The sequence below is a fragment of the Salmo salar genome, chromosome 10 (assembly GCF_965601325.2).
Source record: "Salmo salar chromosome 10, fSalSal1, whole genome shotgun sequence".
Taxonomy (NCBI): domain Eukaryota; kingdom Metazoa; phylum Chordata; class Actinopteri; order Salmoniformes; family Salmonidae; genus Salmo; species Salmo salar.
In genome coordinates, this window is record NC_138300.1 from 3,093,250 (window position 1) to 3,165,338 (window position 72,089).

The 72,089-nt window shown below is 43.0% G+C and overlaps 2 protein-coding genes across 4 annotated transcripts; one reads left to right on the top strand and one right to left on the bottom strand.

Annotated features, from left to right (window-relative positions):
* Window positions 1–917: 917 nt before the first annotated feature.
* On the top strand, window positions 918–28,057 carry plcxd1.2 (phospholipase C, X domain containing 1, tandem duplicate 2). Of its 2 annotated transcripts, none has more exons than XM_045687229.2 (6): window positions 918–1,343; window positions 3,176–3,312; window positions 12,740–12,868; window positions 13,095–13,250; window positions 15,876–16,059; window positions 17,636–18,176. In XM_045687229.2, the coding sequence occupies exons 1-6, from the start codon at window positions 1,214–1,216 to the stop codon at window positions 17,755–17,757; spliced, it is 858 nt and encodes a 285-aa protein (XP_045543185.1). In that variant the 5' UTR covers window positions 918–1,213; the 3' UTR covers window positions 17,758–18,176. The 2 variants fall into 2 exon arrangements, with proteins under 2 accessions (XP_045543185.1, XP_014071091.2); XM_014215616.3 differs by lacking the exon at window positions 17,636–18,176 and adding an exon at window positions 27,511–28,057 and having other exon boundaries at window positions 923–1,343.
* A 2,093-nt stretch (window positions 28,058–30,150) lies between these two features.
* Window positions 30,151–57,080, bottom strand: gtpbp6 (GTP binding protein 6). Of its 2 annotated transcripts, none has more exon segments than NM_001140083.1 (10): window positions 30,151–30,488; window positions 34,716–34,868; window positions 37,183–37,331; window positions 38,177–38,385; window positions 49,445–49,603; window positions 51,561–51,631; window positions 54,784–54,914; window positions 55,034–55,104; window positions 55,448–55,585; window positions 56,130–56,861. In NM_001140083.1, coding segments are annotated over 10 exon segments (1,698 nt in total). In that variant the 5' UTR covers window positions 56,611–56,861; the 3' UTR covers window positions 30,151–30,352.
* Window positions 57,081–72,089: the final 15,009 nt, after the last annotated feature.

Here is a 72,089-nt window from a genome sequence, read left to right on the forward strand (position 1 = left end):
CCTCCTCTGAACAGTTCAGGACACCTCCGTTTCCTCCTCTGAACAGGCTAAACAAGTTCAGGACACCTCAGGTTCAAAGCAAATAATGCATAATCTAACTGCAACTTAAGTTTATACTTGATGTGAGCCTTAATGAAAATGTTCTAACATTATGAATGGAGCGGATGAGAACCTGGGTCGTTGGCGTGAAAGGCAAACATCCTACGCATTGCGCCAATAAGGCTAACCCACTTGGTGGAAATTGTAACGTGACTCATTGTGTAACAGTGTATGTTCCGTCCCTCTCTTCGCCCCAACCCGGGCTCGAACCAGGGACACTTGCACACATCAACAACTGACACCCACGAAGCATCGTTACCCATCGCGCCACAAAAGCCACAGCCCTTGCAACGCAAGGGGAAACCCTCCTTCAGGTCTCAGAGCGAGTGACGTCACTGATTGAAACGCTATTAGCGCGCACCACCGCTAACTAACTAGCCATTTCACATCGGTTACAATAGCAAGGATTGCTACAGTATTCTAATTCTTAAGGTCGTTCTGCTCTCTTGGGATAGTATTACTGTCTATAAATAACAGATATGACTGATGACATTAACTGACCTTGAGTGTGATTGTATCAGACCAATTTATGGATCCCACATTTTATAGACCTAAATGTATTATTCATGATAAAAAAGGAGGCTACTACAGGAATATTTGTACCCACAATACTGTAGAATGAAAAGTTGAAATGGCAAATTAGAAATACTCGGCATAAATCAATTCCTATGTGTGTTGATGATTTGAAATGAATATTTTTTTTCGCCATTTTGTGGGAAATAACTCTTTCGACACTCTCTGGGGTGACAGAGGCGGAGCGACATGAGTACTGGCGACCTCTTAGTAACTGATCTGGAGACAGTTTTGTTGTTTGGATCAACGCTCAGTTTTAAAGCGATGCTGGCGACAGTCGATTCAGAGTCAGTCAGAACAAGTAAAGGTATTTTTTTTAAACGGACTAGCGCAAACACAATAGGGAAACCAGGAAATGCAACCCTGGGTGATATTCCTACATTGTTGTTCGCTTTGAAAGTGGTGTCACTATTTCGGTTTGAGAGTTTCCGTCTGGAACTGATAGAGAAACCAATGGGAGTTATTTACATGAGTAGAAACCACTGGGTTTCGACCTGTGCATGTCAGTGTGGGAACTTCGGGAGACAGAGCACTGACACGAATGAAGAATTCAGCGCTGTCCACTGAAGTTACAATGTATTCTGACGAGGATCAGCAGAATTATGAGGACTGGATGGCAAGTTTGCCCGAGGAGCTGTGGGATGTGCCTCTTTCAAGTCTCGCCATACCAGGTAACTTTATTCAACTGCATGCCAACGGTACATGTTTAAATGAATTCATTAAACGTCCACAGTCCTCTCTCTCTCTTTCACGTTGACAGGTGGCCAATTGCGATAAGCTTTCTAATCTTCAGTAGCCAAACTAATTTGCCTAAAGAGCCATTATTTTCATTCTGTAGCCTAATCATGATTATATAACCATCCCTACAATTTACAATTATATAACCATTCTTACAAGTGTATATAACCATCCTTACAATTACAATTTCATTACAAAACAAATTACCGAGGTAAAGACAGATTCAGGTTGGATATTCGCCTGTAGTTTTCCTTATGTCCTCCAACAGCAGTTAGGGACCGTCAACATAGTGACAAATATAATTTTTCTAATTTCAATAGCTCTTTAACTATTACTCCTAAACCTTTCTAAACTGGTTCTAGCTAACCCGATGGCATAGACACACATTGCACACACTTTTTTTCCCCTTCGATTTACATATCACACTATTTTAAATTATTTATTTACATTTTTGAATTTCAATAGCACCTTGGTCATGTGACCTACTGACTTCAAACAAGGTTCAGAATGTCCACTGTGGCCCTACACATTGCACACCCTTTAGTTTGTCCATTTTCATCTCACACAATTTTACATTCATTTTCTGTTTTTCAATGTTTCTAATTTCAACAGCTCCTTGGTCATGTGACCTAAAGACCTCAAACAAGGTTCAGAATGTCCACTGACTACCCTTCTATATTGCACACCCTTAAGTTTGGCCATTTTCATCTCACACGATTTTACATACATTTTGTAAACATTCTAATTTCAATAGCTATTTGGTCATGTGACCTACTGGACTCAAACAAGGTTCATAATGAGGCTCCGCTTTTACGGTCTGTATTCATACTGAAAATCAAGATCAAGCGAGCTTTTACCCTTCTGCTCCACGAGAAGTTTCTGTCCTCCCTGAGCTCGCCTTAGGAGACCTGCGTTACCGTTTGACAGGTGTACCACCCCAGTCAAACTCCCCACCTGCCAGAGGCTGTTCACCTTGGAGACCTGCTGCGGATATAGTTATGGCCCGGCGTGAGATTTACACCTTCTCCGCCGGATTTTCAAGGACCAGGGAGAGCTCACCAGACGCCGCCGAAACCGCAACACTTTCCAGGGCTTGGGCCCCTCTCTCGGGGCGAACACATTCCAAGGCACCTTGCCCTTCACAAAGAAAAGAGAACTCTCCCCGGGGCTCCTGCCAGCTTCTCCGAGATCGGTCACGTTACCACACTAGAAGCCTTCGCGGCGCCCGTCTCCGCCAGTCCGTGGACATTCTGAAAGTAGTTTGAGGTCAGTAGGTCACATGACCAAGGAGCTAATGAAATTTGAAAGTTTGAAAAAGTAATGTAAAACTTGTGAGATGAAAATGGACTAACTAAAGGGTGTGCAATGTGTCGGCCCAGTGATTGGACATTCTGAACCTTGTTTGAGGTCAGTAGGTCACATGACCAAGGAGCTAAATGAAATTCAAATGTAAAAAAAAAAGAAAAGTTTGTTCTTTGTTTACACTCCCTAACTAATTCAACTAGGAATACAAAATGCTGCTCACATTTCCACATGTTTATTAGCTTTGGAAAGCGAATTAATGTCCAAATCGTGAAAATAAGACCTGTGCATTCATTGTTGTGCGCAATTTTTACCAACATCATGACACTTATTTGGAGTCTACGGCTCAAGTGTTTTGAAAAGCTATTGAGGTTTGACAGCGCGAATATTGGTTGAATATCCAACCTTAAAACTATCTTTACCTCGGTAAACAAATTACAATCTTTCATTCATCCCTATTTAGGAAGTCATGATGCTATGAGCTACTCCCTGGACATCAACTCTCCTCTGATCCGCTCTGAGTCTGACACCTTCAGACTCCTGGATGGTATCTTCTACTGCCTCACCAGACCTGCTATCTACAGGTGGTCTACCACGCAGGTACAGGGCCTGCTAATACTGGGACATCTGTTGTAAAAAAAAACTGGTTTGCCCGGGGTGCTTTGAATAGGAGTAAACTAGCGACTAATTGCTAGGTAGGGTGAGCATAGCATGAACGTTATAGCCATCTTCTTGTCTGAGACCCAAATGGACGGTTGTGTTGTGAATAACATTAGCTTCAGCAACAATAGTGGAATCGGCGGTTTGCCTTCAAAATAAAAGGCCTACATTAAAATCTGATGCGAACAGATAATAATTTTGGAATCATGCCACAACTGGACTCTGGCTCTAATAGAATTTAGGTGCAGATTAGAATAATGGGTTGAGTTGGAGTTACAAGAAGTTGAACCGTGTACCACAGGATAAACGGGTCAGGTCAAGTGTGAGATATGAGTGTTGGTTGAGACAGATAGGTAGTTATGCAGTAGGTTGCCCCAGAGTTGTGGTGGCAGCGTTCGCACGTCACTCACTTCCTCTCTCAGCCAAACTTCTCACGAGATGGTGGTTCATCACTTAAAGTATCTGTGACACAGCCTGCCTGTCTTCTCAAGCATAGGATTCCAGTAAACCATGTATACATCATTTATGAAGCATATGATTCCAGTAAACCATGCATACATCATTTATGAAGCCTAGGATTCCAGTAAACCATGCATACATAATTTATGAAGCCTAGGATTCCAGTAAACCATGTATACATCATTATGAAGCCTAGGATTCCAGTAAACCATGCATACATCATTTATGAAGCCTAGGATTCCAGTAAACCATGCATACATCATTTATGAAGCCTAGGATTCCAGTAAACCATGTATACATCATTTATGAAGCCTAGGATTCCAGTAAACCATGCATACATCATTTATGAAGCCTAGGATTCCAGTAAACCATGCATACATCATTATGAAGCCTAGGATTCCAGTAAACCATGTATACATCATTATGAAGCCTAGGATTCCAGTAAACCATGTATACATCATTATAAAGCATAGGATTCCAGTAAACCATGTATACATCATTTATGAAGCATATGATTCCAGTAAACCATGCATACATCATTTATGAAGCCTAGGATTCCAGTAAACCATGCATACATCATTTATGAAGCCTAGGATTCCAGTAAACCATGCATACATCATTATGAAGCCTAGGATTCCAGTAAACCATGTATACATCATTATGAAGCCTAGGATTCCAGTAAACCATGCATACATCATTATGAAGCCTAGGATTCCAGTAAACCATGTATACATCATTATGAAGCATAGGATTCCAGTAAACCATGTATACATCATTATGAAGCATAGGATTCCAGTAAACCATGTATACATCATTTATGAAGCATAGGATTCCAGTAAACCATGTATACATCATTTATGAAGCCTAGGATTCCAGTAAACCATGCATACATCATTTATGAAGCCTAGGATTCCAGTAAACCATGCATACATCATTATGAAGCCTAGGATTCCAGTAAACCATGTATACATCATTATGAAGCATAGGATTCCAGTAAACCATGTATACATCATTATGAAGCATAGGATTCCAGTAAACCATGCATACATCATTTATGAAGCATAGGATTCCAGTAAACCATGTATACATCATTTATGAAGCCTAGGATTCCAGTAAACCATGCATACATCATTTATGAAGCCTAGGATTCCAGTAAACCATGCATACATCATTTATGAAGCCTAGGATTCCAGTAAACCATGCATACATCATTTATGAAGCCTAGGATTCCAGTAAACCATGCATACATCATTTATGAAGCCTAGGATTCCAGTAAACCATGCATACATCATTATGAAGCCTAGGATTCCAGTAAACCATGCATACATCATTATGAAGCCTAGGATTCCAGTAAACCATGTATACATCATTTATGAAGCATAGGATTCCAGTAAACCATGTATACATCATTTATGAAGCATATGATTCCAGTAAACCATGCATACATCATTTATGAAGCCTAGGATTCCAGTAAACCATGCATACATCATTTATGAAGCCTAGGATTCCAGTAAACCATGCATACATCATTTATGAAGCCTAGGATTCCAGTAAACCATGTATACATCATTATGAAGCATAGGATTCCAGTAAACCATGTATACATCATTTATGAAGCATAGGATTCCAGTAAACCATGTATACATCATTTATGAAGCCTAGGATTCCAGTAAACCATGCATACATCATTTATGAAGCCTAGGATTCCAGTAAACCATGCATACATCATTATGAAGCCTAGGATTCCAGTAAACCATGTATACATCATTATGAAGCATAGGATTCCAGTAAACCATGTATACATCATTATGAAGCATAGGATTCCAGTAAACCATGCATACATCATTTATGAAGCATAGGATTCCAGTAAACCATGTATACATCATTTATGAAGCCTAGGATTCCAGTAAACCATGCATACATCATTTATGAAGCCTAGGATTCCAGTAAACCATGCATACATCATTTATGAAGCCTAGGATTCCAGTAAACCATGCATACATCATTTATGAAGCCTAGGATTCCAGTAAACCATGCATACATCATTTATGAAGCCTAGGATTCCAGTAAACCATGCATACATCATTATGAAGCCTAGGATTCCAGTAAACCATGCATACATCATTATGAAGCCTAGGATTCCAGTAAACCATGTATACATCATTTATGAAGCATAGGATTCCAGTAAACCATGTATACATCATTTATGAAGCATATGATTCCAGTAAACCATGCATACATCATTTATGAAGCCTAGGATTCCAGTAAACCATGCATACATCATTTATGAAGCCTAGGATTCCAGTAAACCATGCATACATCATTTATGAAGCCTAGGATTCCAGTAAACCATGTATACATCATTTATGAAGCCAAGGATTCCAGTAAACCATGCATACATCATTTATGAAGCCTAGGATTCCAGTAAACCATGTATACATCATTTATGAAGCCTAGGATTCCAGTAAACCATGCATACATCATTTATGAAGCCTAGGATTCCAGTAAACCATGCATACATCATTTATGAAGCCTAGGATTCCAGTAAACCATGCATACATCATTTATAAAGCCTAGGATTCCAGTAAACCATGCATACATCATTATGAAGCCTAGGATTCCAGTAAACCATGCATACATCATTATGAAGCCTAGGATTCCAGTAAACCATGTATACATCATTTATGAAGCATAGGATTCCAGTAAACCATGTATACATCATTTATGAAGCATATGATTCCAGTAAACCATGCATACATCATTTATGAAGCCTAGGATTCCAGTAAACCATGCATACATCATTTATGAAGCCTAGGATTCCAGTAAACCATGCATACATCATTTATGAAGCCTAGGATTCCAGTAAACCATGCATACATCATTATGAAGCCTAGGATTCCAGTAAACCATGTATACATCATTTATGAAGCCTAGAATTCCAGTAAACCATGCATACATCATTTATGAAGCCTAGGATTTCAGTAAACCATGCATACATCATTTATGAAGCCTAGGATTCCAGTAAACCATGTATACATCATTTATGAAGCCTAGGATTCCAGTAAACCATGCATACATCATTTATGAAGCCTAGGATTCCAGTAAACCATGTATACATAATTTATGAAGCCTAGAATTCCAGTAAACCATGCATACATCATTTATGAAGCCTAGGATTCCAGTAAACCATGCATACATCATTTATGAAGCCTAGGATTCCAGTAAACCATGTATACATCATTTATGAAGCCTAGGATTCCAGTAAACCATGCATACATCATTTATGAAGCCTAGGATTCCAGTAAACCATGTATACATCATTTATGAAGCCTAGGATTCCAGTAAACCATGCATACATCATTTATGAAGCCTAGGATTCCAGTAAACCATGCATACATCATTTATAAAGCCTAGGATTCCAGTAAACCATGCATACATCATTATGAAGCCTAGGATTCCAGTAAACCATGCATACATCATTATGAAGCCTAGGATTCCAGTAAACCATGTATACATCATTATGAAGCATAGGATTCCAGTAAACCATGTATACATCATTTATGAAGCATAGGATTCCAGTAAACCATGCATACATCATTTATGAAGCCTAGGATTCCAGTAAACCATGCATACATCATTATGAAGCCTGGGATTCCAGTAAACCATGCATACATCATTATGAAGCCTAGGATTCCAGTAAACCATGCATACATCATTATGAAGCCTAGGATTCCAGTAAACCATGCATACATCATTATATCCATACTTTTTTGGAGAATATACCTTTATTATTCCCCCCAAACCCTACCACCCTTTCCCCCAATTGGAGTAAACTGATAAACAATAACATTTAGGCTTCTACCTTCAGTTTATACATCTTATACACATTTTACAGACACAATCTATTTTACAATAGTTATATTTTGTTTGTTTTTAGTCCTGGCCTTCCTCTATTTCTGATGTCCCTCCAGTTTGATTTCTATTTGTAACTGTGCTATTTAACAAAAGTTCTGAACCTATATACATTTTACAGACTCCTGTATGTTTTACATTTGTTATCTTGTTTTTATTAGTCCCACCCTTCAGCTCCATTCAACCCCTCCCATCTATCTCTTAACATCATCCATTTTGGATTTCTATTTGCCATATATTTTTCAACTGTGCTGTGATGCTTGACAAATGTACTGAACCTTTCTATTCTCATACAGATTGTAAATTAAAAATATATATTTTTTGCTCAAATAATTATTATATTATTGATTGATTTGACTATGGCTTTTCAAATCACCCAGTATTGCTATCTGCAGCGTTTAGTTTTAGGTAAATGTTGCAGTTCTTCAACAATTCCTGGACCTGTGACCAGAAACGAGCTCCATATGGACAATACCAAAACAAATGACCTAATGACTCTGCCTCCTCACAGCAACATCTGCAGAGCTGGGAAGATTGTTATATATATATGGGGGATACAATCTATTGGTTGCAAGAATTTTGTAAAGTAATTTAAATTGAAAAATTTGAATTTTGATTCAGGTGTTGTTTTGCGTATCAGTTCATAAACCATGTGCCATGGAATCGGTACATCGAAAATCTCTTCCCAACTATTTTGCAATTTATATGACATAGCTGTCTGTTTTTTTTTTTTTTTTGGTCCTTAAATGAAATTGGTATATGGTTTTATTTATCAGCCTTTTCTTTAACCATTTATGTTCTTTAATACAGGGCCGACATACAAGTTCCTTACTTTTTTCCACTTCTACTTTCCTCTTCCTTTTTTGTGGTAATGCTGCAATTAATTGGTTGTAATTTTGGGTAGAGCAGACATTTCCACATGTCTGTGTTAGCTGTATGTGTGGCATAACTCCACCAGTCCTATTTATGATATCATTCACAAAAATTATACCTTTTTTTAAACATTTCTTCGAAAAATATATATATATTTTTTTATCAATTAGTATATTTGCGTTTAACCACAATATTTGTTGTATTATTTGTTTTGTCTTTTCAGGTGGATTAAACTGAAATTGCAACCAACTTTCTAAGGCTTGTTTAAAAAATAACGATATTTTGGAGATTATTTCCTTTTCAAACAACCGAAAGTGAGCAGTTGTAATCTGAATAAAGGGAAAAAGGCCATTCTTGAACATAGGATGGGACATTCTTACCAATTTACTAGAGAACCAGTTTGGATTTAAGTATAACTTTTGTATGTCTGAAGCCTTTTGTGAGAGGTCTAATGCTTTAATATTTAAACATTTCTGCCCTCTGAATTCATATTCATTATATAAGTAGGCCCTTTTAATTTTGTCTGGCTTGCCATTCCAAATAAACTTGGATCTTTTTTGGTCATATAATTTAAAAAGCAGGTCACTAGGTGTAGGCAAAACCATAAGCAAATAGGTCAACTCTGATATGACTAAAGAGTTAATCAGGGAGATTTTTCCACAAATAGACAGGTATTTTCCTTTCCATGGTAGAAAGATCTTATCTATTTTTGCTAACTTTCTATAAAAATGTATTGGAGTGAGATCATTTCTTTCTTTTGGGATTTGTACACCCGAGTATGTCCACATCTCCGTGAGACCATTTAATTGGTCAACTTCACGGTAATGTAAAATTAGCATTTTTTTTTTTGTGATCCAATACGTAATCTTATCATAATTTGGTTTTAATCAACAAGGGCTTTCTACAAAATAAAAACATTAGCGCAGATAGCTGGGAATCTAGACCATAAGTAATAGGCACAAGTATGCATTGCCAAACAACGTTACTGCCACCTTCTGGTTTGGAGTATTTTAACAAGGCTGTGTGGCTGACGAGGTCTTTGCTGTATGAACACAAAAGAGATTGACTGCCCACAGGTGCTAAATACTGTCGTCAGGCGAACGTTTGACAGTCTTACCGGTGTCAGAGCTTTAACAGCAGAAACATTAATAGACCGACATGCTCTCCTCTCTTGCTAAATGCACAATTAAAGGGGAATTACACAAAAAAAATTGTTCGAAATTGTTTTTTTCCCCCCAGACCTAAATAATTATCTTTCTGGTGTGATTTACAGTGCATTTGGGAAGATTTTCAGACACCTTGACTTCTTCCACATTTTGTTAGGTTAAAGCCTTATTCTAAAAATTGATTAAATAGTTTTTTTTCCCCTCATCAATCTTCACACAGTACTTCATAATGACAAAGCAAAAACTGTTTTTAGAAATTGTAGCAAATGTATAAAAAATGTACTGAAATATCACATTTACATAAGTATATGTCCGTAAACACGGAATATTGAATATGTCCGTAAACACTGCCGCCAGCTCTGCGGCTAGGGATGCTGGGATGGCAGCCTTGCGAGGGCTAAGACATCTCCCAGTCCCTGCCACTGAAAAACATCCCCACAGAATGATGCTGACATCACTATGCTTCACCGTAGGGATGGTGCCAGGTTTCCTACATACGTGACACTTGGCATTCAGGCCAAAGAGTTCAATCTTGGTTTCATCAGACCAGAGAATCTTGTTTCTCATGGTCTGAGAGTCTAGGTGCCTTTTGGCAAACTCCAAGGGGGCTGTCATGTGCCTTTTACTGAGTGGTGGCTTCCGTCTGGCCACTCTACCTTAAAACCTCTCTGGGAAATGCCAACAGCCAGTGAAATAGCAGAGCGCCAAATTCAAAACAACAAAAATCTCATAATTCAAATTTCTCACACATACAAGTATTATACACCATTTTAAAGATAATCTTCTCGTTAATCCAACCACAGTGTCCGATTTCAAAAAGGCTTTACAGCGAAAGCATACCATTAGATTATGTTAGGACAGCACCTAGACAAGAAAAACCACACAGCCATTTTCCAAGCAAGGAGAGGCGTCACAAAAACCAGAAATCCAGCTAAAATGAATCACTAACCTTTGATGATCTTCATCAGATGGCACTCATAGGACTTCATGTTACACAATACATGTATGTTTTGCTCGAGAAAGCTCATATTTATATCCATAAACCCCATTTTACATTGGCGTGTAATGTTCAGAAATGCTTTGCCTCCCAAAACTTCCGGTGAATGAGCATATCAATTTACAGAAATACTCATCATAAACTTTGATAAAAGATACAAGTGTTATGCACAGAATTATAGATAAACTTCTCCTTAATGCAACCGCTATGTCAGATTTCAAAAAAGCTTTACGGCAAAAGCAAACTTTGTAATAATCTGAGTACAGCGCTCAGACATCAAAACAAGCCATACAGATACCCGCCATTTTGGAGTCAACAGAAGTCAGAAATAGCATTAGAAATATTCACATACCTTTGATCTTCATCGGAATGCACTCCCAGGAATCCCAGTTCCACAATAAATGTTAGTTTTGTTTGACAAAGTTCATCTTTATGTCCAAATACCTCCATTTTGTTCGCGTGTTTAGTCCAGCACTCCAAATTCACTAAGCGCGCGAGTTTAGTCCAGAAACATGTCAAATGATGTATAGAATCAATCTTTAGAATGTTTTTATCATTAATATTCCAACCGGACAATTCCTTTGTCTTTAGAATTGAAAGGAAAGGCAGCTCGCTCTCACGGCCGCACGCATGACTGAGCTTATGCCAATTTTCCAGACACCTGATACAATCAGCTCTTATTCTCTCCCCATTCACAGTAGAAGCCTGAAACAATGTTCTAAAGACTGTTGACATCTAGTGGAAGCCTTAGGAAGTGCAATATGACCCTACAGACACTGTATATTGGAGAGGCAATGACTTGAAAAGACTACAAGAACCAGATTTCCCACTTCCTGGTTGGATTCTTTCTCAGGTTTTTGCCTTCCATATGAGTTCTGTTATACTCACAGACATCATTCAAACAGTTTTAGAAACTTCAGAGTGTTTTCTACTAATTATATGCATATTCTAGCTTTTGGGCCTGAGTAGCAGGCATTTTACTTTGGGCATGCTTTTCATCCTAGCTACTCAATACTGCCCCCCTTTCCTAGAGAAGATAAAGGCCTGATCGGTGGAGTGCTGCAGAGATGGTTGTTCTTCTAGACGGTTCTCCCATCTCCAAAGAGTAACTCTAGAGTTCTGTCAGAGTGACCATCGGGTTCTTGGTCACTTCACTTCCCTGACCAAGGCCATTCTTCCCCGATTGCTCAGTTTGGCCGGGCGGCCAGCTCTAGTAAGAGTCTTGGTGGTTCCAAACTTCTTCCATTTAAGAATGATGGAGGCCACTGTGATCTTGGAAACCTTCAATGCTGCAGAAATGTTTTGGTACCCTTCCCCAGATCTGTGCCTCGACACAATCCTGTCTCCGAGCTCTAAGGACAATTCCTTCGACCTCATGGCTTTGTTTTTGCTCTGACATGTACTGTCAATTGTGGAACCTTATATAGACAGGTGTGTGCCTTTCCAAATCATGTCCAATCAATTGAATTTACCACAGGTGGACTCCAATCAAGTTGTAGAAACATCTCAAGGATGATCAATGGAAACAGGATGCACCTGAGCTCAATTTTGAGTCTCATAGCAAAGGGTCTGAATACTTATGTAAATAAGGTATTTCTGTTTATTTTTTGATTTTTAATACATTTACTTCAATTTCTTAACCTCTTTTCGCTTTGTCATTATGGGGTATTGTGTGTAGATTGCTGAAGAAAAAAAAAAGTAATCTATTTTAGAAAAAGGCTGTAATGTAACAAAATGTGGAAAAAGTCAAGGAGTTTGAAGACTTTCCCGAAGGCACTGTAAGCATTGACAAGGACTCTGAAAACCAATTTTCATTGTTTCTATATGAATAATTGTAACATTGAGAGTAAAAAAACAGAAACAAATCCTATACAAAGAAAAATAAAACAGAGAACTGAATTCAAGAAAGTTATTTATTTAAATAATGTTTATTTTTTTTATTTTTTTCCCCTTCAAACAGGAAAAAGGTATTGTGGAGCAGCTTTCAGAGGGGATTCGATACTTCGACCTCAGAATCGCCCACAAACCGTACGACCCGTCCAACGAACTGTATTTTACACACGTCATTTACACTCATCTGACAGTGGTGGTGAGTAGAAGGAATACTATCCCTAACTCTTTATTACAAACATTTGTTACTACATCGTCAAAACGCTTTATAGTTACCCAGCCTAAACCCCAAAGACCAAGTAGAAACAGGAGAGAGACAGAGAACAATGGCCAAGAAGATCTCTCTCTAAAAAAAAAAGAATACGCTTTTTATTGGGAGGATCATTTCTCATATATTTAATATTTCCTGACTGGTGGCTGTACAGGAAACTCTGTGGGCCATAGCCTCGTGGTTGGAGTCTCACTCCAAGGAGGTTGTTATCCTGGCATGCAGTCACTTTGAAGGACTCACCGAAAAACTACATGAACATTTAATTTTCTCACTGAAGAAAATCTTTGGATCTAAACTCTGTCCTCGCAAGGTAAGCTTTGTTATTTCTATAACTGTAGTCAATGTCAATAGCTGAAAAGACTGATACGTTACCAGTAGGATGATATCGAATTGCATTGCTTTACTGAAAATACTGTATATCTTCAGTAAATGTAATGAGATGTTTAGTTAATGTTCAGCATGAGAGAAGGCTTCACTAGCTGCCCAATGCTACTGACACAAATCACTGGCTGGCCAATGCTACCGGACGCAAATCACTGGCTGCCCAATGCTACCTACACAAATCGCTGGCTGCCCAATGCTACCTACACAAATCGCTGGCTGCCCAATGCTACCTACACAAATCGCTGGCTGCCCAATGCTACCTACACAAATCACTGGCTGCCCAATGCTACCTACACAAATCACTGGCTGCCCCAATGCTACCGACACAAATCACTGGCTGCCCAATGCTACCTACACAAATCACTGGCTGCCCAATGCTACCTACACAAATCACTGGCTGCCCAATGCTACCTACACAAATCACTGGCTGGCCAATGCTACCGACACAAATCACTGGCTGGCCAATGCTACCGACACAAATCACTGGCTGCCCAATGCTACCGACACAAATCACTGGCTGCCCAATGCTACCTACACAAATCACTGGCTGCCCCAATGCTACCTACACAAATCACTGGCTGCCCAATGCTACCTACACAAATCACTGGCTGCCCAATGCTACCTACACAAATCACTGGCTGCCCCAATGCTACCTACACAAATAACTGCCTGGCCAATGCTACCGACACAAATCACTGGCTGCCCAATGCTACCTACACAAATCACTGGCTGCCCCAATGCTACCTACACAAATCACTGGCTGGCCAATGCTACCGACACAAATCACTGGCTGCCCAATGCTACCGACACAAATCACTGGCTGCCCAATGCTACCGACACAAATCATTGGCTGCCCAATGCTACCTACACAAATCACTGGCTGCCCCAATGCTACCTACACAAATCACTGGCTGCCCCAATGCTACCTACACAAATCACTGGCTGCCCCAATGCTACCTACACAAATCACTGGCTGCCCCAATGCTACCTACACAAATCACTGGCTGCCCCAATGCTACCTACACAAATCACTGGCTGCCCCAATGCTACCTACACAAATCACTGGCTGCCCCAATGCTACCTACACAAATCACTGGCTGGCCAATGCTACCGACACAAATCACTGGCTGCCCAATGCTACCTACACAAATCACTGGCTGCCCCAATGCTACCTACACAAATCACTGGCTGCCCCAATGCTACCTACACAAATCACTGGCTGCCCCAATGCTACCGACACAAATCACTGGCTGCCCAATGCTACCTACACAAATCACTGGCTGCCCCATGCTACCGACACAAATCACTGGCTGCCCAATGCTACCGACACAAATCACTGGCTGCCCAATGCTACCGACACAAATCACTGGCTGCCCCAATGCTACCTACACAAATCACTGGCTGCCCCAATGCTACCTACACAAATCACTGGCTGCCCAATGCTACCGACACAAATCACTGGCTGCCCAATGCTACCTACACAAATCACTGGCTGCCCCAATGCTACCTACACAAATCACTGGCTGCCCCAATGCTACCTACACAAATCACTGGCTGGCCAATGCTACCGACACAAATCACTGGCTGCCCAATGCTACCTACACAAATCACTGGCTGCCCCAATGCTACCTACACAAATCACTGGCTGCCCCAATGCTACCTACACAAATCACTGGCTGCCCCAATGCTACCGACACAAATCACTGGCTGCCCAATGCTACCGACACAAATCACTGGCTGCCCCATGCTACCGACACAAATCACTGGCTGGCCAATGCTACCGACACAAATCACTGGCTGCCCCAATGCTACCTACACAAATCACTGGCTGCCCCAATGCTACCTACACAAATCACTGGCTGCCCCAATGCTACCTACACAAATCACTGGCTGCCCCAATGCTACCTACACAAATCACTGGCTGCCCCAATGCTACCTACACAAATCACTGGCTGCCCCAATGCTACCTACACAAATCACTGGCTGCCCAATGCTACCTACACAAATCACTGGCTGCCCCAATGCTACCTACACAAATCACTGGCTGCCCAATGCTACCTACACAAATCACTGGCTGCCCCAATGCTACCTACACAAATCACTGGCTGCCCCAATGCTACCGACACAAATCACTGGCTGCCCCATGCTACCGACACAAATCACTGGCTGCCCCAATGCTACCTACACAAATCACTGGCTGCCCAATGCTACCTACACAAATCACTGGCTGCCCCAATGCTACCTACACAAATCACTGGCTGCCCCAATGCTACCTACACAAATCACTGGCTGCCCAATGCTACCTACACAAATCACTGGCTGCCCAATGCTACCTACACAAATCACTGGCTGCCCAATGCTACCTACACAAATAACTGGCTGCCCAATGCTACCGACACAAATCACTGGCTGCCCAATGCTACTGACACAAATCACTAGGATGCTTACCTTTCTCTGCCCAGGGCTGAAGTAGTGCACTATACAGGGAATTGGGTGCCATATGGACACAGCCTATAACAGAGGCTACTTGTTCTTCCGTCTTTTCCTCCAGGAGACAGTGGTGACCCTGCGTGGTCTGTGGGCATTGGGTTACCAGGTACTGCTGTCGTATGATGACCAGTCAGCAGCACGACACCAGGTTCTGTGGCCTGGTATACCGTACTGGTGGGCCAACCAAAACACGGCCAGCGGGGTGGTCAGCTATCTGGACTGGCAGAAAGACATGGGACGCCCAGGTATGTGAAAAGCCTTTGACTAAAATTAATACATTTCTTTGAGGTTCAGGCATATTACAGTGCCTAGTCTACACACCACTTGCACAGTCTTCACATTTTGCCATCTTAGAATTCAATCCCAAAAAATTATTAAATTCATTTTTCCCCCCTACAGATCTACACAACCTACACCACATTTCCGATTTGAACATTTTCCAAATTAATTAAAAATGAAGATGTCTTAATTGCGTATGTCTTCACAGCCCAAGAGATAATACTTGGTGAAAGCACCTTTAGCAGCCATTACAGCTGTGAACCTGTTTTGAATAAGATACTACCAACTTTGTTTTGTGGTTTCAGCATCATGTTATGGGTATGCTTTTCACTGGCGGGGACTGGGGAGTTTGTCAGGATCAAAATAAATATGGAAGGAGCAAAGCCCAGGTAAAAACTTAAATGAAAACCCGCCGTAATCTTCTGTAAACCTAACCCTGGAATAGTGTTGTATTTTTCAGTAGGACAATTACAAAAAAATGTATGACAAAAGACACCAGAATGGATTTTCAAGAGGTGGTAAGTGTTTCTGAATAGTTTGAATATTGCTGTACATCAACTCCTGACCAGATTTACTGAGAAAAACCAATGGATATACAGTATGTTGCCCTAAGAGGTGTTGGTATAATCTTATTTAAAATGATTCACATCTGGTTGACAAAGACGCTTCCATCAAAATCTTAGTTCTGGGGTGTGAAGACATACGCAACAACATTTCTTCATTTTTTTTTTTAGGTTGTGTAGATCAGTATGGTTTTATTTTACATTTACGGCTCTATTCAATATGATCCACTTTAGCTGACATTTGCACAGCAAATACAGTATGGGCACTTCCATGGAGCACAAACCCATATGTGTTAAAATAATTGTATATCTTGATGATAATAATCAATAATCAATTCGCCTTGCCTAATCCCCAAGGTTTGTAAGACACTGGGTTAATAATTAGGCAAGGACTCAGCTTTCTGCAAAAGGTTCATACGGCTTTATTCAGAGAACGTTCTGAGGTCAAGATAACAAAACAGTCATTATATAGTTTCTCTCTTTACTTACGCACATGCATTTACACACAAACTGTTGGTGACCTGCATCCCTCTTTGACTTCCCACACTGTTTATCACTATTCAGCTCAGCCTGTTCCTTTCCCTCAAGGTTAGGAAGCCCTTGATCTTGTTACTCTCTTTAACACTAAATACACACACACACACACACATTTCTCTCCCTCTCCAGCCTCGACTAGACTTTCTGGGACTAATTGATCATTACCTTGATTATTCATTAAGCATGCTACATGACTTATATTTCATAATGGTTTATTGATTCATTTACATTTTTTAGATAATTCTCTTATCAATATGTTAGAATTGGTTGGCACACTTTGAGGTTAGAAAAACACCTACCATGTGTCATGACTGTCCACGAGAATCCAAATAGGTCAGATCAGGTTTGCAATGAATAACTTCAATCAGACCCCCTCTCAACCGTAGAGGGGGAAGGAAAGAACTAGTGGGGATTAACAACTCACATCCTGTTGTAAATCAAGGGAGAAGATCCAGGCCTGCGCTCTCCAAATTCACCAAAGGAATGTGCTTTGTCTCAACAGACCTTTTTCCCGCTGAAACTCTTAACACGCTCAAAAGCGAAATACTGGAACAACATTTGTAATGTAGAACGTGGGGAATGGTCAGAGGCGATCAATAGAACACAGTCATTTTGTTTGTTATTTTGTGATGTCATTAAAAAAATGTTATAAAGGAAATACTGTAACTTGGAAAGTATACCCACTACATAGAATAACTTTCCATACTATGGGTTGTGCATGTAATATGAAACAATGATGAAAGTGTTTTTGTTAACCTGTTGGGGCTACAGGTTAGCAATGAACCCCGAGACGGGATTGCTAACAAGGCTGGAAATTCAAAACATCAAAAATCTAATAATTTCAATTTCTCTAACAATCAACTATTTTACACAATTTAAAAGATAAACATCTCCTTAATCTAACCACATTGTTCGATTTTCAAAGAGGCTTTACGGCAAAAGCATAAAGTTAGATTATGTTAGGACAGTACATAGCCACAAAAGTACAAACATCCATTTTCAATTCAAGGTCAGGCGTCACCAAAAGCAGAAACCAGCTAAAATTATGCACTAACTTTTGTCAATCTCCATCAGATGACACTCCTAGGACATTATGTTATACAATACATGCATTTTTTGTTCCATCAAGTTCATATTTATATCCAAAAACAGCATTTTACAGTAGCGGTGAAATTCAGATTTTTTTCTTCTCTGAAATGCTTCCGGTGAACAACGTTACAATTTACAAAATTACTATTCGAAAACATTGGTAAATTATAATATTGTCATTCAAATAATTATATTTTAACATTTCGTAAATGCTACTGTATTGCCAGATTTCAAAATAACTTTACTGGGAAATCACAAGTTGCAATAAACCGGGTGCTGTGCTAAGAACAATAGGCTAGGCTATATAGGTTAGCATCATCTTGTAACCATCTAATTTCAATAATACTATCGTCAATAATCCCTTACCTTTGATTATCTTCATCCATTGGCACTTCCAGGAATCCCAGGTCCACTACAAATGTGGTTTCTTTTGACAAAGTTCATAATTGATGTCCAAATAACTCCAAGTTGTTCCATGTTGTTAGCGCTTTCGGTGGCTACTCAAAAGTAGCGCGGGCGGGGGGGTGGGAAGTCACGGCGAAAAGTTTAAAAAGTTTAAAAAATAATCTATTTACGTTCGTTCAAACATGTCAAACGTTGTTTAGCATCAATCTTTAGAGCCATTTTTAACGTGAAACATCAGCAATGTTTCAACCCGACCTCTCCTGTGTCTTGAAAAACGTATTTGAAAATTGTCTTGCGTCACATGATTGAGCAGGTGCAGGGAATAATGGAAGTGACGACATCCCAGGGAGGTCAACTTCCCTTCCTTGTCATCCGGTCTCTGTTGATCATAGACGCTTCAAACAACTTTATAAAGATCGCTGACATCTAGTGGAAGCCGTAGGAGTTGCGAAATGAATCCTTTCTCACTGTGGTATCTATTAAACAATGATTAAAAAAAATAGTACAGCCAGAAAATTCTTTTTTTCTCTCAGGTTTTCTCAGGTTTTTGCCTGCCATATGAGTTTTGTTATACTTACAGACACCATTCAAACAGTTTTAGAAAATTCAGAGTGTTTTCTATCCAAATCTGGTAATAATATGCATATCCTAGCTTCTGAGTTGGTGTAGGTGGCAGTTAAAAATGGGCACATATTTTTTTCAAAATTCTCAATACTGCCCCCTAGCCCCAACAGAGGGATGTGATTTGAGAAGTTATAAGATAATTGTTTTCCAGAACTTTGCACAGTGACTAATCACCGCCCTGAGTGAGGTCAGGGAGCGTGTCAGCCTGCCGGAACCACCCCTTTCGGGCAAAAGGTATAAATTATGGGTTTAGAAAAACCCCCACATTGGACCAGAAAATGGAAGGAAAATCGACTCTGTAGTTCTGTTCAGGAATACACGACAAGTCACCAGATACTGGACAACTATGAAGGACAACAGTTGTTGGACCCATTTCGGATAATCAGAACCTTACAAGCGTGCCGCGAAAAGGCCCAAATCCCTTTCCAAGGCTGCCCCGTTCACCGAGAGATCTCCGGCGAAACCAGGCATTTCACGTAAATACATACATGATTTCTTGCTCAAAGCGGGCGGCGGTTCATGTGCAAAGTATATGGTTACTGTAGGTGAGAGTAGTTTCTGAATGTGGCAATGTTAACCTGTTGGGGATAGGGGGCAGTATTTGCATGGCCGGATAAAAAACGTACCCGATTTAATCTGGTTACTACTCCTGCCCAGTAACTAGAATATGCATATAATTATTGGCTTTGGATAGAAAACACCCTAAAGTTTCTAAAACTGTTTGAATGGTGTCTGTGAGTATAACAGAACTCATATGGCAGGCAAAAACCTGAGAAGATTCCTTACAGGAAGTGGCCTGTCTGACCATTTCTTGCCCTCCTTGATCATCTCTAACAAAAACGGGGGATCTCTGGCATAACGTGACACTTCCTACGGCTCCCATGGGCTCTCAGAAGGCGGGAAAAAGCTGAACGATGTAATTCCATCCCCAGGCTGAAACACATTAGCGCGTTTGGCAAGTGCTCTATCAGAGGGCCATCAGACTGAGGCTCGTGCATGAGGGGATAGCATGCTTTTACTTTCACTCTCTTTGTATTAAAAAACGATTTCCCGGTCGGAATATTATCGCTTTTTTACGAGAAAAATGGCATAAAAATTGATTTTAAACAGCGGTTGACATGCTTCGAAGTACGGTAATGGAATATTTCGAATTTTTTTGTCACGAAATGCATCGTGCTCGTCACCCTTATTTACCCTTTCGGATAGTGTCTTGAACGCACGAACAAAACGCCGCTATTTGGATATAACAATGGATTATTTGGGACCAAACCATCATTTGTTATTGAAGTAGAAGTCCTGGGAGTGCATTCTGACGAAGAACAGCAAAGGTAATAACATTTTTCTTATAGTAAATCTGACTTTGGTGAGTGCTAAACTTGCTGGGTGTCTAAATAGCTAGCCCTGTGATGCCGGGCTATCTACTTAGAATATTGCAAAATGTTCTTTCACCGAAAAGCTATTTTAAAATCGGACATATCGAGTGCATAGAGGAGTTCTGTATCTATAATTCTTTAAATAATTGTTATGTTTTTTGTGAACGTTTATCGTGAGTAATTTAGTAAATTCACCGGAAGTGTTCGGTGGGAATGCTAGTCACATGCTAGTCACCTGCTAATGTAAAAAGCTGGTTTTTGATATAAATATGAACTTGATTGAACAGACATGCATGTATTGTATAACATAATGTCCTAGGATTGTCATCTGATGAAGATCATCAAAGGTTAGTGCTGCATTTAGCTGTAGTTTGGGTTTATGTGACATTATATGCTAGCTTGAAAAATGGGTGTCTGATTATTTCTGGCTGGGTACTCTGCTGACATAATCTAATGTTTTGCTTTCGTTGTAAAGCCTTTTTGAAATCGGACAGTGTGGTTAGATTAACGAGAGTCTTGTCTTTTAAAATGCTGTAAAATAGTCATATGTTTGAGAAATTGAAGTAATAGCATTTCTAAGGTATTTGAATAACGCGCCACGGGATTCAACTGGCTGTTGAGTAGGTGGGACGCAAGCTTCCCACCTAGCCTAGAGAGGTTAAGTGTCTCTGTCCTCCATCTCTAACCAGCATCCATGTTGTCATTCCACTAGGGACCCTTTTTCAGCGTATTATGTCTCCAGTCAATATCGGTGTAGTATGTGTGTTTTATCCTGTGTTCCCATTTTAATTAGCTAGTAAATAAATAATTCAACCAATTTGTCTAGTACTGAATCAAGTAAGGCTCGGGTTTTTGCAGATGCAAGGTTACAACTGTTCAGAATGATGATATGATACGAGGTTATGATTAATAAGTTGACTGTTTATTGATGTGATAAGTAAAGACCTTTTAGGGTTTAATTCGGGAGATGGCAACTCTTTAAAGAACCGCTCTCGTGGTGCCCCACATCCTAATGTTACATGATGAATTTAATCGGGTAACAATTAAACATTAGTTAGTTAATTAGATAAATATCAGTCCTCAGATTAATGTTAAAGTCAAGTCACAACACATGTTTTTCCATTAGATATCCCTTATCGGTGGTTAAAATGTTTCTCTTTCTCTAGTTATAACACCAACTGAAGAACATGGCTGGGCCCTGGTAAAAAGTAGTGCACTATAAAGGTATTAGGGCCCTGGTAAAAAGTAGTGCACCACTAGCACAGAGAGGCGGCTGCCAAACTACAAACTTGAAATCATTGGCCACTTTAATAAATGGAACACTAGTCACTTGAATAATGCCACTTTAAGAATGTTTACATATCTCGCATTACTCATCTCACATGTATATACTGTATCCTTCACTATCTATTGCATCTTAGCCACTCTGTCACTGCTCATTCATATATTTTATACTTATATATTCCTATCCCATTCCTTTACTAGATTATATGTATTCGATTTTATTGTGGAATTGTTAGATACTGCTGCACTATCGGATCTAGAAGCATTTCACTACACTCACAATAACATCTGCTAACCATGTGTATGTGACCAATAACATTTGATTTCACCTCTGACTGTTCTGCAGCTGAGGTATAACCAGTGATGTAATGGTAAAAACAGTTGAGGTATAACCAGTGATGTAGTGGTAAAAACAGTTGAGGTATAACCAGTGATGTAGTGGTAAAAACAGTTGAGGTGTAACCAGTGATGTAGTGGTAAAAACAGTTGAGGTGTAACCAGTGATGTAGTGGTAAAAACAGTTGAGGTGTAACCAGTGATGTAATGGTAAAATCAGTTGAGGTATGACCAGTGATGTAGTGGTAAAAACAGTTGAGGTATAACCAGTTTAAAAAAAAAATTATTTAACCTTTATTTAACCAAGAAAAGCCCATGGAAACCCAGAGTCTCTTTTTCAAGGGAGACCTGCCAAGAAGGCAGCAACAATCAATACATTACATAATTAAAACATAATACAATACAACAACATGATCCAGCCTTAAAAGCATTTACACTCCTCTGTAACAGTCTTCAGTCAAAATGTTAAATTAATTCAGTGGCACTAACATATCTAGATGAAGCATGGATTGTAGACTATTCCATGCCTCTGGTGCACAAGACAAGAAGGCAGTCTTGCCTAATACTGTAAATGTCCTGAGGACTTTAAGTAGCAACCGCCTAGCAGACCAGGTATGGTAACATAGCAACCGCCTAGCAGACCAGGTATGGTAACATAGCAACCGCCTAGCAGACCAGGTATGGTAACATAGCAACCGCCTAGCAGACCAGGTATGGTAACATAGCAACCACCTAGCAGACCAGGTATGGTAACTGCTGCTGGTGAAGGAGACCAGACTACAGAGATAAAGAGGGAGTTTACCCAAAAGGCCTTTGTAGATGAACACATACACATGTATCTTTCTGCACATATAAAGTGAGGTCCAATTCCAACCCACCATTTGGTACAAGGTGCAATGGTGGGTGAGTGACTTGGCATTTGTAATAAAGCGCAAGGATGCATGATGAACAGAGTCCAGTCTCTGTAAGACAGAGGAGGCTGCATGCATATACAACAACCATAATCAATTACAGAGAGAAAAGTGGCCTGAACAAGCTTCTTTCTAGCCATAAGCAGGAAGCAAGCCTTATTACGAAAATAAAAACCCAATTTCAATTCAAACTTCATCATAAGATTATCCATATGAACTTTTAAAGGACAACTTTGCATCCAACCATATACCTCGATATTTGTAGGATGACACGTTTTTAATGGATAAGCCACCAGATGTGACAATGCTAACCTTCTCTGGCAGAGTTCTAGCTCTAAAAAGTAAAGGTCATATTTATTTTTTTATACATTCAAGACCAATTTTAGACCATAAAGGGAGGCCTGCAGTGACTGAAAAGCATAGTCTCAGAGTTTAACCACGTGGTATGGTTAAGAATTCAGCAATCTACTCAAACCTTAGCCCTCTCGTGGTTATCGAGGTAAGCTGGTCTGAAACCGTAGCCCTCTCGTGGTTATCGAGGTAAGCCGGTCTGAAGGGAATTTCTTCAGGTGGGGGTTATATTCAAATCAGTAGAAAGGGGCTGTCCCATGACGCCAGATCAATGTCTGTGCTCATGGGGCGGGCCAATGATTTAGTTAAACTCTAAAGGGAATTGAAGTTTCCTTCATTAAACAGTTTTTAAAATCACATTACATAATTTCACAAATAGTTTCATCTTTACTTATTCATTTTATACAACAATTAGATGCAAGCCTCACAACTGAGACTCTTGTATAAACAGAGTTATGGTAATGTGGCTGTATTGTCTTTCCTGAGGTCACAAAATTGTACAAAACAGACCAGTTCGTAAAGCTGGCTACTTCACCGACCGTTTTATACATTCTCCAGAACATGAATCTTGTTCAGTTCTCAAGTTCTGTGAGGTGGAAGAAATTCCTTTGTTCTCTCTTATACTCTGGCCAGGAATTTACGACCTGAGATAACAGCAGCCTGGGTGTAGGAGAGAGAGAGAGAGAGGGGCACGCTATACCCAAAGAGGGCAACTTCATGACATTTATATAGATGGAACTTTGCTGGTTGCATCCCATTTCCCAAATCCTTAATACAAAGAGAGAACAACACAGGAGCTAAAATGGAACCCTGGGGCACACCTTTATTAATCTCTAGAAAGCTAGACTTATATATAGACTCCATTTTTCGTAGCCATCTATTTACCACCACAAACCGATGCTGGCGCTAAGACCGCACTCAATGAGCTGTATAAGGCCATAAACAAACAAGAAAATGCTCATCCAGAGGCGCCGCTCCTAGTGGCCGGCGACTGTAATGCAGGCAAACTTAAATCCGTTTTACCTAACATGTCACATGTGCAACCAGAGGGGGAAAAAAACTCTGGACCACCTTTACTCCACACACAGAGATGCGTACAAAGCTCTTCCTCGCCCTCCATTTGGCAAATCTGGCCATAATTCTATCCTCCTGATTACTGCTTACAAGCCAAAACTAAAGCAGGAAGCACCAGTGACTTCGTTAATAAAGAACTGGTCAGATGACGCAGACGCTAAGCTACAGGACTGTTTTGCTAGCACAGACTGGAATATGTTCCGGGATTCATCCAATGACATTGAGGAGTCGACCACCTCAGTACATACATATCCCAACCAAAAGCCAAGGATTACAGGCAACATCCACACCAAGCTAAAGGCTAGAGCTGCCGCTTTCAAGGAGCGGGACACTAATCCGGACACTATGCCCTCAGACGAACCATCAAACAGGCAAAGCGTCAATACAGGACTAAGATTGAATCCTACTACACCGGCTCTGATGCTCGTCGGATGTGGCAGGGCTTTGACGGACTACAAAGGGAAACCCAGCCACGAGCTTCCCAATGACACAAACCTGTTGTGCTCGCTTCAAGGCAAGCAACACTGAAGCATTCATGAGAGCACCAGCTGTTCCGGATGACTGTGCAATCACGGTCTCCGTAGCCGATGTGAGCAAGACCTTTAAACAGGTCAACGTTCACAAGGCCGCAGGGCCAGACGGATTATCAGGACGTGTACTCAAAGCACGCGCAGACCAACTGGCAAGTGTCTTCACTGACATTTTCAACCTCTCCCTGACCGAGTCTGTAATATCTACATGTTTTAAGCAGACCACCATAGTCCCTGTGCCCAAGAACACTAAGGTAACCTGCTTAAATGACTACCGACCTGTAGCACTCATGTCCGTAGCCATGAGGTGCTTTGAAAGGCTGGTCATGGCTCACATCAACACCATTATCCCGGATACCCTAGACCCACTCCAATTTGCATACTGCCCCAACAGATCCACAGATGACGCAATCTCTATTGCACTCCACACTGCCCTTTCCCACCTCGACAAAAGGAACACCTATGTGAGATTGCTATTCATTGACTACAGCTCAGCCTTCAACACCATAGTGCCCTCAAAGCTCATCACTGAGCTAAGGACCCTGCGACTAAACGCCTCCCTCTGCAACTGGATCCTGGACTTCCTGACGGGCTGCCCCCAGGTGGTGAGGGTAGGTAGCAACACATCCGCCACGCTGATCCTCAACACGGGGGGCCCCTCAGGGGGGTGTGCTCAGTCCCCTCCTGTACTCCCTGTTCACCCACGACTGCATGCCCAGGCACGACTCCAACACCATCGTTAAGTTTGCCAATGACACAACAGTGGTAGGCCTGATCACCAACAACGATTAGACAGCCTATAGGGAGGTCGTCAGAGTCCTGGCCGTGTGGTGGCAGGATAACAACCTCTCCCTCAACGTGATCAAGACAAAGGAGATGATTGTGGACTACAGGAAAAAGAGAACCGAGCACGCCCCCATTCTCATCGACGGGGCTGTAGTGGAGCAGGTTGAGAGCTTCAAGTTCCTTGGTGTCCACATCACCAACAAACTAACATGGTCCAAACACACCAAGAGAGTCGTGAAGACGGCACGACAAAACCTGTTCCCCCTCGACTGAGTCCTGGGTCCTCAGATCCTCAAAAAGTTCTACAGCTGCACCATCAAGAGAATCCTGACTGGTTGCATCGCTGCCTGGTACGGCAACTGCTCGGCCTCCGACGGCAAGGCACTACAGAGGGTAGTGCGTACGGCCCAGTACATCACTGGGGCCAAGATTACTGCCATCCAGGACCTCTATACCAGGCGGTGTCAGAGGAAGGCCCTAAAAATGGTCAAAGACTCCAGCCACCCTAGTCATAGACTGTTCTCTCTGCTACAGCATGGCAAGCGGTACCGGAGCGCCAAGTCTAGGTTCAAAAGGCTTCTTAACAGCTTCTACCCCCAAGCCATAAGACTCCTGAACAGCTAATCAAATGGCTACCCAGACTATTTGCATTGTCTCCCCCCTTCCCTCTCTTTTACGCTGCTGCTACTCTGTTGTTATCATCTATGCAGTCACTTTAACTCTACCTACATGTACATATTACCTCGACTAACCTGTGCCCCCGCACATTGACTCTGTATTGGTACCCCCCCCCCCCCCCCCCCCTGTATATAGTCTCGCTACTGTTATTTTACTGCTGCTCTTTAATTATTTGTTATTTTTTACTTAACATTTCTTTTTCTTAAAACTGCATTGTTGTAAGGTCTACACCTGTTGTATTCGGCGTGTGTCACAAATACAATTTGATTATACCTAAAGCGGACATTGCCATTGGCTGCACAGAGTTTCGCGGAGAGAAATTCCACATAGCCTTGTTTACAAGTTAGAACACTGGAATGTAAGATGTAATCTACACCTCGATTAGGATGCTAGAAATCCTTATTTATTTTAATAATTTTTTTACATTTGAGCCTAATTATTTCTATATAGCGGACACTTTCTCCTTTTCAACTTCTAACGAGAGTAGGACGGTGTGGCTTCGTGACAATGATCAAGAGCAGCTTTTCTTTTTTTTGTTGCTACCGCCGGTTAATGCTTGATCTGATTGAATCCAGGCCATACGACTGTGCAAAGGGTGTGTAGACTTTCACATGACACTATGTTATTACTCTTCAGATAGCAACATATCAAGAGGACCATGACAATGTCTAGTGATACTGTTGTGAACTGCTGATGTAAAAAAGGGCTTTATAAAATCCATTTGATGTGAAGTCAGTGTTCAGAGACGTACCGTAGGGCTCTATCTGTGTCGCTGGTGCGTCTCCACTAACACATTATCTTTACATTTCAATCACGCTGTAATGCTGAACTTCCGTGATACGGATTAAACTTTAATCCACGTTTTGTCTTATTCAGATGGTTTCTTTGTGTCTGGTCTGAACCTGACGGCTGACCGTTCCTACATCGCGCTGCACCCCCATCAGTCCCTGCAGACCTTAACCCTGGCTAACTGGAAGGAGCTGAGGCCGTGGCTGGAGGAACAGGTCCCTGGACCACACTCTAACAACCTCAACATCATAGCAGGAGACTTTATAGGACCTGTCCCCTTCTGTCCTCTGGTCATCAACCTCAATAGAAAACTGTTACGGCAGCAGAAGATGGATCAGAGGACTCTTAAAGCAGAGGAGGACTGACTAGCCTACAGATGAGAAATAAAATATCTGGTTTAGGGAGTCATTCAGTCAAAAATAAGTAATTCAAAGAGAACAGAAAACTGCTACATCAGACAGGTTTGACAAAGGACAACCAGTAATTATTTTGGTTTCACTGGGAATCATAGTGACCATAGAAAGTCATTCCAATAGAAGCCCTAGATACTTCAGAAATGATTCGCACCCTTTGACTTTTCACACATTTTGTTACAGCCTGAATTTAAAACGGATTAAATTGAGATTTTGTGTCACTGGTTTACACATAATTCCACTTTGACATTATGGGGTATTATTTTTTTTAGAAATGTTTACAAATGAATTAAAAATGAGTTAATACGTATTCAACCCTTTTATGTCAGGAGTAAAATGTGCTTAACGAGTCACATAAGTTGCATGGATTCACTCTGTGTACAGTAATAGTTTAACATTATTTTTTTTGAATGACGGCCTCATCTCTGTACCCCACACATACAATTATCTGTAAGGTCCCTCAGTCGAGCAGTGAATTACAGATTCAACCACAAAGACCAGGGAGGTTTTCCAATGCCTCGCAAAGAAGGGCACCTATTGGTAGATGGGTAAAAAATAAAAAAGCAGACATTGAATATCCCTTTGAGTATGGGGAAATGTTTAATTACACTTTGGATGGTGTATTAATAAGCCCAGTCACTTCAAAGACACAGGCGTCCTTCCTAACTCAGTTGCTGGAGAAGAAGGAAACTGCTCAGGGATTTCACCATGAGGCCAATGGTGACTTTAAAACAGTTACAGAGTTTAATAGCTGTGATAGGAGAAAACTGAGGATGGATCAACAACATTGTAGTTACTCCACAATACTAACCTAAATGACATAGAGAAAAGAAGGCACTAAAGTAAAACTGCAAAAAAAAATTGGCAAAGAAATGATCTTTATGTCCTGAATACAAAGCGTTATATTTTGGGCCAATCCAACACATCACTGAATACCACTCTTCATATTGTCAAGCATGGTGGTGGCTGCATCATGTTATCGGTGTGCTTACCATCGGCAAGGACTAGGGAGTTTTTTATGATGAAAAGAAACGGAATAGAGCTAAGCACAGGAAAAGTCCTAAAGGAAAACCTGGTTCAGTCTGCTTTCCACCAGACACTGGGAGATGAATTCACCTTTCAGCAGGACAATAACCTTAAACACAAGGCCATATCTATACTGGAGTCGCTTACCAAGACGACATTGAATGTTCCTGAGTGGCCTAGTTACAGTTTGGACTTAAATCGTCTTGAAAATCTACGGCAAGACTTAAATTGTTGTCGAGCCATGATCAACAACAAACTTGACAGAGCTTGAAGAATTAAAAAAAAATAATGTGCAAATATTGTACAATCCAGGTGTGCAAAACTCTTAGAGAAATACCCAGAAAGACTCACAGATGTAATCGCTGCCAAAAGGTGATTCTAACATGTATTGACTCAGAGGTGTGAATATGTAAATGAGATATTTCTGTATTTCATTTTCAATACATTTGTGAAAAATTCTAAAAACATGTTTTCAATTTGTCATTATGGGGTATTATGTGTAGATGGGTAAAAACCAATAACTGTTTTATTCCAGCTGTAACAACATGTGGAATAAGGCAAGGGGTATGAATTCCTCCTGAAGCCACTGTACCTCTTATTCCCCTTTCAATGCTACGGATTTCTCAACAGAATAACTGTTACTGTTACAGTACGGGTCAATATTTTGTTTTAGGGAGTCATTAAGCCCACAAAATGTTATTCCAAAATAACCACTAAATAGGCTACCTCTTATTCATACATCCCTTTTTCCTTTTTCTATGCAATGGATTTTAAAATATGTACAGGAATATTCTACTTTTTACAGTGTTGAAATATTCAATTTAAGAGATCAAATGTTACACATGCAGTGTTTCTCCACTGAAACAACAAGACCTCAGGTGAGCTCAGGTGAGATGTGAAACATGATAGACAGTTAATCAATATGATGTTATACTTTGTCACTTTCCTGTTTACATATTTGCATTTTATCATTCATAAAACGAGAGTTGTTTGGTTTTCTGATGAAACAGCTGACAGTATTTCTTGTGTGTTCCCTATAAAAGGATGTTATAACAGGAACTCTCGGTAACGGTGATTATGGGTAAAGGCTTCAGTTCGGCCGAACTCGCCTAGCTGAACCGAACGCTCCATACTCCCTTAAAAAGACCTTTGCTTGAAAAACAAGAAAAAAAAATTGGCTATACTGTAGTACTGTTTGTCCATTTTGAGACACCGTAGCCATTATACAAGGATTTCTGTTGTTGTAGTGGGGATAGTAACATTAGTACTCAAAAAAAATAATACTTTATTAAGGAAAATGTTTTTATTTGTACGTTAAGCTAACATAAAACATTGAAGTACGCATTAAGGTGTCTGTAATATAATAAATGTTGCAAACTAATGTAGACATTAATAAATGCATTTCTATGGCTGCGCGGTGGCTTCGATAAAGCCTCCTGTCAATCATCCAGGGTGTAGACATACGTCATTGGTGTAGACCTGTAGTGTTTCTAACTAACTACCCCAAGTTGGAACATCTTCCTGTAGCGTCCGTACGCAGCAGCACTGATGATCACCTTGACGACAGCGGAACCTTCATCAGGGTTAACGTCCACTTCCTGAACCGTTGCCTCCTTGTACAGCCAGCTGGAAACACACGAAGAAGTTCATCATACTAATATTAATAACTTTATATTTATATAGCGCTTTTCAATACAAAATAACAAAGTGATTCACATCATAAAATAAAAGTACTAACAAAGAAACAGACAGGAGGAAGGAGAATGAAACAGATAGTTAATTAAAATCTGACATTAAAATCTTCTTTATAAAAGTGTGTCTTCAGCAGGGATTTAAAAAGAGGCACTGAATCTGCAAACCTAATCTGCTCTGGCAGACTATTCCAAAGTCTAGGGGCCCTTATGGAAAATGCCTGGCCTTTAGTTTTCAACCTAGACTTTGGAATGGTCAACAGTGGCCTGCCAGAGCATCTCAGGCTGTGTCCTGGCTCGTTGGGAGATGAATGGTCAACAGTGGCCTGCCAGAGCATCTCAGGCTGTGTCCTGGCTCGTAGGGAGATGAATGGTCAACAGTGGCCTGCCAGAGCATCTCAGGCTGTGTCCTGGCTCGTTGGGAGATGAATGGTCAACAGTGGCCTGCCAGAGCATCTCAGGCTGTGTCCTGGCTCGTTGGGAGATGAATGGTCAACAGTGGCCTGCCAGAGCATCTCAGGCTGTGTCCTGGCTCGTTGGGAGATGAATGGTCAACAGTGGCCTGCAAGAGCATCTCAGGCTGTGTCCTGGCTCGTTGGGAGATGAATGGTCAACAGTGGCCTGCCAGAGCATCTCAGGCTGTGTCCTGGCTCGTTGGGAGATGAATGGTCAACAGTGGCCTGCCAGAGCATCTCAGGCTGTGTCCTGGCTCGTTGGGAGATGAATGGTCAACAGTGGCCTGCCAGAGCATCTCAGGCTGTGTCCTGGCTCGTTGGGAGATGAATGGTCAACAGTGGCCTGCCAGAGCATCTCAGGCTGTGTCCTGGCTCGTTGGGAGATGAATGGTCAACAGTGGCCTGCCAGAGCATCTCAGGCTGTGTCCTGGCTCGTAGGGAGATGAATGGTCAACAGTGGCCTGCCAGAGCATCTCAGGCTGTGTCCTGGCTCGTTGGGAGATGAATGGTCAACAGTGGCCTGCCAGAGCATCTCAGGCTGTGTCCTGGCTCGTTGGGAGATGAATGGTCAACAGTGGCCTGCCAGAGCATCTCAGGCTGTGTCCTGGCTCGTTGGGAGATGAATGGTCAACAGTGGCCTGCAAGAGCATCTCAGGCTGTGTCCTGGCTCGTTGGGAGATGAATGGTCAACAGTGGCCTGCCAGAGCATCTCAGGCTGTGTCCTGGCTCGTTGGGAGATGAATGGTCAACAGTGGCCTGCCAGAGCATCTCAGGCTGTGTCCTGGCTCGTTGGGAGATGAATGGTCAACAGTGGCCTGCCAGAGCATCTCAGGCTGTGTCCTGGCTCGTTGGGAGATGAATGGTCAACAGTGGCCTGCCAGAGCATCTCAGGCTGTGTCCTGGCTCGTTGGGAGATGAATGGTCAACAGTGGCCTGCCAGAGCATCTCAGGCTGTGTCCTGGCTCGTAGGGAGATGAATGGTTAGAGATATAGAATGGGGATAAACCAAGCCTAGCCTTAAACATGATTCATATCATTTTAAAATCTATTCTAAAAAGGCCTTCATTCCGACCTGAGTTAAGCGTAAATGGAACGTAATTTCCTTTATATGCAGTTTTCTCTCTATGCGTATTCTGAAGTTGAACTAAAGCACGAGAATAGTATGTTATTCACCCGTTATTCATCCGCTATTCACCCGCTATTCACCTTTTATTCACCCGCTATTCACCCGCTAATCACCTGCTATTCACCCGCTATTCACCTTTAATTCACCCGCTAATCATCCGCTATTCACCAGCTAATCACCCGCTATTCACCTTTTATTCACCCGCTATTCACCTGCTATTCACCCGCTATTCACCTGCTATTCACCTTTTATACACCTACTATTCACCCACTATTCACCTGCTATTTACCCGCTATTCACCTGCTATTCACCTGCTATTCACCCGCTATTCACCTGCTATTCACCCGCAATTCACCCGCTATTCACCTTTTATTCACCCGCTATTCACCTGCTATTCACCCGCTATTCACCTGCTATTCACCTTTTATACACCTGCAATTCACCCGCTATTCACCTGCTATTCACCCGCTATTCACCCACTATTCACCCGCTATTCACCTTTTATACAGCAGCAATTCACCCGCTATTCACCCGCTATTCACCCGCTATTCACCCGCTATTCACCTTTTATTCACCAGCTATTCAGCTGCTATTCACCCGCTATTCACCTTTTATACACCCGCTATTCACCCGCTAATCACCCGCTATTCACCCGCTATTCACCTTTTATTCACCAGCTATTCAGCTGCTATTCACCCGCTATTCACCTTTTATACACCCGCTATTCACCTCTTATTCACCTGCTATTCACCTGATTTTCACCCGCTATTCACCTTTTATTCACCCGCTATTCACCTGCTATTCACCCGCTAATCACCTGCTATTCACCTTTTATACACCCGCTATTCACATTTTATTCACCCGCTATTCACGTGCTTCTACACCTGCATTACTTGCTGTTTGTGGTTTTAGGCTGGGTTTCTGTATTGCACTTTGAGACATCAGCTGATGTAAAAAGGGCTTCATAAATACATTTGATTGATTGATAAGAGCTAGGTAAATGAGACACCATTCTCATTGCACTATAATTTACAACTTCATAAGAGTTATTGATAAGAGATAGGTAAATGAGTAATCCGTTTGGAGAAGGGGATTGTAAAAATAAATGACACTTGTTTTAGATATATTTGACCTTACAATAGCTGGAGACGAATTTGAAACCAGTCATACAGTGCATTTGGAAAGTACTCAGACCCCTTGACATTTTGCACATTTTGTTACATTACAGCCTTATTCTAAAATTAATTAAATCACATCACAATACCCCAATGACATCACAATACCCCATAATGACAAAGCAAAAACTGGTTATTAGAATTTTTTCCAAATGTATTAAAATTATATCAACTTAAATATCACAGTTACATAAGTATTCAGTCCCTTTACTCAGTACTTTGTTGAAACACCTTTGGAAAAGATTACAGCCTTTAGTATTCTTGGGTATGACGCTACAAGCTTGGCACACCTTTATTTGGGGAGTTTCTCCCATTCTTCTCTGCAGATCCTCTCAAGCTCTGTCAGGTTGGATGGGGAGCGTCGCTGCACAGCTATTTTCAGGTCTCAAGAGATGTTAGATCGGGTTGGTGCCAGATTTCCTCCAGACGTGATGCTTGGCATTCAGGCCAAAGAGTTCAATCTTGGTTTCATCAGACCAGAGAATCTTGTTTCTCATGGTCTGAGAATCTTTAGGTGCCTTTTGGTAAACTCCAAGTGGGCTGTCATGTGCCTTTTACTGAGGAGTGGCTTCAGTCTGGCCACTCTACCATAAAGGCCTGATTGGTGGAGTGCTGCAGAGATGGTTGTCCTTCTGATAGGTTCTCCCATCTCCACAGAGGAACTCTAGAGCTCTGTCAGAGTGACCATCGGTCTTCCTGACCAAGGCCCTTCTCCCCCGATTGCTCAGTTTGGCCAGGCGGCCAGCTCTAGGAAGAGTCTTGGTGGTTCCAAACTTCTTCCATTTACGAATGATGGAGGCCACTGTGTTCTTGTGGACCTTCAATGCTGCAGAAATGTTTTGGTACCCTTCCTCAGATCTTTGCCTCGACACAATCCTGTCTCAGAGCTCTACAGACAATTCCTTCGACTTATGTATACTTACGTAAATAAGGTATTTCTGTTTTGAATACATTTGCAAAAAAAAAATCTAAAAACCTGTTTTCACTTTATCATTATGGGGTACTGTGTGTAGATTGCTGAGGATTTTACTTTTTTTTAAATTATTAGAATAAGGCTGTAATGTAACAATGTGGAAAAAGTCAAGGGGTCTGAATACTTTCCAAAAGCACTGTACTTACTGTATATACTGAAGAAGAAGGAGATGCAGAAGTATTATTATTATCGTGTTAATGCCATATGAATGTTGTTCAGAGTGACTGCTACTATATTCCTGTCATTACTGTAGCAGTCACTCACAGTACGTGGCTTGATTCCATTACCTTTAACCTTTAACCTTACCTTTGACCTTACCTTTCACCTTACCTTTGACCTTACCTTTAACCTTTGACCTTACCTTTGACCTTACCTTTACCCTTACCTTTGACCTTACCTTTACCCTTACCTTTGACCTTACCTTTGACCTTACCTTAACTGGGAGCTGCTGAGGTCGACAGGGAGAGTCAGGACCTGTTTCCCTGTAGATCTCACTATAGCTTCTTCTACTACTATCTTCAGCTCCTCCAGACCCTGTCCTCTCAGAGCAGAGATAGGCAGGTTGTTGGGCTCAGAGGGCTCATAGCTGAGGACGACAACATACCCATGTAATGAATGATAAGAACTTATATATGGATAAACAGCATAGTCACATAAACATCTGGCAGACTTTAGTTCCTCCCCTCAACAGCCTTCAGTTCCTCCCCTCAACAGCCTTTAGTTCCTTCCCTCAACAGACTTTAGTTCCTCCCCTCAACAGCCTTTAGTTCCTCCCCTCAACAGACTTCAGTTCCTCCCATCAACAGACTTCAGTTCCTCCCATCAACAGCCTTCAGTTCCTCCCCTCAACAGCCTTCAGTTCCTCCCCTCAACAGCCTTTAGTTCCTCCCCTCAACAGCCTTTAGTTCCTCCCCTCAACAGCCTTTAGTTCCACCCCTCAACAGCCTTCAGTTCCTCCCCTCAACAGCCTTTAGTTCCACCCCTCAACAGCCTTTAGTTCCTCCCCTCAACAGCCTTTAGTTCCTCCCCTCAACAGGCTTTAGTTCCTCCCCTCAACAGCCTTTAGTTCCTCCCCTCAACAGCCTTCAGTTCCTCCCCTCAACAGCCTTCAGGTCCTCCCCTCAACAGCCTTTAGTTCCTCCCCTCAACAGCCTTTAATTCCTCCCTCAACAGCCTTTAGTTCCTCCCCTCAACAGCCTTTAGTTCCTCCCCTCAACAGCCTTTAGTTCCACCCCTCAACAGCCTTCTGTTCCTCCCCTCAACAGCCTTTAGTTCCACCCCTCAACAGCCTTTAGTTCCTCCCCTCAACAGCCTTTAGTTCCTCCCCTCAACAGGCTTTAGTTCCTCCCCTCAACAGCCTTTAGTTCCTCCCCTCAACAGCCTTCAGTTCCTCCCCTCAACAGTCTTCAGGTCCTCCCCTCAACAGCCTTTAGTTCCTCCCCTCAACAGCCTTCAGTTCCTCCCCTCACCAGCCTTCAGTTCCTCCCCTCACCAGCCTTTAGTTCCTCCCCTCAACAGCCTTTAGTTCCTCCCCTCAACAGACTTTAGGTCCTCCCCTCAACAGCCTTCAGTTCCTCCCCTCACCAGCCTTCAGTTCCTCCCCTCACCAGCCTTTAGTTCCTCCCCTCAACAGCCTTTAGTTCCTCCCCTCAACAGACTTTAGGTCCTCCCCTCAACAGCCTTTAGTTCCTCAAAAAGTCCCCACAAGAATAGTAAACAAACAAATATTTGACCAACTGGGGACATTTTGTTGGTCCCCACAAGTTCAAATGCTATATCTAGGGGGTTAGGAGCTAGGGTTAGGAGCTAGGGTTAGGAGCTAGGGTTGGGTTTAGGGTTAGGAGCTAGGGTTGGGTTTAGGGTTAGGAGTTAGGGTTAGGAGCTTGGGTTAGGAGCTTGGGTTAGGAGCTAGGGTTAGGAGCTAGGGTTAGGGTTAGGAGCTAGGGTTAGTTTTAGGGTTAGGAGCTAGGGTTAGGAGCTTGGGTTAGGAGCTAGGGTTAGGAGCTAGGGTTAGGAGCTAGGGTTAGTTTTAGGGTTAGGAGCTAGGGTTAGTAGCTAGGGTTAGGAGCTAGGGTTAGGGTTAGGAGCTAGGGTTAGGAGCTAGGGTTAGGGTTAGGAGCTAGGGTTAGGGTTAGGAGCTAGGGTTAGGAGCTAGGGTTAGGAGCTAGGGTTAGAGTTAGGAGCTAGGGTTATGAGCTAGGGTTAGTTTTAGGGTGAGGAGCTAGGGTTAGGAGCTGGGGTTAGGAGCTAGGGTTCGTTTTAGGGTTAGGAGCTAGGGTTAGGAGCTAGGGTTAGGAGCTAGGGCTAGTTTTAGGGGAGGGCTGGGAGGAGCTAGGGAGTGGGTTAGGAGCTAGGGTTAGTTTTAGGGTTAGGAGCTAGGGTTAGGAACTAGGGTTAGGAGCTAGGGTTAGGAACTAGGGTTAGGAGCTAGGGATAGTTTTAGGGTTAGGAGCTAGGGTTAGGAACTAGGGTTAGGAGCTAGGGTTAGGAGCTAGGGTTAGGAGCTAGAGTTAGGGTTAGGAGCTAGGGTTAGGGTTAGGAGCTAGGGTTGGGTTTAGGGTTAGTTTTTGGTTAGGAGCTAGGGTTAGGAGCTAGGGTTAGTTTTAGGGTTAGGAGCTAGGGTGAGGAGCTAGGGTTGGGTTTAGGGTGAGGAGCTAGGGTTAGGAGCTAGGGTGAGGAGCCAGGGTTAGGGTTAGGGTTAGTTTTAGGTTTAGGAGCTAGGGTTAGGAGCTAGGGTTGGATTTAAGGATAGATTTTTAGGTTAGGGTACGGGTTATGTTTAGGGTACGGGTTAGGGTACAGGTTATGTTTAGGGAAAATAGGATTTTGAATGGGACTGAATTGTGTGTCCCCCACAAGGTTAGCTGTACAAGACTGTGTGTGAATGTTAATCTCCTCACCTGTCCACCAGATCTATCTTATTATGGACTTCTACGATGGAGCTCAGCAGTCTGTCTGGGATCTGAAGGTTCCTCAAGACATTCAACACATTCTCCTTCTGGTTCACAGTCTCTGGGTGGCTGATGTCTCTCACATGGACTATCAAGTCCTGGGGACAGAACAAGGAGAAAGAACACTATCTATACAGCAGTATGTGGACACCCCTTCAAATTAGTGGATTCAGCTATTTCAGCCACACATGTTACTGAGTGGTGTGTAAAATCGAGCACACAGCCATGCGATCTCCATAGACACACATTGGCAGTAGAATGGCCCGTACTGAAAAGCTCAGTGACTTTTAACGGTGGCATCGTCACAGGATGCCACCTTTCCAACAAGTCAATTCATCAAATTTCTGCCCTGCTAGAGCTGCCCCCGGTCAACTGTAAGTGCTGTTATTGTGAAGTGGAAACGGACAGGAGCAACAACGGCTCAGCCGCGAAGTGGTAGGCCACACAAACTCACAGAACAGGACTTACGAATTGTCTGTCCTCAGTTGCAACACTCACTACCGGGTTCCAAACTGCACCTGGAAGCAACGTCAGCACAAGAACTGTTTGTCTGGAGCTTCATGAAATGGGTTTCCATGGCCGAGCAGCCGCAAACAAGCCTTAGATCACCATGTGCAATGCCAAGCGTCGGGTGGAGTGGTGTAAAGCTCGCCGCCATTGGACTCTGGAGCAGTGGAAATGCGTTCTCTGGAGTGATGAATCACACTTCACCATCTGGCAGTCCAACGGACAAATCTAGGTTTGGTGGATGCCAGGAGAACACTACCTGCCCCAATGCAATAGTGCCAACTGTAAAGTTTGGTGGAGGAGGAATAATGGTCTGGGGCTGTTTTTCATGGTTCGGGTTAGGCCCCTTAGTTCCAGTGAAGGGAAAATGTAACGCTATCGAACACCTTTGGGATGAATTGGAAACATTTTGAAAATGAAAACTGTTGTAACATACAGAGTGAGTGACGTCCTCCAGCGTAGCGGAGAAGGAGTCTATGAGCTGGTGGGGAAGCTGAGACAGGAAGCCGATGGTATCCACATAAAGCACAGACATGTGACTAGGCAGCGTGCCGGCGTGCACCGTGACGTCCAGCGTGGCGAACAGCTGATCTCTAGGCTGCAGGGCCGCGTCGCCAGTCAACGCCTTGATCAGAGTCGTCTTACCTGGTGGAGAGAAACGAGTTTAACAGCAATTAACAGGCACAAGAGACAATATTTTAATTAGATATTAAATAAGTGCTTCTGGAGGTGTAAATAGTCAGTAAATAAGTGGGTAAATGCTGATCTCCGTTCCGTCAATGAAGCAATTTATATCACATTTAACAACAACAGGTGGGTGAAGACGCAAAATAAAAGACGGATCATAATAATGGCCGGAACGGAGCAAATGGAATGGCATCAAACACCTGGAAACAGACTATGGGAGGAGCACAGTACTACATAGAGCCATGACTACATGGAACTCTATTCCACATCAGGTAACTGATGCAACAGGAGAATCAGATTTAAATAACAGGTAAAAATACACCTTATGGAAAAATGGGGATTTTGAAAACACACACACACACACACACACGCACGCACACACACACACACGTTCACACTAAATGTATTGTAGATATGTGGTAGTAGTGGTCTGAGGTAACACACTAAATGTATTGTAGATATGTGGTAGTAGAGGTCTGAGGTAACACACTAAATGTATTGTAGATATGTGGTAGTAGAGTAGTGGTCTGAGGTAACACACTAAATGTATTGTAGATATGTGGTAGTAGAGTAGAGGTCTGAGGTAACACACTTAATGTATTGTAGATATGTGGTAGTAGTGGTCTGAGGTAACACACTAAATGTATTGTAGATATGTGGTAGTAGAGTAGTGGTCTGAGGTAACACACTTAATGTATTGTGAAATCTGTTGTGAAATGTATTATAATGTTTTAAAAAATGGTATATAACTTCCTTAATGTTGCTGGAACCAAGGAAGTGTAGCTGCTGCCTTTGCAGGAACTAATGGGGATCCATAATAAACCCCAGGAAGAGTAGCTGCTGCCTTGGCAGGAACTAATGGGGATCCATAATAAACCCCAGGAAGAGTAGTTGCCGCCTTGACAGGAACTAATGGGGATCCATAATAAACCCCAGGAAGAGTAGCTGCCGCCTTGGCAGGAACTAATGGGGATCCATAATAAACCCAAGGAAGAGTAGCTGCTGCCTTGGCAGGAACTAATGGGGACCCATAATAAACCCAAGGAAGAGTAGCTGCTGCCTTGGCAGGAACTAATGGGGACCCATAATAAACCCCAGGAAGAGTAGCTGCTGCCTTGACAGGAACGAATGGGGATCCATAATAAACCCCAGGAAGAGTAGCTGCTGCCTTGGAAGGAACTAATGGGGATCCATAATAAACCCCAGGAAGAGTAGCTGCTGCCTTGACAGGAACTAATGGGGATCCATAATAAACCCCAGGAAGAGTGGCCGCTGCCTTGACAGGAACTAATGGGGATCCATAATAAACCCCAGGAAGAGTGGCCACTGCCTTGACAGGAACTAATGGGGATCCATAATAAACCCCAGGAAGAGTAGCCGCTGCCTTGACAGGAACTAATGGGGATCCATAATAAACCCCAGGGAGAGTAGCCGCTGCCTTGGCAGGAACTAATGGGGATCCATAATAAACCCCAGGGAGAGAAGCCGCTGCCTTGGCAGGAACTAATGGGGATCCATAATAAACCCCAGGAAGAGTAGCTGCTGCCTTGGCAGGAACTAATGGGGATCCATAATAAACCCCAGGAAGAGTAGCTGCTGCCTTGGCAGGAACTAATGGGGGTCCATAATAAACCCCAGGAAGAGTAGCTGCTGCCTTGGCAGGAACTAATGGGGATACATAATAAACCCCAGGAAGAGTAGCTGCTGCCTTGGCAGGAACTAATGGGGATCCATAATAAACCCCAGGAAGAGTAGCTGCTGCCTTGACAGGAAGTAATGGGGATCCATAATAAACCCCAGGAAGAGTAGCTGCTGCCTTGACAGGAACTAATGGGGATCCATAATAAACCCCAGGAAGAGTAGCTTCTGCCTTGGCAGGAACTAATGGGGACCCATAATAAACCCAAGGAAGAGTAGCTGCTGCCTTGGCAGGAACTAATGGGGACTCATAATAAACCCCAGGAAGAGTAGCTGCTGCCTTGACAGGAACTAATGGGGATCCATAATAAACCCCAGGAAGAGTAGCTGCTGCCTTGACAGGAACTAATGGGGATCCATAATAAACCCCAGGAAGAGTAGCTTCTGCCTTGGCAGGAACTAATGGGGATACATAATAAACCCCAGGAATAGTAGCTGCTGTCTTGACAGGAACTAATGGGGATCCATAATAAACCCCAGGAAGAGTAGCTGCTGCCTTGACAGGAAGTAATGGGGATCCATAATAAACCCCAGGAAGAGTAGCTGCTGCCTTGACAGGAAGTAATGGGGATTAATAATAAATGTTTGATACCATTCCATTGATTCCGCTCCAGCCATTACCACAAGCCTGTTCTCCCTAATGAAAGTGCCACCAACCTCCTGTGCCCATAACCCCATCTCTCACCACAGTTGGTATAGCCCACAACCCCATCTCTCACCACAGTTGGTATAGCCCATAACCCCGTCTCTCACCACAGTTGGTATAGCCCATAACCCTGTCTCTCACCACAGTTGGTATAGCCCATAACCCCCCCTCTCTCACCACAGTTGGTATAGCCCATAACCCCCTCTCTCACCACAGTTGGTATAGCCCATAACCCCCCCGCTCTCACCACAGTTGGTATAGCCCATAACCCCCTATCTCTCACCACAGTTGGTATAGCCCATAATCCCCCGTCTCTCACCACAGTTGGTATAGCCCATAACCCCCTCTCTCACCACAGTTGGTATAGCCCATAACCCCGTCTCTCACCACAGTTGGTATAGCCCTTAACCCCGTCTCTCACCACAGTTGGTATAGCCCATAACCCCCCATCTCTCACCAAAGTTGGTATAGCCCATAACCCCGTCTCTCACCACAGTTGGTAATGCCCATAACACCCTGTCTCTCACCACAGTTGGTATAGCCCATAACCCCCTGTCTCTCACCACAGTTGGTAATGCCCATAACCCCGTCTCTCACCACAGTTGGTAATGCCCATAACCCCCTGTCTCTCACCACAGTTGGTATAGCCCATAACCCCCTGTCTCTCACCACAGTTGGTATAGCCCATAACCCCGTCTCTCACCACAGTTGGTAATGCCCATAACCCCGTCTCTCACCAGTTGGTATAGCCCTTAACCCCGTCTCTCACCACAGTTGGTATAGCCCATAACCCCCGTCTCTCACCACAGTTGGTATAGCCCATAACCCCCTGTCTCTCACCACAGTTGGTATAGCCCATAACCCCCTGTCTCTCACCACAGTTGGTAATGGCCATAACCCCGTCTCTCACCACAGTTGGTATAGCCCATAACCCCCTGTCTCTCACCACAGTTGGTATAGCCCATAACCCCCTGTCTCTCACCACAGTTGGTAATGCCCATAACCCCCGTCTCTCACCACAGTTGGTATAGCCCATAAACCCGTCTCTCACCACAGTTGGTATAGCCCATAATCCCGTCTCTCACCACAGTTGGTAATGCCCATAACCCCCTGTCTCTCACCACAGTTGGTATAGCCCATAACCCCCTGTCTCTCACCACAGTTGGTATAGCCCATAACCCCGTCTCTCACCACAGTTGGTAATGCCCATAACCCGTCTCTCACCAGTTGGTATAGCCCATAACCCCATCTCTCACCACAGTTGGTATAGCCCATAACCCCCTGACTCTCACCACAGTTGGTAATGCCCATAACCCCCTGTCTCTCACCACAGTTGGTATAGCCCATAACCCCCTCTCTCACCACAGTTGGTAATGCCCATAACCCCCGTCTCTCACCACAGTTGGTATAGCCCATAACCCCCGTCTCTCACCACAGTTGGTATAGCCCCGAACCCCGTCTCTCACCACAGTTGGTATAGCCCATAACCCCGTCTCTCACCACAGTTGGTATAGCCCATAACCATATCTCTCACCACAGTTGGTATAGCCCATAACCCCTGTCTCTCACCACAGTTGGTAATGCCCATAACCCCCTATCTCTCACCACAGTTGGTAATGCCCATAACCCCCTGTCTCTCACCACAATTGGTATAGCCCATAACCCCCTGTCTCTCACCACAGTTGGTATAGCCCATAACCCCCTGTCTCTCACCACAGTTGGTAATGCCCATAACCCCCGTCTCGCACCACAGTTGGTATAGCCCATAACCCCGTCTCTCACCACAGTTGGTATTGCCATAACCCCCTGTCTCTCACCACAGTTGGTATAGCCCATAACCCCCGTCTCTCACCACAGTTGGTATAGCCCATAGCCCCCTGTCTCTCACCACAGTTGGTAATGCCCATAACCCCGTCTCTCACCACAGTTGGTATAGCCCATAACCCCGTCTCTCACCACAGTTGGTAATGCCCATAACCCCCGTCTCTCACCACAGTTGGTATAGCCCTAACCCCGTCTCTCACCACATTTGGTATAGCCCATAAGCCCGTCTCTCACCACAGTTGGTATTGCCCATAACCCCCTGTTTCTCACCAGTTGGTATAGCCCATAACCCCCAGTCTCTCACCACAGTTGGTATAGCCCATAACCCCGTCTCTCACCACAGTTGGTATAGCCCACAACCCCGTCTCTCACCACAGTTGGTATAGCCCATAACCCCCTATCTCTCACCACAGTTGGTAATGCCCATAAGCCCCCCTCTCTCACCACAGTTGGTATAGCCCATAATCCCCCGTCTCTCACCACAGTTGGTATAGCCCATAACCCCCTATCTCTCACCACAGTTGGTATAGCCCATAACCCCTGTCTCTCACCACAGTTGGTATAGCCCATAACCCCCCGTCTCTCACCACAGTTGGTATAGCCCATAACCCCGTCACTCACCACAGTTGGTATAGCCCATAACCCCGTCTCTCACCACAGTTGGTATAGCCCATAACCACATCTCTCACCACAGTTGGTATAGCCCATAACCCCCTGTCTCTCGCCACAGTTGGTATAGCCCATAACCCCGTCTCTCACCACAGTTGGTAATGCCCATAACCCCCTATCTCTCACCACAGTTGGTAATGGCCATAACCCCATCTCTCACCACAGTTGGTAATGCCCATAACCCCTGTCTCTCACTACAGTTGGTATAGCCCATAACCTCCTGTCTCTCACCACAGTTGGTATAGCCCAGAATCCCGTCTCTCACCACAATTGGTATAGCCCATAACCCCGTCTCTCACCACAGTCGGTAATGCCCATAACCCCCTGTCTCTCACCACAGTTTGTATAGCCCATAACCCCCTGTCTCTCACCACAGTTGGTATAGCCCATAACCCCCTGTCTCTCACCACAGTTGGTAATGCCCATAACCCCCTATCTCTCACCACAGTTGGTAATGCCCATAACCCCCTGTCTCTCACCACAATTGGTATAGCCCATAACCCCCTGTCTCTCACCACAGTTGGTATAGCCCATAACCCCCTGTCTCTCACCACAGTTGGTAATGCCCATAACCCCCGTCTCTCACCACAGTTGGTATAGCCCATAAACCCGTCTCTCACCACAGTTGGTATAGCCCTTAACCCCGTCTCTCACCACAGTTGGTATTGCCCATAATCCCCTGTTTCTCACCAGTTGGTATAGCCCATAACCCCCTGTCTCTCATCACAGTTGGTATAGCCCATAAACCCGTCACTCACCACAGTTGGTATAGCCCATAACCCCGTCTCTCACCACAGTTGGTATTGCCCATAACCCCCTGTCTCTCACCACAGTTGGTATAGCCCATAACCCCCTGTCTCTCACCACAGTTGGTATAGCCCATAACCCCGTCTCTCACCACAGTTGGTAATGCCCATAAGCCCCCCTCTCTCACCACAGTTGGTATAGCCCATAACCCCCTATCTCTCACCACAATTGGTATAGCCCATAACCCCCCGTCTCTCACCACAGTTGGTATAGCCCATAACCCCCTGTCTCTCACCACAGTTGGTATAGCCCATAACCCCGCCTCTCACCACAGTTGGTATTGCCCATAACCCCCTGTCTCTCACCACAGTTGGTATAGCCCATAACCCCCTGTCTCTCACCACAGTTGGTAATGCCCATAACCCCCTATCTCTCACCACAGTTGGTAATGCCCATAACCCCCTGTCTCTCACCACAATTGGTATAGCCCATAACCCCCTGTCTCTCACCACAGTTGGTATAGCCCATAACCCCCTGTCTCTCACCACAGTTGGTATAGCCCATGACCCCCTGTCTCTCACCACAGTTGGTAATGCCCATAACCCCCGTCTCTCACCACAGTTGGTATAGCCCATAAACCCGTCTCTCACCACAGTTGGTATAGCCCATAGCCCCGTCTCTCACCACAGTTGGTAATGCCCATAACCCCCTGTCTCTCACCACAGTTTGTATAGCCCATAACCCCCTGTCTCTCACCACAGTTGGTATAGCCCATAACCCCCTGTCTCTCACCACAGTTGGTAATGCCCATAACCCCCTATCTCTCACCACAGTTGGTAATGCCCATAATCCCCTGTCTCTCACCACAATTGGTATAGCCCATAACCCCCTATCTCTCACCACAGTTGGTAATGCCCATAAGCCCCCCTCTCTCACCACAGTTGGTATAGCCCATAATCCCCCGTCTCTCACCACAGTTGGTATAGCCCATAACCCCCTATCTCTCACCACAGTTGGTATAGCCCATAACCCCTGTCTCTCACCACAGTTGGTATAGCCCATAACCCCCCGTCTCTCACCACAGTTGGTATAGCCCATAACCCCGTCACTCACCACAGTTGGTATAGCCCATAACCCCGTCTCTCACCACAGTTGGTATAGCCCATAACCACATCTCTCACCACAGTTGGTATAGCCCATAACCCCCTGTCTCTCGCCACAGTTGGTATAGCCCATAACCCCGTCTCTCACCACAGTTGGTAATGCCCATAACCCCCTATCTCTCACCACAGTTGGTAATGGCCATAACCCCATCTCTCACCACAGTTGGTAATGCCCATAACCCCTGTCTCTCACTACAGTTGGTATAGCCCATAACCTCCTGTCTCTCACCACAGTTGGTATAGCCCAGAATCCCGTCTCTCACCACAATTGGTATAGCCCATAACCCCGTCTCTCACCACAGTCGGTAATGCCCATAACCCCCTGTCTCTCACCACAGTTTGTATAGCCCATAACCCCCTGTCTCTCACCACAGTTGGTATAGCCCATAACCCCCTGTCTCTCACCACAGTTGGTAATGCCCATAACCCCCTATCTCTCACCACAGTTGGTAATGCCCATAACCCCCTGTCTCTCACCACAATTGGTATAGCCCATAACCCCCTGTCTCTCACCACAGTTGGTATAGCCCATAACCCCCTGTCTCTCACCACAGTTGGTAATGCCCATAACCCCCGTCTCTCACCACAGTTGGTATAGCCCATAAACCCGTCTCTCACCACAGTTGGTATAGCCCTTAACCCCGTCTCTCACCACAGTTGGTATTGCCCATAATCCCCTGTTTCTCACCAGTTGGTATAGCCCATAACCCCCTGTCTCTCATCACAGTTGGTATAGCCCATAAACCCGTCACTCACCACAGTTGGTATAGCCCATAACCCCGTCTCTCACCACAGTTGGTATTGCCCATAACCCCCTGTCTCTCACCACAGTTGGTATAGCCCATAACCCCCTGTCTCTCACCACAGTTGGTATAGCCCATAACCCCGTCTCTCACCACAGTTGGTAATGCCCATAAGCCCCCCTCTCTCACCACAGTTGGTATAGCCCATAACCCCCTATCTCTCACCACAATTGGTATAGCCCATAACCCCCCGTCTCTCACCACAGTTGGTATAGCCCATAACCCCCTGTCTCTCACCACAGTTGGTATAGCCCATAACCCCGCCTCTCACCACAGTTGGTATTGCCCATAACCCCCTGTCTCTCACCACAGTTGGTATAGCCCATAACCCCCTGTCTCTCACCACAGTTGGTAATGCCCATAACCCCCTATCTCTCACCACAGTTGGTAATGCCCATAACCCCCTGTCTCTCACCACAATTGGTATAGCCCATAACCCCCTGTCTCTCACCACAGTTGGTATAGCCCATAACCCCCTGTCTCTCACCACAGTTGGTATAGCCCATGACCCCCTGTCTCTCACCACAGTTGGTAATGCCCATAACCCCCGTCTCTCACCACAGTTGGTATAGCCCATAAACCCGTCTCTCACCACAGTTGGTATAGCCCATAGCCCCGTCTCTCACCACAGTTGGTAATGCCCATAACCCCCTGTCTCTCACCACAGTTTGTATAGCCCATAACCCCCTGTCTCTCACCACAGTTGGTATAGCCCATAACCCCCTGTCTCTCACCACAGTTGGTAATGCCCATAACCCCCTATCTCTCACCACAGTTGGTAATGCCCATAATCCCCTGTCTCTCACCACAATTGGTATAGCCCATAACCCCCTGTCTCTCACCACAGTTGGTATAGCCCATAAACCCCTGTCTCTCACCACAGTTGGTAATGCCCATAACCCCCGTCTCTCACCACAGTTGGTATAGCCCATAAACCCGTCTCTCACAACAGTTGGTATAGCCCTTAAACCCGTCTCTCACAACAGTTGGTATAGCCCTTAACCCCGTCTCTCACCACAGTTGGTATTGCCCATAATCCCCTGTTTCTCACCATTTGGTATACCCCATAACCCCCTGTCTCTCATCACAGTTGGTATAGCCCATAAACCCGTCTCTCACCACAGTTGGTAATGCCCATAACCCCGTCTCTCACCACAGTTGGTATAGCCCATAACCCCCTGTCTCTCACCACAGTTGGTATAGCCCATAACCCCCCGTCTCTCACCACAGTTGGTATAGCCCATAACCCCCTGTCTCTCACCACAGTTGGTAATGCCCATAACCCCGTCTCTCACCACAGTTGGTATAGCCCATAACCCCCTGTCTCTCACCACAGTTGGTATAGCCCATAACCCCCTGTCTCTCACCACAGTTGGTAATGCCCATAACCCCTGTCTCTCACCACAGTTGGTATAGCCCATAAACCCGTCTCTCACCACAGTTGGTATAGCCCATAGCCCCGTCTCTCACCACAGTTGGTAATGCCCATAACCCCCTGTTTCTCACCACAGTTTGTATAGCCCATAACCCCCTGTCTCTCACCACAGTTGGTATAGCCCATAACCCCCTGTCTCTCACCACAGTTGGTATAGCCCATAACCCCCTATCTCTCACCACAGTTGGTATTGCCCATAACCCCGTCTCTCACCACAATTGGTATAGCCCATAACCCCCTGTCTCTCACCACAGTTGGTATAGCCTATAACCCCCTGTCTCTCACCACAGTTGGTAATGCCCATAACCCCCGTCTCTCACCACAGTTGGTATAGCCCATAAACCCGTCTCTCACCACAGTTGGTATAGCCCATAACCCCATCTCGCACCACAGTTGGTAATGCCCATAAGCCCCCCTCTCTCACCACAGTTGGTATAGCCCATAACCCCCTATCTCTCACCACAATTGGTATAGCCCATAACCCCCGTCTCTCACCACAGTTGGTATAGCCCATAACCCCCCGTCTCTCACCACAGTTGGTAATGCCCCTAACCCCGTCTCTCACCACAATTGGTATAGCCCATAACCCCGACTCTCACCACAGTTGGTAATGCCCATAACCCCCGTCTCTCACCACAGTTGGTATAGCCCATAACCCCGTCTCTCACCACAGTTGGTATAGCCATAAACCCGTCTCTCACCACAGTTGGTATAGCCCATAACCCCGTCTCTCACCACAGTTGGTATAGCCCATAACCCCGTCTCTCACCACAGTTGGTAATGCCCATAACCCCCGTCTCTCACCACAGTTGGTATAGCCCATAACCCCGTCTCTCACCACAGTTGGTATAGCCCATAACCCCGTCTCTCACCACAGTTGGTATAGCCCATAAACCCGTCTCTCACCACAATTGGTAATGCTCATAACCCCCGTCTCTCACCACAGTTGGTATAGCCCATAACCCCGTCTCTCACCACAGTTGGTATAGCCCATAACCCCGTCTCTCACCACAGTTGGTAATGCCCATAAGCCCCCCTCTCTCACCACAGTTGGTATAGCCCATAACCCCCTATCTCTCACCACAGTTGGTATAGCCCATAACCCCCTGTCTCTCACCACAGTTGGTATAGCCCATAACCCCCTGTCTCTCACCACAGTTGGTATAGCCCATAACCCCCTGTCTCTCACCACAGTTGGTAATGCCATAACACCCTGTCTCTCACCACAGTTGGTATACCCCATAACCCCGTCTCTCACCACAGTTGGTATAGCCCATAAACCCGTCTCTCACCACAGTTGGTATAGCCCATAACCCCGTCTCTCACCACAGTTTGTATAGCCCATAACCCCGTCTCTCACCACAGTTGGTAATGCCCATAACCCCCGTCTCTCACCACAGTTGGTATAGCCCATAACCCCGTCTCTCACCACAGTTGGTATAGCCCATAACCCCGTCTCTCACCACAGTTGGTAATGCCCATAAGCCCCCCTCTCTCACCACAGTTGGTATAGCCCATAACCCCCTATCTCTCACCACAGTTGGTATAGCCCATAATCCCCCGTCTCTCACCACAGTTGGTATAGCCCATAACCCCCTGTCTCTCACCACAGTTGGTACAGCCCATAACCCCCGTCTCTCACCACAGTTGGTATAGCCCATAACCCCCCGTCTCTCACCACAGTTGGTATAGCCCATTACCCCGTCTCTCACAACAGTTGGTATAGCCCATAACCCCGTCTCTCACCACAGTTGGTATAGCCCATAACCCTCTGTCTCTCACCACAGTTGGTAATGCCATAACACCCTGTCTCTCACCACAGTTGGTATAGCCCATAACCCCCTGTCTCTCACCACAGTTGGTATAGCCCATAACCCCCTGTCACTCACCACAGTTGGTAATGCCATAACACCCTGTCTCTCACCACAGTTGGTATAGCCCATAACCCCCTGTCTCTCACCACAGTTGGTATAGCCCATAACCCCCTGTATCTCACCACAGTTGGTATAGCCCATAACCCCCTGTCTCTCACCACAGTTGGTATAGCCCATAACTGAGATGATGGGGAAGTCTCTGTGTTTGCGTTGGGAGCGGAGTAGGTGTCTCTTCCTCCTCAGATGTTCCAGAGCAGAACAGATCTTCAGCTTTCTCTCCTGCAACACTCTCTGCTGTACCTCCATCAGCGTCTCACCTGGAGACAGGGAGGGAGGGGTTAGTCACCTAGACAACAGGGAGGGAGGGGTTAGTCACCTAGACAACAGGGAGGGGGGGGTTAGTCACCTAGAGACAGGGAGGGAGGGGTTAGTCACCTAGACAACAGGGAGGGAGGGGTTAGTCACCTAGACAACAGGGAGGGAGGGGTTAGTCACCTAGACAACAGGGAGGGAGGGGTTAGTCACCTAGACAACAGGGAGGGAGGGGTTAGTCACCTAGACAATGGATAGAGAGGTGGGGGCATGCAATACAATTGCCATCTCTGAGTAGGATGTCATGACAGATTGCATTGGCTGGGAACATAGATACAATTATGCCTTCTGACGTACCAATGTCAGGAGGAAGCAGGAGGAAGCAGGAGGAAGGATGGGGGCAGATTGACCAACATGTGAACCATATACAATAAATGTATTATTTGTTGTATAAGCTAGGGGGTTCTGCCACCATTGTAATCCAAACCGGAACAGATGTGTGCGTCATCAGGCGTTAACAAGCAAGAACTGATATGGAGAGATAATGGTGAAGAACGGCCTAGGGAAGCTATTATCATATAGAGGGAGGGGACTCTATACGTTATGCAAAGACAGAATCATATAAAGATAGGACTCTGTAATATGAGAATTTATTCTTTTTCATGGAGGGGCTCAGCCCTGTTGCGTGTGGAATAGGGTGCTTCCATGGAAGGGCTCGGCTTTTGCTACTTTGTATTAAAGTCTATATTGAATTGAAAAGTTCTTATAAGAGTGTTATCTTCTTAAGACAATTTTCCACGACATAGGCTTACCTGAACCCATAATGTAGCTGGAACACCCATATTACTGTAGGCTTACCTGAACCCATAATGTACCTGGAACACCCATACTACTGTAGGCTTACCTGAACCCATAATTCACCTGGAACACCCATATTACTGTAGGCTTACCTGAACCCATAATGCACCTGGAACACCCATATTACTGTAGGCTTACCTGAACCCATAATGCACCTGGAACACCCATATTACTGTAGGCTTACCTGAACCCATAATGCACCTGGAACACCCATATTACTGTAGGCGTACCTGAACCCATAATGTACCTGGAGCACCCATATTACTGTAGGCTTACCTGAACCCATATTGTACCTGGAACACCCATATTACTGTAGGCTTACCTGAACCCATAATGTACCTGGAACACCCATATTACTGTAGGCTCGCCTGAACCCATAATGTACCTGGATCACCTATATTACTGTAGGCTCACCTGAACCCATAATGTACCTGGAGCACCCATATTACTGTAGGCTTACCTGGACCCATAATGTACCTGGAACACCCATATTACTGTAGGCTTACCTGAACCCATAATGCACCTGGAACACCCATATTACTGTAGGCTTACCTGAACCCATAATGTACCTGGAACACCCATATTACTGTAGGCTCACCTGAACCCATAATGCACCTGGAACACCCATATTACTGTATGCTCACCTGAACTCATAATGCACCTGGAACACCCATATTACTGTAGGCTTACCTGAACCCATAATTCACCTGGAACACCCATATTACTGTAGGCTTACCTGAACCCATAATGTACCTGGAGCACCCATATTACTGTAGGCTTACCTGGACTCATAATGTACCTGGAACACCCATATTACTGTAGGCTTACCTGAACCCATAATGCACCTGGAACACCCATATTACTGTAGGCTTACCTGAACCCATAATGTACCTGGAACACCCATATTACTGTAGGCTTACCTGAACCCATAATGTACCTGGAACACACATATTACTGTAGGCTTACCTGAACCCATAATGTACCTGGAGCACCCATATTACTGTAGGCTTACCTGAACCCATAATGCACCTGGAACACCCATATTACTGTAGGCTCACCTGAACCCATAATGCACCTGGAACACCTATATTACTGTAGGCTTACCTGAACCCATAATGTACCTGGAGCCTCCACCCTGCTGGTCCAAGTTGGCCACTTCATTTCTCAAGCGGGATCTGTCAGAAGAACACATTGTGTACATGTTGGAGAACATCATGTTCTATAGTATTTCAGTGTTAAAAACAGTAAAGAACCCATTTCAATGGAGGTGCATTAAATTACAGTAGTTGGTGCTGTGGATCACATACTGGAAAAATCCCCTTTACCACAGATAATCCATTATATTGACCAGATACTCTAATTCACATTAATTAACATTTGCTTTTTGGTCTTAATTTAAGGTTAGGGTTGAGGTTAGGGTTGAGGTTAGGCATAAGGTTAGGGTTGAGGTTAGGGTTGAGATTAGAGTTGAGATTAGGCATAAGGTTAGGGTTGAGGTTAGGTTAGGGTTGAGGTTAGAGTTGAGTTTAGGGTTGAGGTTAGGGTTGAGGTTAGAGTTGAGGTTAGGTTTGAGGTTAGAGTTGAGGTTAGGTTTGAGGTTAGAGTTGAGGTTAGGGTTGAGGTTAGGCTTGAGGTTAGGCTTGAGGTTAGGCTTGAGGTTAGGTTAGGGTTGAGGTTAGGTTAGTGTTGAGGTTAGGCTTGAGGTTAGGTTTAAAAATAACAGACGAATCTGATATGCACTGGCACTGGCAAAACTTTAAATAAATGGTAAAACCATGGTATAAAATACCTTAATTACTAAAAGGAGGGGAGGGAGAAAAAAAAGGGGGGGAGGGGAAAATTGGGAAAGAAAAAGAAGAAGAATAAAAAGATTACCCGGAAAATAAAACCTGGGTTAACAACCAGAGATGCAATCCCAAAGGGATAGAGGCCAAAAACCAGGGTCAAGACAATAAACCTAAAATTAGGATTGGGCATAAAAGTCCAGAGGTTGGAGTTCAGTCTGTTAGCTCCAAGGGTTAGGGTTAGATGAGGGGATATAAGGGTTAGGGTTAGATGAGGGGATATAAGGGTTAGGGTTAGATAAGGGGGTATAAGGGTTAGATAAGGGTTAGGGTTAGATGAGGGGATATAAGGGTTAGATGAGGGGATATAAGGGTTAGATGAGGGGATATAAGGGTTAGGGTTAGATAAGGGGGTATAAGGGTTAGATGAGGGGATAAGGGTTAGGGTTAGATTAGGGTTAGATGAGGGGATATAAGGGTTAGGGTTAGATAAGGGTTAGGGTTAGATGAGGGGGTATAAGGGTTAGATAAGGGGGTATAAGGGTTAGGGTTAGATGAGGGGGATATAAGGGTTAGGGTTAGATGAGGGGATATAAGGGTTAGGGTTAGATGAGGGGGTATAAGGGTTAGGGTTAGATGAGGGGATATAAGGGTTAGGGTTAGATGAGGGGGTATAAGGGTTAGATGAGGGGATATAAGGGTTAGGGTTAGATGAGGGGATATAAGGGTTAGGGTTAGATAAGGGAGTATAAGGGTTAGATAAGGGGGTATAAGGGTTAGGGTTAGATAAGGGAGTATAAGGGTTAGGGTTAGATGAGGGGATATAAGGGTTAGGGTTAGATAAGGGAGTATAAGGTTAGATAAGGGGATATAAAGGATTAGGGTTAGGATTAGGGTTAGATAAGGGGGTATAAGGGTTAGATAAGGGGGTATAAGGGTTAGATAAGGGGGTATAAGGGTTAGATAAGGGGGTATAAGGGTTAGATGAGGGGAAATTAGGGTTAGATAGGGGGGTATAAGGGTTAGATAAAGGGGTATGAGGGGTTAGGGTTAGATAAGGGTTAGATGAGGGGGTATAAGGGTTAGATGAGGGGGTATAAGGGTTAGATAAGGGGGTATAAGGGTTAGATGAGGGGATATAAGGGTTAGGGTTAGATAAGGGGGTATAAGGGTTAGATGAGGGGGTATAAGGGTTAGGGTAGGGTTAAGGTTAGGGTTAGGATTAGGGTTAGATAAGGGGGTATAAGGGTTAGGGTTAGGGTTGGGTAAAAAGGTGTAGAGGTTGAGGTGAAAGTGGAAAATTAGGGTTGGGACCTGAGAACTGGGGGTTAGGGTTGGAGTTAGGGTTAAAATAAACCCAAGGGTCAGGGTTAGATATAGGGTCTAGAAGTTAGGTTTAGGCATGAGGGTATAGGAATTAGGGTAGATAATTAGGATTTTACAAACTTAAAATTAGGGTTAGATATAAGGGTCTAGGATAGGGAATCAGGATTTCGAGAACTAGGAATTAAAAAAATAGGGGAACCACCCAACGAACACACAAGTAAAAAATACATATACAAAACAATAAGTGCTGCTACACAAAGGCAAGACCACAATAGACGGATCAACGTCCCACACTGAGTGTAAAAATAAAAATAAGTGCTCCAAAAGTATGCAAAAAAAGGGGGGGGTAAAATAAAACCACGCCACACTAAAAGATACGGAAAATTAATATAAATAAAATAATTGTCATCATAAGTGCTGAAGAAGCATATAAAAATATATATAAATTCATAAATAAACAATTAAAAAGAGACACATAACTAAGTATAAAAACAAGTGCTTTCATAAATAAATAAATAAATAAATTGACAAACATACCCCACTAAATATGCAAAGTGCTTTCAACTCAAAATAAGTGCTATGGGGGTATACAAAAAAATAGGGTAAAACCACGCCACACTAAACAAATAATAATAAAATAAATATAATAATATAAATAAAATAAGTGCCATGATATTAATGATAAGTGCTTGAAAATATATATAAAAATAAATTAATAAATAATTAAATTATTTAATAAACAAACATTTATCTTGAGCGGTTCTCCCACAGCCCCTCACCATCCTGTCCCCCCCAAAACCCCACTCATCCAACCCCACCAGAGATGGCACCTCCCATCAGGTAAATAAACCAGAATAAATGTAATATTTTTCATTCAAGCCCTTAGGATCTATCGTTTGGAGGCGCCCAATCCAAATTCTTTCCATCCCCTGTCGTTGTGTCCTAGACCAGCCCCCATTTGTCTCCAGACCAAAGATACTCAAATTATCAATTGCATGTAGGCCAAAAAGCAAATACAATACAGTGCTCTTATTACCTTTAGCCATATTGTATAGGTGTTGTTTTAGTCTAGCCTGTAGTGCATTCTTGGTTTCTCCTATATAAATCTTTTGGCACAATTTGCACTTAATTACATCTACCTTTCTGACTTTATACATTGTATTATTACATTAGTATGAATACTTGGGTGATAACTAGGTAAAATACTAGGACGTTACCTGAGCAGTGGAATCTCAGCCAGGGAGACCTGTAGTTTGGCTTCCTTGGTTCTGGCATTACAGCGAAAGATGTGGAGAACCACAGAGTATCTGTCAAACACCTTCACCCCCCATGCCTCCTCAAACTCTTTCTGAAAGGAAAATATACTATTATTAGAGTCAAGTTTATGCAGTGACAGGTCTACGGGACAATAAAGACTCAAATCTACACTATAGTGCATTGGTAAAGCTCTCGTCTCCCACTCTTTACCTCTGAGGCAGGGGACAGACGCTCCACGTTGACAAACACAGCAGTTATTCCCGGAGTTCTTCTGATTCTCTCTGAGAGAAGAAGAAGAAAAAAATTAAAATCACAATAGGATTCTGGACTCAATACAGTATTGCTAAATAGTGACTCACATTACATATCACCAAACATTGCCTGTCAAATTGTGTCAGGAAGAGAGAACAGACTTGATTAAACAGGGTTAGGGCGAGGGTTAGGACGAGGGTTAGGACGAGGGTTAGGGCGAGGGTTAGGGCGAGGGTTAGGACGAGGGTTAGGACGAGGGTTAGGGCGAGGGTTAGGACGAGGGTTAGGGCGAGGGTTAGGACGAGGGTTAGGGCGAGGGTTAGGGCGAGGGTAAGTTATGGGGTTAAAACAGGCGGGGTGAGACTTGCAGACCTGTGAGCGTCTGGAAGTTGCCTTTGCCAAAAATCATCTTCTTTTCTGGTGTCTTGGTGGAGAGGATGACCTTATCGATGACACTCCAGTTCTGTAGAGTGTTGACCAAACCCACTGCCTCCTCCATCATCAGATTAGCTGTGAAAGAGACACATGACATAATTAAAGAACTGCTTCGTCCCCAATGGCATCCTACTCCCTGGATAGTGTTCTATTTTTGACTAAGGTCCATAGGAGCACCCTGGGGAACAAGGTGTCATTTGGAAAGCACTCATAATGACATGGGTGGGTATAATAATTTGTGGAACGTTCCAAAACAGGAATCTGTTCCAAAAACTTGGTAAATAACAAGGTTGTCAACAAACAACGTATACAAAGTTGTATAGCGGCAGAATAAGAGTGGACTATTTCATCAAGTTTTTCCACTCACTACGTTTATTCCGGAAAATGTCTGTCCTCACTCTGGTAGCCGATGGACCAACGTTAAGAATTAGCAACGTGGTGAGTTGATGCCTATTCGTCAACTAGTTGAATTGATCATGCCACTTTATATGCGTTGTTTGTTGGCAACCTTGTACTTTACGAAGTTTTTGGAACAGATTCCTGTTGGAACATTCCACAAATTCCACCCACCCTGACTGCCTGATATGGTTTAATGGCCATCTCCTGAGTTTCCACTCACCTGTAGTCAGGTACTGCTTCCTGCTTCCCCATTTCACATCAGGATGGACGATGAAGATGCGGTGGTCTCCCTCTCCGACCATAGGGATCTGGTGCTGAAACAGCTCATCTATCTCACTGTCATCTATATAATCTTCCTCCTCCTTGCCCAGGCTTTCATGTCCTGGGGTATGATTGTCATCCCTAATTTTCTGCTGGTATGTTGACAGTGAAAAGCCTCTGTGTTGTAAGGGGATAGATGTCTGCCATGACAGTGTTGTATCTCTGTGATGTTGAAGCCCATATTGTGAGATATGCTGATGTGATGATTGATTGACATGATGTGATCTCTTATGACAGTTATAACATGTTGGTAACTTAAGCCAGTTTTCTGCGGAGTACAGCTGCTGATGCTTCAACTGTACACACCATGAATAGGTCCTTTTTGGGAATAAACGTGTAACTATATTGTTACCTAACATACAATACCTTATGGTTGACATGATAATGGTTAGCTAGTAGCCTAGCTATGTAGCGAACTAGCTAGCTACCGTTAGCCAGCTAACTCTGCCACTAACCTCGTCACTGGGAAACGAGAGAGACTAAAACAACGCATTATAACTACAGTTCTAGGAAATGACCTACAAAACCTTTTCGCAATATTAAATCAGTGCTGAAAATGTCATCAATGTCAATGACAGACGCGACTTCTGGAAAAGGTCGAAAAAAATAACGTGGTGGTGTTGTTTTGAAGCTGCACATGTCGACTAGACACTTCCGGTATGATGTTTTCTTTCTATTTCTGAAAGCAGACAGCATCTCCTGGTGGACATGGTGTGGCAGAGGAGACGCCCTGCCTCATCCGACCTTATTACAAAATTACATTACATTACATTACATTACATTACCTTACAATACCTTAAAACCAGGGTGTTAGCCATGCTATTACCATCACACCGACACAGCTTCCGGGTATAATGGTAAAAAGCAGTCGTTCTAATATAAGAAGCTTCCTTGATGATTTCATTCCTATGTAGGCCTCTCCAGATGGTCACATAACCCACCTTTCCATCCATAGTTTTTATGTGAGTAAAGTCATCCTGTATTAAAGTAGTCCTGTATTACAGTAGTCCTGTATTACAGTAGTCCTGTATTAAAGTAGTGACTGGGTCTTTACTAGTCCTGTATTAAACTAGTCCTGTATTACAGTAGTCCTGTATTAAACTAGTCCTGTATTACAGTAGTCTGTATTAAACTAGTCCTGTATTACAGTAGTCCTGTATTACAGTAGTGTACTGGGTATTTACTAGTCCTGTATTACAGTTGTGACTGGGTCTTTACTAGTCCTGTATTAAACTAGTCCTGTATTACAGTAGTCCTGTATTACAGTAGTCCTGTATTAAAGTAGTCCTGTATTACAGTAGTCCTGTATTACAGTAGTCCTGTATTAAACTAGTCCTGTATTACAGTAGTCCTGTATTACAGTAGTGTATTGGGTATTTACTAGTCCTGTATTAAAGTAGTCCTGTATTACAGTAGTCCTGTATTACAGTTGTGACTGGGTCTTTACTAGTCCTGTATTAAACTAGTCCTGTATTACAGTAGTCCTGTATTACAGTAGTGTACTGGGTATTTATTAGTCCTGTATTAAAGTAGTCCTTTATTACAGTAGTCCTGTATTACAGTAGTCCTGTATTACAGTTGTGACTGGGTCTTTACTAGTCCTGTATTAAAGTAGTCCTGTATTACAGTAGTCCTGTATTACAGTAGTCCTGTATTACAGTAGTGTACTGGGTCTTTACTAGTCCTGTATTACAGTAGTGTACTAGGTCTTTACTAGTCCTGTATTACAGTAGTGTACTGGGTCTTTACTAGTCCTCTATTAAAGTAGTGACTGGGTCTTTCCTAGTCCTGTATTAAACTAGTCCTGTATTACAGTAGTCCTGTATTAAACTAGTCCTGTATTACAGTAGTGTACTGGGTCTTTACTAGTCCTCTATTACAGTAGTGACTGGGTCTTTACTAGTCCTGTATTAAACTAGTCCTGTATTACAGTAGTCCTGTATTACAGTAGTGTACTGGGTTGTTACTAGTCCTGTATTACAGTAGTGTACTAGGTCTTTCCTAGTCCCGTATTACAGTAGTGTACTGGGTCTTTACTACTCCTGTATTACAGTAGTGACTGGGTCTTTACTAGTCCTGTTTTAAAGTAGTCCTGTATTACAGTAGTCCTGTATTACAGTAGTCCTGTATTACAGTAGTGTACTGGGTCTTTACTAGTCCTGTATTACAGTAGTGCACTGGGTCTTTACTAGTCCTGTATTACAGTAGTGTACTGGGTCTTTACTAGTCCTGTATTACAGTACTGTACTGGGTCTTTACTAGTCCTCTATTACAGTAGTGACTGGGTCTTTACTAGTCCTGTATTAAACTAGTCCTGTATTACAGTAGTCCTGTATTAAACTAGTCCTGTATTACAGTAGTGTACTGGGTCTTTACTAGTCCTGTATTACAGTAGTGACTGGGTCTTTACTAGTCCTGTATTAAACTAGTCCTGTATTACAGTAGTCCTGTATTAAACTAGTCCTGTATTACAGTAGTGACTGGGTCTTTACTAGTCCTGTATTACAGTAGTCCTGTATTACAGTAGTCCTGTATTACAGTAGTCCTGTATTACAGTAGTGTACTGGGTTGTTACTAGTCCTGTATTACAGTAGTGTACTAGGTCTTTCCTAGTCCCGTATTACAGTAGTGTACTGGGTCTTTACTACTCCTGTATTACAGTAGTGACTGGGTCTTTACTAGTCCTGTTTTAAAGTAGTCCTGTATTACAGTAGTCCTGTATTACAGTAGTCCTGTATTACAGTAGTGTACTGGGTCTTTACTAGTCCTGTATTACAGTAGTGCACTGGGTCTTTACTAGTCCTGTATTACAGTAGTGTACTGGGTCTTTACTAGTCCTGTATTACAGTAGTGTACTGGGCCTTTACTAGTCCTGTATTACAGTAGTGTACTGGGGTCTTTACTAGTCCTGTATTACAGTAGTGTACTGGGTCTTTACTAGTCCTGTATTACAGTAGTGCACTGGGTCTTTACTAGTCCTGTATTACAGTAGTGCACTGGGCCTTTACTAGTCCTGTATTACAGTAGTGCACTGGGTCTTTACTAGTCCTGTATTACAGTAGTGTACTGGGTCTTTCCTAGTCCTGTATTACAGTAGTGTACTGCGTCTTTACTAGTCCTGTATTACAGTAGTGTACTGGGTCTTTACTAGTCCTGTATTACAGTAGTGTACTGGGTCTTTACTAGTCCTGTATTACAGTAGTGTACTGGGTCTTTCCTAGTCCTCTATTACAGTAGTGTACTGGGTCTTTACTAGTCATGTATTACAGTAGTGTACTGGGTCTTTACTAGTCCTGTATTACAGTAGTGCACTGGGTCTTTACTAGTCCTGTATTACAGTAGTGTACTCGGTCATTACTAGTCCTGTATTACAGTAGTGTACTGGGCCTTTACTAGTCCTGTATTACAGTAGTGAGTGGTGTCTTTACTAGTCCTGTATTACAGTAGTGTACTGGGTCTTTACTAGTCCTTATTACAGTAGTGTACTGGGCCTTTACTAGTCCTGTATTACAGTAGTCCTGTATTACAGCAGTCCTGTATTACAGTAGTGTACTGGGTCTTTACTAGTCCTGTATTACAGTAGTGTACTGGGTCTTTACTAGTCCGGTATTACAGTAGTGACTGGGTCTTTACTAGTCCTGTATTACAGTAGTGTACTGGGTCTTTACTAGTCCTGTATTACAGTAATGTACTGGGTCTTTACTAGTCCTGTACTAAAGTAGTGACTGGGGTCTTTACTAGTCCTGTATTACAGTAGTGTACTGGGTCTTTACTAGTCCTGTATTACAGTAGTGCACTGGGTCTTTACTAGTCCTGTATTACAGTAGTGCACTGGGTCTTTACTAGTCCTGTATTACAGTAGTGTACTGGGTCTTTCCTAGTCCTGTATTACAGTAGTGTACTGCGTCTTTACTAGTCCTGTATTACAGTAGTGTACTGGGTCTTTACTAGTCCTGTATTACAGTAGTGCACTGGGTCTTTACTAGTCCTGTATTACAGTAGTGTACTGGGTCTTTCTTAGTCCTGTATTACAGTAGTGTACAGCGTCTTTACTAGTCCTGTATTACAGTAGTGTACTGGGTCTTTACTAGTCCTGTATTACAGTAGTGACTGGGTCTTTACTAGTCCTGTATTACAGTAGTGTACTGGGTCTTTACTAGTCCTGTATTAAAGTAGTGACTGGGGTCTTTACTAGTCCTGTATTACAGTAGTGTACTGGGTCTTTACTAGTCCTGTATTACAGTAGTGTATTGGGTCTTTACTAGTCCTGTATTACAGTAGTGTACTGGGTCTTTACTAGTCCTGTATTACAGTAGTGTACTGGGTCTTTACTAGTCCTGTATTACAGTAGTGTACTGGGTCTTTACTAGTCCTGTGTTACAGTAGTGTACTGGGCCTTTACTAGTCCTGTATTACAGTAGTGTTCTGGGTCTTTACTAGTCCTGTATTACAGTAGTGTGCTGGGTCTTTACTAGTCCTGTATGAAAGTAGTTCACTGGGTCTTTACTAGTCCTGTATTACAGTAGTGTACAGGGTCTTTACTAGTCCTGTATTACAGTAGTGTACTGGGTCTTTACTAGCCCTGTATTACAGTAGTGTACTGGGTCTTTACTAGTCCTGTATTTCAGTAGTGACTGGGTCTTTACTAGTCCTGTATTAAAGTAGTCCTGTATTACAGTAGTCCTGTATTACAGTAGTGTACTGGGTCTTTACTAGTCCTGTATTACAGTAGTGTACTAGGTCTTTACTAGTCCTGTATTACAGTAGTGTACTGGGTCTTTACTAGTCCTGTATTACAGTAGTGTACTGGGACTTTACTAGTCCTGTATTACAGAAGTGCACTGGGTCTTTACTAGTCCTGTATTACAGTAGTGTACTGGGTCTTTACTAGTCCGGTATTACAGTAGTGCACTGGGTCTTTACTAGTCCTGTATTACAGTAGTGAACTGGGTCTTTACTAGTCCTGTATTACAGTAGTGTACTGGGCCTTTATTAGTCCTGTATTACAGTAGTGACTGGGTCTTTACTAGTCCTGTATTACAGTAGTGTACTGGGTCTTTACTAGTCCTGTATTACAGTAGTGTACTGGGTCTTTACTAGCCCTGTATTACAGTAGTGTACTGGGTCTTTACTAGTCCTCTATTTCAGTAGTGACTGGGTCTTTACTAGTCCTGTATTAAAGTAGTCCTGTATTACAGTAGTCCTGTATTAAAGTAGTGTACTGGGTCTTTACTAGTCCTGTATTACAGTAGTGCACTGGGTCTTTACTAGTCCTGTATTACAGTAGTGACTGGGTCTTTACTAGTCCTGTATTACAGTAGTGCACTGGGTCTTTACTAGTCCTGTATTACAGTAGTGCACTGGGCCTTTACTAGTCCTGTATTACAGTAGTGCACTGGGTCTTTACTAGTCCTGTATTACAGTAGTGTACTGGGTCTTTCCTAGTCCTGTATTACAGTAGTGTACTGCGTCTTTACTAGTCCTGTATTACAGTAGTGTACTGGGTCTTTACTAGTCCTGTATTACAGTAGTGCACTGGGTCTTTACTAGTCCTGTATTACAGTAGTGTACTGGGTCTTTCCTAGTCCTGTATTACAGTAGTGTACTGTGTCTTTACTAGTCCTGTATTACAGTAGTGTACTGGGTCTTTACTAGTCCTGTATTACAGTAGTGACTGGGGTCTTTACTAGTCCTGTATTACAGTAGTGTACTGGGTCTTTACTAGTCCTTTATTAAAGTAGTGACTGGGGTCTTTACTAGTCCTGTATTACAGTAGTGTACTGGGTCTTTACTAGTCCTGTATAACAGTAGTGTATTGGGTCTTTACTAGTCCTGTATTACAGTAGTGTACTGGGTCTTTACTAGTCCTGTATTACAGTAGTGTACTGGGTCTTTACTAGTCCTGTATTACAGTAGTGTACTGGGTCTTTACTAGTCCTGTGTTACAGTAGTGTACTGGGCCTTTACTAGTCCTGTATTACAGTAGTGTTCTGGGTCTTTACTAGTCCTGTATTACAGTAGTGTGCTGGGTCTTTACTAGTCCTGTATGAAAGTAGTGCACTGGGTCTTTACTAGTCCTGTATTACAGTAGTGTACTGGGTCTTTACTAGTCCTGTATTACAGTAGTGTACTGGGTCTTTACTAGCCCTGTATTACAGTAGTGTACTGGGTCTTTACTAGTCCTGTATTTCAGTAGTGATTGGGTCTTTACTAGTCCTGTATTAAAGTAGTCCTGTATTACAGTAGTCCTGTATTAAAGTAGTGTACTGGGTCTTTACCAGTCCTGTATTACAGTAGTGTACTAGGTCTTTACTAGTCCTGTATTACAGTAGTGTACTGGGTCTTTACTAGTCCTGTATTACAGTAGTGTATTGGGACTTTACTAGTCCTGTATTACAGAAGTGCACTGGGTCTTTACTAGTCCTGTATTACAGTAGTGAACTGGGTCTTTACTAGTCCTGTATTACAGTAGTGTACTGGGCCTTTATTAGTCCTGTATTACAGTAGTGACTGGGTCTTTACTAGTCCTGTATTACAGTAGTGTACTGGGTCTTTACTAGTCCTGTATTACAGTAGTGTACTGGGTCTTTACTAGTCCTGTACTAAAGTAGTGACTGGGGTCTTTACTAGTCCTGTATTACAGTAGTGTACTGGGTCTTTACTAGTCCTGTATTACAGTAGTGCACTGGGTCTTTACTAGTCCTGTATTACAGTAGTGCACTGGGCCTTTACTAGTCCTGTATTACAGTAGTGCACTGGGTCTTTACTAGTCCTGTATTACAGTAGTGTACTGGGTCTTTCCTAGTCCTGTATTACAGTAGTGTACTGCGTCTTTACTAGTCCTGTATTACAGTAGTGTACTGGGTCTTTACTAGTCCTGTATTACAGTAGTGTACTGGGTCTTTACTAGTCCTGTATTACAGTAGTGTACTGGGTCTTTCCTAGTCCTGTATTACAGTAGTGTACTGCGTCTTTACTAGTCCTGTATTACAGTAGTGTACTGGGTCTTTACTAGTCCTGTATTACAGTAGTGACTGGGTCTTTACTAGTCCTGTATTACAGTAGTGTACTGGGTCTTTACTAGTCCTGTATTACAGTAGTGCACTGGGTCTTTACTAGTCCTGTGTTACAGTAGTGTACTGGGCCTTTACTAGTCCTGTATTACAGTAGTGTTCTGGGTCTTTACTAGTCCTGTATTACAGTAGTGTACTGGGTCTTTACTAGTCCTGTATTACAGTAGTGTACTGGGTCTTTACTAGTCCTGTATTACAGTAGTGTATTGGGTCTTTACTAGTCCTGTATTACAGTAGTGTACTGGGTCTTTACTAGTCCTGTATTACAGTAGTGTACTGGGTTTTACTAGTCCTGTATTACAGTAGTGTACTGGGTCTTTACTAGTCCTGTGTTACAGTAGTGTACTGGGCCTTTACTAGTCCTGTATTACAGTAGTGTTCTGGGTCTTTACTAGTCCTGTATTACAGTAGTGTGCTGGGTCTTTACTAGTCCTGTATGAAAGTAGTGCACTGGGTTTTTACTAGTCCTGTATTACAGTAGTGTACTGGGTCTTTACTAGTCCTGTATTACAGTAGTGTACTGGGTCTTTACTAGCCCTGTATTACAGTAGTGTACTGGGTCTTTACTAGTCCTGCATTTCAGTAGTGACTGGGTCTTTACTAGTCCTGTATTAAAGTAGTCCTGTATTACAGTAGTCCTGTATTACAGTAGTGTACTGGGTCTTTACTAGTCCTGTATTACAGTAGTGTACTAGGTCTTTACTAGTCCTGTATTACAGTAGTGTACTGGGTCTTTACTAGTCCTGTATTACAGTAGTGTACTTGGACTTTACTAGTCCTGTATTACAGAAGTGCACTGGGTCTTTACTAGTCCTGTATTACAGTAGTGTACTGGGTCTTTACTAGTCCGGTATTACAGTAGTGCACTGGGTCTTTACTAGTCCTGTATTACAGTAGTGAACTGGTTCTTTACTAGTCCTGTATTACAGTAGTGTACTGGGCCTTTATTAGTCCTGTATTACAGTTGTGACTGGGTCTTTACTAGTCCTGTATTACAGTAGTGTACTAGGTCTTTACTAGTCCTGTATTACAGTAGTGTACTGGGTCTTTACTAGTCCTGTACTAAAGTAGTGACTGGGGTCTTTACTAGTCCTGTATTACAGTAGTGTACTGGGTCTTTACTAGTCCTGTATGAAAGTAGTGCACTGGGTCTTTACTAGTCCTGTATTACAGTAGTGTACTGGGTCTTTACTAGTCCTGTATTACAGTAGTGTACTGGGTCTTTACTAGCCCTGTATTACAGTAGTGTACTGGGTCTTTACTAGTCCTGTATTTCAGTAGTGACTGGGTCTTTACTAGTCCTGTATTAAAGTAGTCCTGTATTACAGTAGTCCTGTATTAAAGTAGTGTACTGGGTCTTTACTAGTCCTGTATTACAGTAGTGTACTAGGTCTTTACTAGTCCTGTATTACAGTAGTGTACTGGGTCTTTACTAGTCCTGTATTACAGTAGTGTACTGGGACTTTACTAGTCCTGTATTACAGAAGTGCACTGGGTCTTTACTAGTCCTGTATTACAGTAGTGTACTGGGTCTTTACTAGTCCGGTATTACAGTAGTGCACTGGGTCTTTACTAGTCCTGTATTACAGTAGTGTACTGGGTCTTTACTAGTCCTGTATTACAGTAGTGTACTGGGTCTTTACTAGCCCTGTATTACAGTAGTGTACTGGGTCTTTACTAGTCCTGTATTTCAGTAGTGATTGGGTCTTTACTAGTCCTGTATTAAAGTAGTCCTGTATTACAGTAGTCCTGTATTAAAGTAGTGTACTGGGTCTTTACCAGTCCTGTATTACAGTAGTGTACTAGGTCTTTACTAGTCCTGTATTACAGTAGTGTACTGGGTCTTTACTAGTCCTGTATTACAGTAGTGTACTGGGTCTTTACTAGTCCTGTATTACAGTAGTGCACTGGGTCTTTACTAGTCCTGTATTACAGTAGTGAACTGGGTCTTTACTAGTCCTGTATTACAGTAGTGTACTGGGCCTTTACTAGTCCTGTATTACAGTAGTGTACTGGGTCTTTACTAGTCCTGTATTACAGTAGTGTACTGGGTCTTTACTAGTCCTGTATTACAGTAGTGTACTGGGTCTTTACTAGTCCTGTACTAAAGTAGTGACTGGGGTCTTTACTAGTCCTGTATTACAGTAGTGTACTGGGTCTTTACTAGTCCTGTATTACAGTAGTGCACTGGGTCTTTACTAGTCCTGTATTACAGTAGTGCACTGGGCCTTTACTAGTCCTGTATTACAGTAGTGCACTGGGTCTTTACTAGTCCTGTATTACAGTAGTGTACTGGGTCTTTCCTAGTCCTGTATTACAGTAGTGTACTGCGTCTTTACTAGTCCTGTATTACAGTAGTGTACTGGGTCTTTACTAGTCCTGTATTACAGTAGTGTACTGGGTCTTTACTAGTCCTGTATTACAGTAGTGTACTGGGTCTTTCCTAGTCCTGTGATTACAGTAGTGTACTGCGTCCTTTACTAGTCCTGTATTACAGTAGTGTACTGGGTCTTTACTAGTCCTGTATTACAGTAGTGAGCTGGGTCTTTACTAGTCCTGTATTACAGTAGTGTACTGCGTCTTTACTAGTCCTGTATTACAGTAGTGCACTGGGTCTTTACTAGTCCTGTGTTACAGTAGTGTACTGGGCCTTTACTAGTCCTGTATTACAGTAGTGTTCTGGGTCTTTACTAGTCCTGTATTACAGTAGTGTACTGGGTCTTTACTAGTCCTGTATTACAGTAGTGTACTGGGTCTTTACTAGTCCTGTATTACAGTAGTGTATTGGGTCTTTACTAGTCCTGTATTACAGTAGTGTACTGGGTCTTTACTAGTCCTGTATTACAGTAGTGTACTGGGTTTTACTAGTCCTGTATTACAGTAGTGTACTGGGTCTTTACTAGTCCAGTGTTACAGTAGTGTACTGGGCCTTTACTAGTCCTGTATTACAGTAGTGTTCTGGGTCTTTACTAGTCCTGTATTACAGTAGTGTGCTGGGTCTTTACTAGTCCTGTATGAAAGTAGTGCACTGGGTTTTTACTAGTCCTGTATTACAGTAGTGTACTGGGTCTTTACTAGTCCTGTATTACAGTAGTGTACTGGGTCTTTACTAGCCCTGTATTACAGTAGTGTACTGGGTCTTTACTAGTCCTGCATTTCAGTAGTGACTGGGTCTTTACTAGTCCTGTATTAAAGTAGTCCTGTATTACAGTAGTCCTGTATTACAGTAGTGTACTGGGTCTTTACTAGTCCTGTATTACAGTAGTGTACTAGGTCTTTACTAGTCCTGTATTACAGTAGTGTACTGGGTCTTTACTAGTCCTGTATTACAGTAGTGTACTGGGACTTTACTAGTCCTGTATTACAGAAGTGCACTGGGTCTTTACTAGTCCTGTATTACAGTAGTGTACTGGGTCTTTACTAGTCCGGTATTACAGTAGTGCACTGGGTCTTTACTAGTCCTGTATTACAGTAGTGAACTGGTTCTTTACTAGTCCTGTATTACAGTAGTGTACTGGGCCTTTATTAGTCCTGTATTACAGTTGTGACTGGGTCTTTACTAGTCCTGTATTACAGTAGTGTACTAGGTCTTTACTAGTCCTGTATTACAGTAGTGTACTGGGTCTTTACTAGTCCTGTACTAAAGTAGTGACTGGGGTCTTTACTAGTCCTGTATTACAGTAGTGTACTGGGTCTTTACTAGTCCTGTATGAAAGTAGTGCACTGGGTCTTTACTAGTCCTGTATTACAGTAGTGTACTGGGTCTTTACTAGTCCTGTATTACAGTAGTGTACTGGGTCTTTACTAGCCCTGTATTACAGTAGTGTACTGGGTCTTTACTAGTCCTGTATTTCAGTAGTGACTGGGTCTTTACTAGTCCTGTATTAAAGTAGTCCTGTATTACAGTAGTCCTGTATTAAAGTAGTGTACTGGGTCTTTACTAGTCCTGTATTACAGTAGTGTACTAGGTCTTTACTAGTCCTGTATTACAGTAGTGTACTTTGTCTTTACTAGTCCTGTATTACAGTAGTGTACTGGGACTTTACTAGTCCTGTATTACAGAAGTGCACTGGGTCTTTACTAGTCCTGTATTACAGTAGTGTACTGGGTCTTTACTAGTCCGGTATTACAGTAGTGCACTGGGTCTTTACTAGTCCTGTATTACAGTAGTGAACTGGGTCTTTACTAGTCCTGTATTACAGTAGTGTACTGGGCCTTTATTAGTCCTGTATTACAGTAGTTACTGGGTCTTTACTAGTCCTGTATTACAGTAGTGCACTGGGTCTTTACTAGTCCTGTATTACAGTAGTGCACTGGGCCTTTACTAGTCCTGTATTACAGTAGTGTACTGGGTCTTTACTAGTCCTGTATTACAGTAGTGTACTGGGTCTTTCCTAGTCCTGTATTACAGTAGTGTACTGCGTCTTTACTAGTCCTGTATTACAGTAGTGTACTGGGTCTTTACTAGTCCTGTATTACAGTAGTGCACTGGGTCTTTACTAGTCCTGTATTACAGTAGTGTACTGGGTCTTTCCTAGTCCTGTATTACAGTAGTGTACTGCGTCTTTACTAGTCCTGTATTACAGTAGTGTACTGGGTCTTTACTAGTCCTGTATTACAGTAGTGACTGGGTCTTTACTAGTCCTGTATTACAGTAGTGTACTGGGTCTTTACTATTCCTGTATTAAAGTAGTGACTCGGGTCTTTACTAGTCCTGTATTACAGTAGTGTACTGGGTCTTTACTAGTCCTGTATAACAGTAGTGTGTTGGGTCTTTACTAGTCCTGTATTACAGTAGTGTGCTGGGTCTTTACTAGTCCTGTATTACAGTAGTGTACTGGGTCTTTACTAGTCCTGTATTACAGTAGTGTACTGGGTCTTTACTAGCCCTGTATTACAGTAGTGTACTGGGTCTTTACTAGTCCTGTATTACAGTAGTGTACTGGGTCTTTACTAGTCCTGTATTACAGTAGTGTATTGGGTCTTTACTAGTCCTGTATTACAGTAGTGTACTGGGTCTTTACTAGTCCTGTATTACAGTAGTGTACTGGGTTTTACTAGTCCTGTATTACAGTAGTGTACTGTGTCTTTACTAGTCCTGTGTTACAGTAGTGTACTGGGCCTTTACTAGTCCTGTATTACAGTAGTGTTCTGGGTCTTTACTAGTCCTGTATTACAGTAGTGTGCTGGGTCTTTACTAGTCCTGTATTACAGTAGTGTACTGCGTCTTTACTAGTCCTGTATTACAGTAGTGCACTGGGTCTTTACTAGTCCTGTGTTACAGTAGTGTACTGGGCCTTTACTAGTCCTGTATTACAGTAGTGTTCTGGGTCTTTACTAGTCCTGTATTACAGTAGTGTGCTGGGTCTTTACTAGTCCTGTATTACAGTAGTGTACTGGGTCTTTACTAGTCCTGTATTACAGTAGTGTACTGGGTCTTTACTAGCCCTGTATTACAGTAGTGTACTGGGTCTTTACTAGTCCTGTATTACAGTAGTGTACTGGGTCTTTACTAGTCCTGTATTACAGTAGTGTATTGGGTCTTTACTAGTCCTGTATTACAGTAGTGTACTGGGTCTTTACTAGTCCTGTATTACAGTAGTGTACTGGGTTTTACTAGTCCTGTATTACAGTAGTGTACTGGGTCTTTACTAGTCCTGTGTTACAGTAGTGTACTGGGCCTTTACTAGTCCTGTATTACAGTAGTGTTCTGGGTCTTTACTAGTCCTGTATTACAGTAGTGTGCTGGGTCTTTACTAGTCCTGTATGAAAGTAGTGCACTGGGTTTTTACTAGTCCTGTATTACAGTAGTGTACTGGGTCTTTACTAGTCCTGTATTACAGTAGTGTACTGGGTCTTTACTAGCCCTGTATTACAGTAGTGTACTGGGTCTTTACTAGTCCTGCATTTCAGTAGTGACTGGGTCTTTACTAGTCCTGTATTAAAGTAGTCCTGTATTACAGTAGTCCTGTATTACAGTAGTGTACTGGGTCTTTACTAGTCCTGTATTACAGTAGTGTACTAGGTCTTTACTAGTCCTGTATTACAGTAGTGTACTGGGTCTTTACTAGTCCTGTATTACAGTAGTGTACTGGGACTTTACTAGTCCTGTATTACAGAAGTGCACTGGGTCTTTACTAGTCCTGTATTACAGTAGTGTACTGGGTCTTTACTAGTCCGGTATTACAGTAGTGCACTGGGTCTTTACTAGTCCTGTATTACAGTAGTGAACTGGGTCTTTACTAGTCCTGTATTACAGTAGTGTACTGGGCCTTTATTAGTCCTGTATTACAGTAGTGACTGGGTCTTTACTAGTCCTGTATTACAGTAGTGTACTAGGTCTTTACTAGTCCTGTATTACAGTAGTGTACTGGGTCTTTACTAGTCCTGTACTAAAGTAGTGACTGGGGTCTTTACTAGTCCTGTATTACAGTAGTGTACTGGGTCTTTACTAGTCCTGTATGAAAGTAGTGCACTGGGTCTTTACTAGTCCTGTATTACAGTAGTGTACTGGGTCTTTACTAGTCCTGTATTACAGTAGTGACTCGGGTCTTTACTAGTCCTGTATTACAGTAGTGTACTGGGTCTTTACTAGTCCTGTATAACAGTAGTGTGTTGGGTCTTTACTAGTCCTGTATTACAGTAGTGTGCTGGGTCTTTACTAGTCCTGTATTACAGTAGTGTACTGGGTCTTTACTAGTCCTGTATTACAGTAGTGTACTGGGTCTTTACTAGCCCTGTATTACAGTAGTGTACTGGGTCTTTACTAGTCCTGTATTACAGTAGTGTACTGGGTCTTTACTAGTCCTGTATTACAGTAGTGTATTGGGTCTTTACTAGTCCTGTATTACAGTAGTGTACTGGGTCTTTACTAGTCCTGTATTACAGTAGTGTACTGGGTCTTTACTAGTCCTGTATTACAGTAGTGTACTGGGTCTTTACTAGTCCTGTGTTACAGTAGTGTACTGGGCCTTTACTAGTCCTGTATTACAGTAGTGTTCTGGGTCTTTACTAGTCCTGTATTACAGTAGTGTGCTGGGTCTTTACTAGTCCTGTATTACAGTAGTGTACTGCGTCTTTACTAGTCCTGTATTACAGTAGTGCACTGGGTCTTTACTAGTCCTGTGTTACAGTAGTGTACTGGGCCTTTACTAGTCCTGTATTACAGTAGTGTTCTGGGTCTTTACTAGTCCTGTATTACAGTAGTGTACTGGGTCTTTACTAGTCCTGTATTACAGTAGTGTACTGGGTCTTTACTAGTCCTGTATTACAGTAGTGTACTGGGTCTTTACTAGTCCTGTATTACAGTAGTGTATTGGGTCTTTACTAGTCCTGTATTACAGTAGTGTACTGGGTCTTTACTAGTCCTGTATTACAGTAGTGTACTGGGTTTTACTAGTCCTGTATTACAGTAGTGTACTGGGTCTTTACTAGTCCTGTGTTACAGTAGTGTACTGGGCCTTTACTAGTCCTGTATTACAGTAGTGTTCTGGGTCTTTACTAGTCCTGTATTACAGTAGTGTGCTGGGTCTTTACTAGTCCTGTATGAAAGTAGTGCACTGGGTTTTTACTAGTCCTGTATTACAGTAGTGTACTGGGTCTTTACTAGTCCTGTATTACAGTAGTGTACTGGGTCTTTACTAGCCCTGTATTACAGTAGTGTACTGGGTCTTTACTAGTCCTGCATTTCAGTAGTGACTGGGTCTTTACTAGTCCTGTATTAAAGTAGTCCTGTATTACAGTAGTCCTGTATTACAGTAGTGTACTGGGTCTTTACTAGTCCTGTATTACAGTAGTGTACTAGGTCTTTACTAGTCCTGTATTACAGTAGTGTACTGGGTCTTTACTAGTCCTGTATTACAGTAGTGTACTGGGACTTTACTAGTCCTGTATTACAGAAGTGCACTGGGTCTTTACTAGTCCTGTATTACAGTAGTGTACTGGGTCTTTACTAGTCCGGTATTATAGTAGTGCACTGGGTCTTTACTAGTCCTGTATTACAGTAGTGAACTGGTTCTTTACTAGTCCTGTATTACAGTAGTGTACTGGGCCTTTATTAGTCCTGTATTACAGTTGTGACTGGGTCTTTACTAGTCCTGTATTACAGTAGTGTACTAGGTCTTTACTAGTCCTGTATTACAGTAGTGTACTGGGTCTTTACTAGTCCTGTACTAAAGTAGTGACTGGGGTCTTTACTAGTCCTGTATTACAGTAGTGTACTGGGTCTTTACTAGTCCTGTATGAAAGTAGTGCACTGGGTCTTTACTAGTCCTGTATTACAGTAGTGTACTGGGTCTTTACTAGTCCTGTATTACAGTAGTGTACTGGGTCTTTACTAGCCCTGTATTACAGTAGTGTACTGGGTCTTTACTAGTCCTGTATTTCAGTAGTGACTGGGTCTTTACTAGTCCTGTATTAAAGTAGTCCTGTATTACAGTAGTCCTGTATTAAAGTAGTGTACTGGGTCTTTACTAGTCCTGTATTACAGTAGTGTACTAGGTCTTTACTAGTCCTGTATTACAGTAGTGTACTGGGTCTTTACTAGTCCTGTATTACAGTAGTGTACTGGGACTTTACTAGTCCTGTATTACAGAAGTGCACTGGGTCTTTACTAGTCCTGTATTACAGTAGTGTACTGGGTCTTTACTAGTCCGGTATTACAGTAGTGCACTGGGTCTTTACTAGTCCTGTATTACAGTAGTGAACTGGGTCTTTACTAGTCCTGTATTACAGTAGTGTACTGGGCCTTTATTAGTCCTGTATTACAGTAGTTACTGGGTCTTTAC

Bases quoted from the DNA above. Each gene is read 5' to 3' on its own strand.
- plcxd1.2 (XM_014215616.3), top strand. From the start codon at position 1,214: ATGAAGAATTCAGCGCTGTCCACTGAAGTTACAATGTATTCTGACGAG. The intron at 3,313-12,739 runs GTACAGGGCCTG...CCCTTCAAACAG, and splicing joins ACAGGTGGTCTACCACGCAG to GAAAAAGGTATTGTGGAGCA. The intron at 13,251-15,875 runs GTAAGCTTTGTT...CTTTTCCTCCAG, and splicing joins CTAAACTCTGTCCTCGCAAG to GAGACAGTGGTGACCCTGCG.
- gtpbp6 (XM_045687152.2), bottom strand. From the start codon at position 56,610: ATGTCAACCATAAGGTATTGTATGTTAGGTAACAATATAGTTACACGT. The intron at 54,915-55,033 runs GTAAAGAGTGGG...TTTTCCTTTCAG, and splicing joins GTCTGTCCCCTGCCTCAGAG to AAAGAGTTTGAGGAGGCATG. The intron at 38,386-49,444 runs GTGAGAGACAGG...TCTCTCCACCAG, and splicing joins TATGGGCTATACCAACTGTG to GTAAGACGACTCTGATCAAG.